Consider the following 72089-nt stretch of genomic DNA (forward strand, 5'->3'; position numbering starts at 1 on the left):
AATTCCGATTTGTGAGTATTCTATTCTTATGAAGGTTGGTATGAGGCAGAGCAAGATTGCAGTTGGGTATGCTCACGTATACCCATACCAAGGTGTGCCCAAGTGTGCTTCTCCAGAGGGAGAATTTGCAGATTCGGGGAATTGTATGCATTTGAGAGAAATTATAACAGAAAAACGGGAACTATGGAATCAAACTGTACTTGTTTCAACATTTTTCTTATAGAAAACTGCTAGTAGGGTCATAAAATTGGTTCTTTCTTTTTTCTTTGTTTTTTCTATTAGAGAGAAGGAAGTAAAAGAGCCCTGTGATTTTCTGTGTGATTTGACAACATCAGTCCCCTTTCCTAAAAGCATCACTCTCATCTCTTATTTTATAAATACAGAGATCATTCAACCAATCCTGCTATTTTGTTTCCTGGGATCCTAAAATTCAGGACTGAGATGATGCAAGATTGAGGGCAGAGTTGGGATTACCAACTGGACTCTGCTCTGCTAACCCAGGACTTTCTCTACTGTTGGGTCCTGGAAAACTCTGACCTTATTTGCCTCTTATCCTGCAAGACCTTGAGCTTTGGTTGGTAACATGTTGGGGTAAGAATATAAGATCTTAAATTAGACATTATGAAAATTAATCTAACAAATTATAGAATGATATGAAAAGATGATACACTCCACATTAAATACCTACTGAATGATTTCCAAAAGCCACTCTGAATAAACTTTATAAATAATTCATTTTAAAATGTGATTAATCCCTAAGTTTCAACATGATTAAAATTTCACAACTTTAAAAGCAAAAGCTAATGTTAAGTACACTTAAGAATTTTTTTTCTTGACATTAAAAAAAATAACAGGAAGAAGGAAGAAAAGGAGGAAGGAAGGAAGGAAATTAATAGGACCAAGGGAAGCAGAAGGCATGTAAGGACAGAGAAAGTTGAGTCATTGTGTAGTTTTATTCTATTCAGCACCTGGCATATTCAAGAACATCTTTTTCAGTGTGAATCAATTCCATTAAGGAGAATGACTTCAATACTAATACTGCAGCAAGTCATACCCTCCTCAAATATAGTGGTTTATTCATGGGATTCTGGCACCAGTGGTTTTAAATCCACTTATAAGCTGATCTAGATGACCTTTTTGGATCTCTCTTGTGGATGGCTTCTTCTGTGTTACAAATACTAGGAAGAAGAAGAGAAAGGAAGCTCCCTGCTGTTTGCCTGCCCTAATTCCAGACATCTGCAGACCCAGCTGAGAGCACCTGGATTCTCATTAGCTATATGACTTGGAGATGCCTATAAAGGAAAAGGCACAGTGTTGTGAAACTCAAAGTTCAGGAGCCCTCCAGGGAGTCATTGTGCTTTTTGGTTTGTAACCTCATATCCAAGTCCCCATAATCTTAGGCCAAACACTAAAAAGTGATTCAGCAGATGCATTACCAATGCATCTTTACCGTTGTGAGTAAACAAAAGAACTTGTATATTTTCAGTGAAATTCCCTCATTCATCTCATTCTCCTATTGAGCACATACAAAAATCAAGCATTTCAGTGACAGCAGTAGTCTGAAAATGAATGGACCATGAATGTGCTAAAAATATCTGATAATGTCTTACTGGTAATGATAACAAAAAGTATCTCAAACTCTGATGTGGAAATTTGAGTCTTTTTCTATATTAATATTAAAGAAGGGGATAACAAACTAAAACTATGTAAATCTCTCAGCTTCAACCTCTCTTCAAAGTTAAATTACCAAGATTTGAAGACAAAAAAATTTTCTGAACTTTCATCTGTTAAATATGCACATATGCAAAACTATGTAGAACAGCAGATGGAAAAATAATTGAACATATATGACAGAGTTGATTACCATATATATTACATCTGGATGCATTACAGATCAATGAGGAAAATAATGAATACTATCATAATAATTGGCAACAAGCACAAACATAAATTTACCAAAAACAAAAAAATTACCTATCCTATGAAAAATTTCTACTGTTATTATCAACCTGAACTCACTAAGATTTTAAACCAAGCATTGAAAATAAGAATGAAAAAATAAAAACCTTAGATTTATTTCAAAAATTTTTCTATTTCATGTAAGAAACTGCAAACACTAGGATATTATTTCAGTATAAATTGTGATAACTTTTGGTATATTTAGCAAATCAACTTAGAACATTTTGACTTGTTCATGCATTTGATGAAGGAATTCTACATACAGAATAATTGCAAGTATCAAAAAGATTATCTTCAAGTAGACTTATGAGAATTTTTCTTATTGTTATGGAAGAACACTATCAAAAATCAAAATAATCAGTGAATTGCTATTGTAACTTTCTTAAGTTATTAATGACTATCACTATTTATAATTCTTAAATCATGTGGTGATACAGGATGATTTCAGATAATTTACCGTAATGACATTCTGCATTGTGAAAAAGATGGATTTTAAAAATAAAGACTAATACATAGATCCCATTCACTATGTTTTTAATTCATATATTTCAGTGTTACACTGTTAGTTATGTGTGATTTCATGATTATTTATCTTTAACTATTGGTTTCACAGTCAAAATTACCTCCATTTAATTTAGTTAAGAGGATTAAGTATATCAAAATGGATTCTACAGTCACATATAACTAAAAAGAACTAATTATAAATAAATAAGTAAAATATTAGTATAAAACAATTTAATGTTTATAGGGAAACGTGGGGAATTTTTAAACCAGTCCATCTGTGAAGAATGGCTTGATAGGAGTCATTCAAATGTATTGCATAAGTTCAATCATCTTCTCCAACGTCTAAGAATAAGCTTAGATATTGGTAAAAATAAAGCTGGTGATATAGAATTTTCAGACTTAGATAGCATGGGTTGAGGATCCTAAGTATTTTATAAGCTTCTCAAGTGATTCTGTGGGAAAAGGAAAAAAATAAGTGAAATTCATTGTGCTGGTTGAATAAAGCTAGAATCTTATATAATTAAATATTTAACCCAGGCATTTGTATAAATATTTCAGAAGAATTCCTTAACTAACCTTCATAATCCTCTTATGCATGAAATGATGCTAACATGGGGTAGAAACTAAAATATACTATATAAACATGTAGAATTTTTGTGTCATATTTTAGGAGACCTATTATAACCTTGTGGTTAGGAAAAATGGGAGATATTAGTAAAGCTACTTCCATCACAAAATTTGCCCAGTAAGGTCTCTAACCACTACTGAACTTTTCTTGTACACTATATGCATCTTTTGGTTAAAGATAGATTTAAAAAAAAAAAAAAAAGATATAACATTGTGATTTATCTATTTTGAAGCACCAAATACCAACTCTAGATAGAGACTTCTTCATACCTGAATGCTATTCTCACTCTATACCATGAACTATAATGAAAATTATCAAATAGAAAATTTTAATATTTATTTCATATGTAGATTCATGTTTCCATGATGTAGTTCCTCAATGACTCTAAAGTCAAAACAGTAAAAAATTCGGTTACATTTTAGCTTATGTTGGTAGAATTACTCCATCAGAGGGCATTTTCCTATGAATCTACCTCTTTTATGAAAAATTTTTTATAACAACTCAATACCAGTAAACTAGGTAAACATGATCTTTCCTCCTCTGAGTTCTTATAATATACATAGTATATTTTCTTTGCTTCAGCCGTGAAAGTTATTTTATTTTGTATCATGTTCATAGACATTCTGCTTGGCTCACCTATATTTTCACTTTTCTTCACCATCTATTACAACCACTAAAATGAAAGCCCTTTCAACACTGGAACCTTGTCTGATGTGTAATGGATGCTCTTTATCTGACATCTGAATGACTTGTACAACAAGCCATGTTTATTAAAGTTGGTTAACATGCTTAGGTTTAAAAAGTCTGTTTGTCCCATTTAAAATAGGTGTTGATACGTTATAGACTCATTTGAGTTCTATAACTTTGACTTCAGAAGCAGAAGTATTTTAAACTCATATATTAAATCCCTAGAAAATGTTATAAATACAATGGGAAATTTGATGCAATTTAATTTTCAGAGGCAATAGAACAGTTTTTCTTCATTTGGGAGGCTGGACTATGCAATGCTATTTCTGGAATTGTATGCAAGCCTCTAACTTCTATTGGATTTTTTTAAGAAAATTATATCAAATTATATCATTTTTTTTCAAAAAAAAACAGATACTAAATACTTTCAACAAAATGACTCATAAAAGAAATTTTATGCCATTATGTGATTATGATAGAATTTGTACACAATGTCTGATCAAATTATAATTGGGATATTTAAAAAAACATTTTTTCTAATAGAGAAATCTTAGAAACAAATAATCCTCAACATTTAGTGTGTGTTTAAATTAATTATGGTACACTCAAATGATATTAATTTTCATATTTCAATAATAGTTAACAGAGGTAATGAAATAATTAATAATGAAGTAATGAATACATTCATAAATTGATAATTAAAAATATAGAACACAAAACCCTTTTAATTTTGTGTATACCTATGTATGATCATATCTATAGAAAAGGAAATGAAACAAGATGTTTGCAATGTAATGTTGAATGTAAGAATTAAGAAGTGATATTTCTTCTTTATAATTTTTTATTGTCCAAAATAAATTTTTTAATAAAAAATATTTTAAAGTATACACATATGTATTTTAAAAGTGTGTATATATGCATTAATAATGTGCACTAGTACACCCAACTTACTGAGCACCATAATTTAACAGCACAGCACAGTGTGGAGATGGCTCTCCGAATAACAAGGTGCTATAGTTTGTAGCTGCTGCCTAGTATGGTGAAAGAGTATCACTCCATGCATTACGTACCAGGGAAAAGATCAAAACTCAAAATCAAAGCATAGATTCTACTAAATGCATATCACTTACAATCATAAAGTCAAAATATTGTGATTTTATACACTGTATACAATCTTAGAAATATTTCATGTTGGAATTTTAAGGATTTGTTTGAATTGTTTTAATTCAGTATTTATTTTTCTTTAGCATTTCTTTTGAAGAAAGAATAATTCTCTCTTATATCAATGATATATTTGAGTGAGGCAAGTACAATATACAGTATTTATGAATAGGGTCTCTAATTTTACTTCTCAAATTCAAAATTTAACTATTACTTATCATGTTTGCTCTTTTAAAAAATTAGATTAATAACAATAGCTATTAAATATTTTTTGATTAGTGAGTAAAAGTGTATGTGTAACACTCTAATTAGAGTTACAGACATATAATAAAATTCATTATGTGTAGCTTTCAAAAATTTCCATCAATCGAGCAACTTTAAATGTTGCCTAAGCAACAGGTCTAGCTTGAGAGATCATACAAGGCATTGCATAGTTACTAAAGCTACTATCTTTAAAGATGTTTGAAAAAATACTATTTCAATGAACTTCTGATGATATAACTGATTGTATGAAGAAAAGTTAGCTCTCTGAGGACACATATAACTCCATGTGCCATCCATTCCATTTTTAATTTTAACACACATCAAGCACATACAATGCTAGATATTCTTCCAGGGTACAATATCTAGAATGTAGTTCCTGATCCTAACATTGCTCTCAGGCAAGTTGGACAAGGTTCAGATTCATGGATGTTAGGCACTTTTAATTTGTGAGTCATGGGTTTTGAACCCCTAGTTTGTGTGCATGCCCTAGTCTATCCATGTAGATTTGGGGATGTATATAATTTTTATTAGATTCTTAGAAATGCCCATTGGCTTCACAATAGTATAAGGACTTCTGTGAAAGATATGTATAAGATTCACTTCTGGCATCAATGAGACTGTGATCTCTGCTTTAACTGAACTGAATATAGGAGCTATCAAGAATACAAACAACAATAAGTGTTGGCTAGGATATGGGGGGAAAGGGACACTCAATGTTTATAGGAGCCCAATTCACAATAGCTAAATTGTAGAACCAACCCAGATGCCCTTCAATAGATGAATGGATAAAGAAACTGTGGTGTATATACAGAATGGACTGTTAGTCAGCATTAAAAGAGAATAAAATCATGGCATTTGCAGGTAAATGGATGGAGTTGGAAAATATTATGCTAAGTGAAGTAGGCCACTCCCAAAAAACTAAAGGCTGAATGTTTACTCTTATGTGAGGATGCTGATTCATAATGGGTATAGGCAGGGGAAAATGGGAGGAATGGAGGAAATTTAGATAGGGAAAAGTGGAAGAAGGGAAAGGGAGAGGGTAGGAGGGTAGGAAAGACAGTGGAATGAGATGGACATCATTACCCCAAGTACACATATGAAGACACAAATGGTGTGACTCTACTTTGTGTACAACCAGAGACATGAAAAATTGTACTATATATGTGTACTATGAATTGAAATGCATTCTGATGTCATATATAACAAATTAGAATAAATAAATTAAAATCATATATATATGTTAAAATTATATATATTTGTTAAAATTATATATATTAAAATTATACATATATTAAAATTATATATATATATATATATATATATATATATATATATATATATATATGATATATATAAAATGTGACTCTTAAGGTAACTCCCAGGAAATAAGAACAGGTGAAACATAAGGCAGGTGTAAAGAAGTAGTGAGACAGGTGGATGTTAAGTGCAACATCACAGACATCCTTAATGCCATATATTACCTACAGTTTATCACCACTGGGAAATTTTCTTAGGGGCAAAGCCTAATGTGAATGTTTTTCTTTAAAATTCAAATTAAAAAACAATAGAAGGGGGAGACCAATAGAATAGAAGGGGGGGAAAGAGGAAGGGGAAGGGAGGGAAAGGTGAACGAAATTGATCAAATTATACTGTTTTATTGTGTGAATGTATGAATATATTATAACAAAAAATGAAAAGATTTGGTGGAGTAGCAAAAAACTTTACTTAAAAATTCAATTTCAAAAGAAAAAAATGCAATTCTGAAAAGAACACTGAAAATTAATTAAAGGAAAATGATACTCAAAACAAAAGTTATCTTCAAAAGTCCTTTTCAGAGGTGAGGAAAGCCTAAATAAACAAAGATAGTAGCATTACATGGGAAGAAGGCTGTGAAACTGGAATAACTTTCTCCTACAGAATATGAGGCTAAAACAAATATACCTAGTGGGTTGCTCAAGAGTCATACTTATTGACCAAGAGAATGGTGAAGTGCTTTTACCAGAATGGAAATAAATGATCAGAATTTGTTTGGGGCTGTAGTGAGCTGTAATGAACAGTTTAATGCATGTATGTAGTGGTTAAGGGCATGTACTCTGGCAGAGAAGTTGAAATATAGTCCATCTTGATTTATCATAGCTATGACTTTATCTTTTCTGAATCCCAGATTTTTAAAATAAGCATTGAGATAAGTGTAATTAGAAATCAAGGGGGAAATATAGTGTATAAAGAGAGATTTTCTAGACATAGGAACCTGAAGAAATTGGTGTCCAATGTATATGGCCTTTCTTTCATTTTGTTACCTCACCCACACTTTACTGGGCTACAATTTTCCATGACTTCCTTGCATTAGTGCATGCAGTGAGACCATAGTCATGTACTCTTTGTTCTAGACAATCATAATTATGTTGTTACAACTGCCACTCATGGAAGACAGACACAGTAACTTCCTTCCAAACAAAGGTCAGGCAGACTTACTGCTCATTATAAAAAGTTTGAGATCTCTAATCTTAGGGTTCCTCTAATACTATACATTCTCTGGGAAATGGTTATCACAGAACTTGTTATGTGGAAATGTTGACAGTCCATCTAGCATGATTGATATGAGTAATAATGTAATAAGGTCTTCTGACTAAAACCCAGGAATCGTTTGTCTTCCAGAATCCATGAAACTGAGGAGGCTCTTTTAGTTTGCACATTGAGTAAAACCTGAGCCTTTGTAGTTCTTGACAGATTTTCTTTTTAGCAAATCAAAACAAGTTATGTTCAGAAACTGACATACTCTCAGTGACAACATACCCTCAGATGTTTTCTTTGTAGCAATTGAATCTTCACAGAATCTTCTTAATATTGGCATATGACTCTCAAAACAAGTACCCACTCCTGGGGACACACCCTATAGGTCTGCTTTTCACATCAAGTCCTTTATCTAATCCTGGTTCTCTATTGGATTTCAATTATCTCTGAATGAGATTTACCTTAAAATGAAGATAATATAAATCTCTGCCATAAATCAAATAGAACATTACTAGATTAGAAGCATTTCAATTTGAATGATTTCATAAAACAAAATGTTCTCATTTTAAGCCATTTTCCCAGCAACCTTGAAATTTCATCATACGGAAAATGTTTTCATCCTATGAAACCAAAGGACAATTTTGTTTGAAATGATGGAAAACCACAAAGGAAAAACACATGGAAGATGTTATGATGACACTGCTTTGGTATAAGAGCTTCAATCCAATACAACTATTTGCCCACCAACATCAGTTTAGAAGATCAGAATTTGAACAAAAAATTTGAACGACTTTCTCCTTGAAATAATTATCTATTTTCCACCCTAAGTTCTGGAAGTGATCACTGGAATTCTCAGATTGTTGTAGCAAAACTACAAAATTTTATAATTTAGTATTTTATGCATTATCTAACACAACAACAGCACTTAAAATTGCAATAGGTAAGTAAACCATAGAGGTCCAGAGTATGAGTTGGTGGCAACAAAGAAATTGGGACAGTAGTTGTCATTTGCATTTTATCTAAGTAAAATTTCCAAGACTAGAATCTCTCTTCCTCTGACTCTTTATTCTGTATTTTCAATTTATCTTTAAGTAAAGGTTGAAATACATACATACACATGTATGTATACACATACATATACACACTACTATAACAAATTCTTACTACCATCTGTTTTAATTTCTAAAACTGCCATTTGCTTTCTAAAATCTATTAACAGTCTTATATTTCAGAAATAGCATTGCAAGTTAAGCAGTCTTAAAACTTCATGTCACTTTTAATTCATCTGTTCTCCTCATCTTCTGACAAATGTTTCTAGAAAAACAGAAAGTATTTCAGGACCTGAGTAGTCTAATGTTCTGTATCATACACAGAGTAACCAAAACCCACAATTTGTTGACAAGTATTTGTTAATGACTGAGCCTGCATTCATACCCCTGCATCTCACTTGTGAGCAGTACTCTTGTGTTCTTTGGAAAGGAATCGTATGCTACCTATCATCTCCCTGAGGAAAGAACAAAAATGCAAACCTTTAAAAACTACCCCAGTATCAATCTCATCAGTTACAGTGAATAAATTAGAGGTGAATAAATTATTCTTGAAAATAGACAATTATATAGATCCAAAGATTAATTATATGAACTGTTTTGGTAATATCTCTTTTAATATTTATATTTATTCTTTTTAGTTTTATACAACACCAGGACATGTCTTGACATTATCACAAAGGAATGAAATTTAACCCACTCCGATTCAATCCCCAGCATCCCCACCTCCACCCTATGCTCTCCTGGGTCCACTCCACCAATCTCTCTTCAATTCATTTAGAGTTTCCTTTTGTAAAACAAATTTTCACATCTTGACTGATTATAGGAACAGTGGGCTTCTAAATCAGAAAAAAAAATGTACATGAAAAAAGAAATACTCTTCATTTTAATTTTTAACTTTTACATAATTTCAGGCCTACTGAACCTTTGCAAGAATAACAGGGAGAATTCTCACTTTTCAAATTCCCCAAATGTTAACACCTAATTTGCTTGATCCTTTTCCTCACACAATATTTTTAAGTCTTTTAACAGTAACTTGAAGATACAATTTCTTTTAAAGCTGAGTACTTCAATGTGCATGTTCTAAACACAAGGATATTCTCATAAATAGCCACAAACTATCAAAATTAAGAAATCAATGTCTCTTTGCTATTTTTCTAATCTGAACCATATTCATATCTCATTTATCTATTATGTTACAACTATTATGTTACAACTGTATTATCTGTTATGTTACAAATGTACTATCATTTCCTTCATAGCAAGAGGAAATCTTTGAGTGTGAGCAGTTTTCAGTGCTGTGTCTCTAAATTGGAAGACTCCTCATTCTTGTTTGTTACTGGTGACATGGGCACTTGTGAAGAGTGCAGGGAAGCTCTTTGGTTGATTCCTTCTCCTTCTGAGTTTTATGTTTTATCAGAATTAAACATGCTATGCATTTCTCAGGAGGTTTTTGTTATTGTTCTTTTTTTTTTTCCTCTACATCATGCCTAGAGGCATGTAATGTTGATTCGACCAACTACTGATGTTAAATATTTTCTGATTTTGTTTTTGTTTTATTTTGCTTTGTTTTTGTGGTACAGGAGATTAAACCCAGAGGGAATTAACCACTGAGTCATATCCCAGTCCTTTTTATTTTATTTTTTTTATTTTAAGACAGCTTCTCACTAAGTTGCTTAGGGCTTCACTAAGTTCCTGAGGATCATCTCTAATTTGAGATCTTTCTGCTTCAGCCTCCTGACTCACTGGGATTACAAATGTTTACCACCATGCCTGGATGGTGATGTTAACTTTGATCACTTGGTTAATGTGGTGTCTCCCTGGTTCTTTATTGTAAATATGCCATTATCTTTACCTTTGTAATTCCAAAGTGTCTTTTCATGAGGTATTTTGAAGCTACAGGTATTCTTTTACTTTAATTTTTCACTGGCTGGTTTTTGCATTCATTGATGACTATTGACTGACTTAATTATTGTTAATATAATTATTTAATTATTGTTAACATATTGTACTCTTACATCTCAAAACACCACAAGACCATGAAAGTAAATTAACTAGGAGAGTGCAAAGGATTGTCAAGAAAAGTAATAAAATAGTCCGACTATTAACCCAATTAACCTATCTTATGATAAGGATGTGGCAGCATGTTTTTTTTTAAGCAAATAATCCTGGATCAAATGGATATCCATATGGAGAAAATTGAAGCTTTTCCATTTCATGAAATATACAAATATATGCAAATTTCAACTCTGTGGATATAAATATTAATGTACAAGTGAAACATTATTAAGAAAATATAGAAAGGTATTTTCCTTAGTGTATGGAACATCTTGAAAATAAAGAAAAAAAAAACCCTACCAAATATAAATGAAAATACAAATTAATTTGGCTCTATGAATGCAGGATTTTTGCTCACCATCTTTTAAGGCAAGCCACAGAGTTGAGCAAATTATTAAAGTGCAGTTACCTGAAGAACTGCTACATATCAGAGAATCACAGACAAAACAAGATACAAAAGAAAAAATCAATCGGAGCATTCTCTTGACAAAAGAGAGTAAGAAAATGAGCATAAGTATTTGAAAATGTACTCTTCTCATTAGTTCTTGGAGGGCATGGTGATAAAAAATCACAAGGTGTTATTCCCACTTGCACAATAGAACTTCTAACTCAGCTATTTTGGTCACATCATGAAATGGCAAGTGAAGCAATTGGAACTCTATATGTTGTTGATTGGCTGGATATGGGCACAAACACTTTGAAAAAACATTCGGCAGTTTCTACAATAGCTAAACATGTATCTCATGTACGCAATCGACAGAGCTGTTAGAAATTTAATAAACAAAAGTGTAGATGCTCTATTTATATTCGCTGAAAACAGCAAACAATTCAAATGTGCAGCAACAATGCAATGGATAAACTATGGAATACCCTTGCAATAGAATATTCTGTATAAAGAAAATCAAGAATATCCAATTTACTGCTTTATAAGACAATAAAATAAAGGTCACAAACATTATTAAAAGCAAATTATTCTCAGTCCCATAACCAGAGAGATTTCATACTATGTTCTTCCATTTGGATAAAATTTTAAAAATAGGCAAATCTGATTCATATATATGAGGTCTGTGAGAATAATGTTTATATAGAAATGGAGGACAGTCTGTGACTAGAAACAGGTATAAGAAGACTTTTTAGAATTCTGTTAATTTCTATCCCTGTGGGTGGTCACCTGTGTACATCCATCTATTGAAAAATAGATGTTCAACTCATGTGTATATTTTTGTAATTATTTTATATTTTGATAAACTAAAACTTTACATGTTTAAGCAGTTGCTCAAAATCTTTGTCTGACCTCTTCATAAGAATAGCACAATCTCCTGGGATTATCTGACTTATTAAAAAGTCACCTAGCAATGTCATGAGCATTTTTATGTCTCTTGACATTTCTCAGCATCTCCTCTCAAATACTGTCTTTTGCACTACAAGTATTTTAGTAATAAATTACTGTATTTTTTTTCTACCACCTACCTCAATGCCACCTCTTCTGTCCACACTCAAATTCAGGCACTGAGTGCTAATTTTCCTAACCTTTTCCAAATTGAGAGATTATTCTCACCAATTATGTTTTCTATTTTTTCTTTTTTCTACTCTTCCAAACCAAATATTACTGTACTCCATATTTTCTCTCTGATAATAATCTTTGCACACAGTTTTGTCTTTACTAAAGTCCCACTACAAATAAACTGTTTTTATTCTCCCTATCTGCTGTCATATCAGCTAGCAGAAGTGCATTTGGTAGTCACTACCTTATCCCTGAAGAACTTGGATGCTATATTGAAATATGCAACTTAATGGGAAATAGCAGCTTTATGGAATAAAGAGTCCCTCATCAAGGACAATGTATTCAGGTCATTTTGAACCATTTCTACATGCTTGACTTTCTGGAATTCATCTCCAAATTATTTTTAAAACGATCTGTTCAGAAAAATAGCATGGCAAAGCCCAGTCATAAGAACCCTATTGTACAGTATCGATTTTCTAGAGGTCTTTGAGGTTGTTAAGGTTTATGACACGTGGAATATAGAACATCTATCTCCTCTTGTAATCATGATTTTATATTCCTTTCCCTTTATTCGTACTTTTAGGCCTTTTATCTATCTGGCCATCAGAAGTAATAAAAAAGCTTTGGAAGAAATAAGAATAATGAATTATATAGAAATGTATAGCTCAGATAGCACTTTTCTTTTTTTGTCAATTTTTACACTAGTTCCCTGGAAAGCTGCATATGATTTTTCTCCACACTTACATTCCCCTGCCAATTTGTGTGGAAATGTTTGAGTACATTACTTCATTTCTATTATCCTTTAAAGTTTATTCTGGATAACCTACTGCAGATCTGACAGTCATTGAGGACTTCAATGCCACAATTGGTGCTGAAAAAAGAAGGACTGTGGCACTGCATGGTATACTTGAAGACATTAAAGTACTTTATAACATGAGCTGTATATGTTGGCTATATTAAATTAGTAGCTGAAGATGTAGATAAAGTCTAACAGCTAATATGTATTTCTGACACTTCTGGTAACTCATTTGGCATAATTTTTCTTACCAGAGATGTGAATGTACATTTTAGAAAATCAAATTATAAACTGTATTTTCACTAGTATTGCATATTAAAAATGTATTTGTCTCTATGTGTATTTCTGATACATAATTTCAGTGTTCAAACCACACCATGAAACCTACTCCTATTCCTCAGGCCCTTGCAGAATAAAAAGATAAACAATCATATGCATAAGAGAAAAGATAGTTATATACCAAGTCTTTCTCTATAATTAGACAATTATATTTCTTATACCATGAACCAATTATAGTCCTTATAGAATATCCTTAATCCAAGTAGGATCTTTCACTAGCAATCATAAAAAATACAAATAATAACATGTGCCAGCAAGAATTTGGAGAGGAAAGTATACTTATGTTGGTGGAACTGCAAATTACTATAACCAGTTTGGAAAACAGTATGGAGGTTACTCAAAACTCTAGAAATGGAACTTTTATATGAACCAGTTCAAAAGTCTAGAAATGGAACCATCACATAACCTATTACATAGTTATATCCAGAGTCATAGAATTTATATCTTTTATATAATTTATAAAAGAACTAAAATAAGCATACCATAATGATGCAAACATACTAAAGACATCCTAGAGAAGATCGCAATGAAGAGAATAGGGGAAATCAAGATGATGAGACCCTACATCACCAGAGACTCAGCATTGGTACCTCTACAACTTCAATTATGACACAGACACCCAGAAAACTAAACCACAAGATGGCAAAGAAACAAAGCAGCCAATCCACTAGCTGAAAATTTGCCCAAACAGAGGCTTGAGCAGGATGAGGGTGACTGAAATATCAGTTTTCCATCTCTACCATCATCTAATCATTCATCAAGAAATTTCAGCAGTAAACAATGAACAAAATTGGAACTGAAGACCTTAAGTGTGCATTTTGCCCACTGACCAGATGAGAAGAACTATGTGCATTATCTCTGCAGCATGGGAATTTTACTATCTTTATCTTAAGATGTCTCTTTTTAGTAATGACAAGCTTTCTTTTTAATCCTGAATTTTCCCATTACATCTTTAAAAAATTTACATTGTATCATATATTTTCAAATTGAAATTTTAAGAACTTCATTTGTGATTTGTAATAAAAGTTTACAACATGATTGTTTCAAAGAAAGTCAACAAATTATATACATAAATATCTTCAATAATTTTTGAATGTTACCTGTGGATTTCTCATCTCTAATTCCTTTAACTATACAGGAAAATTTCCTCTGGCCCTGTACTGTGGGTTTCCTTCCTATTAAACATCCCCCTTCATGATTTTTTTTTGCAAGAATATCTACCCTCTACTCTCTAGAAATAAAACTCAGTCTTTCCAGCTTCTTTGGTGCACTCTGTTTCCTTTTAGTGTAGTTTGGACACAGTTTGCATGTGTCCATCCAAAGCTTATGTGCTGGAAGCTTGGTCTTCAATATAGCAATATTAAGAAATGGTGGATGAAATACACAACAGGAATGGGAAGTTATATTCTATGTATGTACAATGTGGCAAAATACACTCCAATGTCATGTATAACTGTGGAGAGGATGACAGAGAATGGAAGAGCAGTGTCTGATATTGTTTTCTTTGATGGCCTCATGACTGTGGCATGACTGATGCCTGCAAGGACACAGGATGATTAGCTGCTGTGGTAATGCCCTGCATGAGGAGGGTCTGTGCAAGAGTCTTATCAGCTTCTACCTTGATGTCAGGCACATAGCTCCTGGGAATAGAGGAATAGCTCCTGGGAATAGAGGAATTCTCTTGCAAAACAACCATAATGTTTCACCAGCTCTGTTACTCCTGAGCCTGCCCTCTTAACAGTAACTTTAAACAATGGACTTTCTTGAGCACTTCATAAAACTCCTAACATTGCACATTGCAACTGTGGAAAAGCTACATAGATGTTTCTAGTTTCTGTAAATTTCCTGAATACAAAGAATAATGCTTGCATACTCTTTAACCTGGTAAGGAGACATACATAAGTAAACATTGCCGGCTTAAACTCTAGATCTGCTATGTGACTCTTCATTTTTCTTATCCCTCTTTACCCCTCACTGGAACCTACAAGTTTGGCCATGCTGGTCATAGCATATAACTAAAAAGAAAAGGCAGAATCTTTAGGAACCTAGTGCAAGGGAGCCAAAACTGTCTTGAGCAAAACAGGATAAATATGAAGACATCATACTCCTAGCATCAATATCTATTACTATAATATATATTAATCAAAACAGCACGGAACTGGCATAAAACAGACAGAAGGATCAATGGAACACAATAGAGGACCCAAAAATAAATTCATGTATTTATGGCTAATTGGTTTTTGAAAAAGTTCCCAAACATACACAATAGAGAAAAAATAGTAATTTTAATAAACAGTGCTGGAAAAATTGAATACCCACCCATAAATAAAAGAATGAAATTGGACACTTACTCCAAAACAGATCAAAGAGTTCAATGTAAGAAACAAATCAGTAAATCTTCTAGAAAAAAACACAGTGGGAAAGCTCTGTGATATTGGTCTAAACAATGGTTCATAAGCTATAACCTTAAAAACAATAAGAAACAAGAACAAAATTAGAAGAATGGGGTTAGATAAAACTTAAAGCTCCTATATTTCAATGTAAACAGCCAACCCAGTGATGGGACAATCCACAGAGTGGGAGAAATCATTTGCAAATTTTAACCTGATGAGGGGTTAATCTCTAAAACATATAAGGAACACAAACAAGTCAGTATTAAAAAAAGATAACCCAATTGAAAAATGGATAAAGCACTTGAATACGTAGATATGTCTCAGGAGAAGGCATCTGAATGGCTAACAAGTGTATGAAAAAATGCTTAAAATGCGTTACAACTATTGATATGATAGTTTTTAATTTATTTGTTTATATACTGAATTGTACTGATTGAATTTTGAAAATTAAGGTAATCTTGATTTTTCATTAATGTTAACAAGAAAAAAATTTAAAAGACCGATATGATGAAGATATATTGTACTTTTTTTGGAGGAATGAGTCTTACTCGTGGCTATTTATTAGGTTTATCCATCTAAGATCCAGGAAGAAATCTTATGACTTCTCCATCTTGTAGCTTCCTTGTCAAGTTTTGGTATCAAATTTTTCATTGTCTGATAAAATTTTGGATTATATTTCTTTGTTTATTCTCAGAGGAAATTTGTGCAACGTTTTACTGTTTACGTGCATGTGTGTGCCCAAGTATATGTGTGTGTGTGTGTGTGTGTGTATGTATGTATGTTGTAAGAACATAAATTTGTGTAATAATTCACCCATGAAACTTCCCAAACTGGAGTTAAGGCTGTGAACATCTATGACTAGCTGGTCAATATATAGTCATATGTTGCATAACTTGGTCAAAAATGGACCACATCTACAAGGGTGATCCCATAAGATTATAATGGAGCTAAAAAATTCCCACAACCTTTACCTTTGCTATGTTTAGTTATATATAGGTACAGGAATTTTTACCATTTTTAAAATTGCCTATAGTATCAGTAAAGTAATGTGCTAAGGTTTGTAGCCTGGGAACAATATATTACCCTATATATGCAAGGTTTGTAGCCTGGGAACAATATATTATACAATATATGCCAGGTGTGTCACCATCTAGGTTTATGTAAGTACTTTCTATTCACACAACAACATAGTCTAACAACACATTTCTCAGAATGCATCCCAGTCCTTCTGTGACATGCTATTGTATCTAAAGTATGTAAGATAGCTCAAATATTCTATTTGTCCTTCTATTATGTAAATTATATATTAGAGAGCTTTGTCCCTTTATCTACATTGCTCAAAATAATGCCATCAAATTGTTCATAATATTTTTTTCATTTTTTTAAGAAAATGTTTATAGGATCTGCAATATTGCCCCTATTTCATTCCTGTAATATAAGTACAGGAATTATTTATCTCTTTCTTAGTCATTGTGGCTACAAAGTATAAATATCATTAGTGTTTTCAAGAATAAAATTTTTGCCTTTAAAAAATTTCTCTTTGTTTCATTTGTCCTGATAAATAGCTATTCTTTTCATTATTATTTCCATCACCACATCTTCATTTGGAATTTCTTGTTATTGTTTTGTTTTGTTTTTTTCTGAATTTTAGATAGAGTAGCTTAAGTCATCAATTTTTCTAGGACTTTGCTGATTTATTTATTCATAGCTCTTAATTTTCCAGTTTCATAGTTTAATGCAGAATGTTTATATTATCAATCAGTTTAAAACTTTCATTTTTATTTTCTTATTTAATTTATTAATTATTCAAATGTCTATTGTTTTGTTTTTTACATATAGGGATATTAGTTATCTTTTTAGAGTCCAGTAAGTCCCAAAAGTTCAAAGAAACTTTTGTTAGGTGTCCAGCCAGATTGGGGTGCATTAATTGATGTCCCCTGGGGACAACTCCTTTGCCTTCCAGATTCCCTGAGTCTTACATCTGGAGTATGTCTTGATACTATTTAGGCTAGTAGATGGCAGAGCATCCTACTCTCTGTGATCAGCCAGAGGCTCCTCTGTCCCAGAGGAAGGAGAGAGAGATACATTCTACCATCTGGGTATTAAGAAGCATAGCTAGGCATAGGTCATGTCCTGGAGGACTTATATGCAGCATTCTCTCATTGAAAGAGAGTGAGGAAAGGTACATGGTTAGAGTGGGGCAAAGCCTAGGTATCTAGAGAGGAAAGACAAGCCTGTTTTCTCCTGAGTGTTTCCTCTGAGCATGTTACTCCCTCAGCATCTTCATAACATGGGCTTTGCTGGAGGGAAACAGTGTGGAGGGGTATAGGAAGTTCTTACCAGTAGTGTTTGGGAAATAAACTGAACAAGTTCTAACTTGGGCCTCACACACACACACACGCACACACACAAAAAATCCTCCACAAAATTACCACAATTATTGCTACAGAGAGCACACTTTAAGAGTTCCTGTAACTCCTTTCTAAAGAAATCACTGGAATATAAGTTCATAACTGGTTTGGCTTTTTTAATGGGTTTCAAAAGGATTATGAAAGGATTATGTCTTTGATAATTGAGAGAATAAATTCCCACTGTTAGAATTTTATCAATCTCAAGAGTAGGGTGAACTACTCAACTTCAGTTATGATTTTCAGTGAATTCTACCACCTTGACCTCAAACTATACTCTTCTTTTCATTTTGTGGGCCTGATTATGTGGGCTCTTGGGTGTCTTTGTGGTTTTTGGATTTCAGCATCTTGGAAAGAAGCATGGGTTGGGCTACCTTTTCTCTCCTCATCTCACTTAAGATCCAAAACAATGTTTGTGTGAAGTATTTTGGTCACCATGCTGAAAAGCTAATGCACTTAGCCAAGTACAGGGGAGACCAAATCCTCTGGTTTAAGAGGTCACTGACACCCAACAGGCTTGAAGTGTGACATGGTTGAGAGGCTGCAGACCCCAGATGCTGTTTGGAGCCAGAGGTAGGAGAAGGATGTGAGGCTGTGAATACAGTTTCTCACCTTCATTATCTTCACCCCTTTTCCTTAAAGCTTAACCTCATATATTCTTTGACCTTCTCCCTTACAGTGCCCAGCACTTCCTCTGACTTTTATGCACTTCCTCTGACTTTTATATGAAGATAAGATATGAAGAGGGATTGAAATTCCCCCATCTCCTTTCATCTATTTTGGGATAAATTCATCCAGCAGCTGACTTTCCCTTTTCCTCCTTCCTTCACATCCCAGCTCACTGTTCTCCTGGCGCTAGACTACAAGCTGAGGATTTGGATTCTCAATTAATCTGAGGTTTAAGGATCCTTACCTGAGAGTTCCTGAGAGTCACAGAGCTGTGAAAACAGGGAGGGGGAGCTGGGTGTACTATAGCTCTTGTAGGTCCCCTTTGGGGAAAGACACAGTGCGAGAGGGTAGCACTGTGTCTTATAAATGAATGTGTTGTCCTCCTTAGACAAGTGGAAATATCAAACCATTTTCTCTAACAGACATTGCAGAATCATGTTATCTGTAGAGAAAACTGAGGGCCATGACCGAGATGAGAGAGAGGATTTCTTGTACATTGCTGGGTGAGAGGAAAGGTCAGGTATATAGGGATCATCCCCCTATCCCATGTTTGCATTTATACTTACCTCTGAGCTAAGAAACTACCCTTCTTCCCCCAGTGACTCTGTGAACCTCACTTTCAACTTCTATTAGTCTCTCTAGGTAGGTCTATTTATCTTCAAATCTCTTGCTTTCATTTCCTACCCCTGCTAGAATCCAGGGTCGTTAGAACCTGAAGCAAGGTAGAGGCTCTTTACCAGTAACAATTATGTTCAGGGAGCACTGGGAACTAACCACATGTTGGAGTGATTGTGTCCAAGTATAGAGTTTATCCTGAATGTTGCATTTGTAATTCACAGAGCACAGTGGGAAATTGGGCTCTGCTTCCAACCAATGTGAAATGGATGTTCATCAGCCATTCATCCTTGGTCAGAATGATTTTGTCACAGAGAGTCTCCAAAGGACATTGGAGGGTCTGTTTGTCTTAAAACATTTCTACATATGAGTGGACCCATGCAGGTCAAATCCTTATTTTTCAAGGGTTAATGGTATGTCCCCTTTAACTTATCACCACAGTGAGGCTAAATTTAACCCACACACTCACGTGTTAAATGTGTCTCTAGTGATCACAGTCTACCCTGCAAGATGAAATTGTGTTTTCCTTTGAAGCATCTCCATGGCTGATGAGATGATCAGCCATGGTAAAGACCTCACAGTGTTTTGTCAACAAACAGGTTAATATACTGCCAGAGAAATCATAGGAGAGTTCTGAGAGGACAAACACCCATAGTTACCCTCATCTAGGGTGAACCCATTCAGGAATGCATTGAGTGTGTCTGCTTCGATGTTTCAGACTTCAGTGATAGAAGGAATGAGCAGGTCAGGTATCAGAGGAGAACTCGCTTCTTTGTAAAATATTGGTATAAATTATGGTGCTTATCCACGTCTTAGCCATGAAGAAATATGAGTTATGCTCCTGGGGTGGGGCAATTCTCCTTCTGTAGCACTGCTGATGGGAAAACTTTGAAAGAGAGGACTTGTATTTTGAGTGGTTCATACCATGTGTATCTCTCTACCTTGATCAGAATCATGGTCTCGTCCATCTGCACAGCTAGGATCCATGAAAGGAGGAAGCTTGGTCTCTATATGTCTAGTCCTGTTCTGTCTTATTCTGGTATGGACCACACCCCACAGCTAGGTCTGGTTCATAAGGAGACTTCAAGGACTCAGGAGCTTCCCAAAGAGCTGAGACTTCAGGACTGCATCTGGGCTCTAGTACCCAAATATAGGCAGGCAAGTCTTCCCCCAGTTGTCTCAGCTCTGTCCTCTTCCTCAGGAATATGGGACCATCCCTGCTGGTAGCAGGCCCGCCCTGGCCCCTGGGGACTCAACCCCCAGTTCTTTGTTATGCATGTCAATGTGGCCAGCTCACAAGGCCATGATGCGGGCTTGCGGTTCCCTGTTTATCTGCCTAGAGCATATGTGTCTCTCGGGAACATCTTGACCTGTTCGAGCCTCCTGATAGGGGACGGTGACGTGACCGTAACCCAAGGACGCAGTTATTACTCTTCCCTCCTCACTTTTGAGTGATTTCCCGCAGCTGTTAAAAAGATATATAAGGGGAACAAATTTGGCAATAAAGTGCGCACATGCTCCCTCCTGGATGAAGAACCTTGGTGTCCTGTGTATTTTTAACCCCGCCGTCCCTCGCTGGACTCGGCTCCGTTAGCCGGACGCGGCACATCCCAAGCAGTGAGGATTAAGAACTGTACATCTGGGCTAAACCAGTCTCAGAGAATTCTGAGACTGGGATCTGAGATCTAAAGAGTAGGGTATATCCATCTTCTGATTTCCTTCTAGAGAAGCCCCCAAAACCTACCATCTTGTCTGAGCTACTGTGATGATTAATCTGGACTATCAACTTGATTGGATTAAGAGATGTCAAGTAATAAGAAACTTGTGGGGTTTTTTTTTTTGTTGTTGTTGTTGTAGTTATTTGTGTTCATTTTTAATGAGGGTGTTTCCAGTAGTAATTGGCATGTGGACAGCAAACTGATGAGAAACACCTGTCCTGAATGTGGATAGCACAGTTACTAGAGATTCCCAGGGGATTTCCCAGGCCTTCAGTTATGGACTAGAGCTGTATATTGGTCCCTCTTCTTCTGAGTCGCTAGCTTTTTTGAACTAAGCAGCTACTGATTCCTCCAGCACTCCAGTCTGTTGACAGATATTTTGGGACTATCCAGCTTCTGTTCCTGTAAGGCAATCTAATAATTTTTTTATAAATACACACACACACACTGTTGGTACTTTTCCTCCAGAGAATCTTAACACAGGTAGGCTCTTTGATTACCTGTGGAAACTCCATCTGGTGTTAGGGATCTTGGAGGCTCAGGGTTTACCATCTGGATATAGCAGGAATCCTAGGACCCTGGGATAGTCAATTCCAAATGGAGCCTAGGACAAGGCCAATTTCTTCATTCCATCCATAATAGAGCATCAAGCAGGCTGATATCACTGTAACCATCACAGTCCAGCTTGCTATATAGAGCACAGTGACCTCCTGGAGTTGGTGATGCCAACTGAGAAGATATTCAAGGGTCCTAGTCACAGGTTCCACATTTGGAATGGGCGTCTTCTCTCAGAGCTATCTTTTTTCTACAGTCCAGCCATAGGGTCTATTGTGGGGTAAGGTGAGCCCTATTTCACCTGGTTGCCCCCTTGTCTTCTCTCCTTGGAGTCTACAGCAAACCTTCCCTTTCAGTATTGCTGAAGCTTGTCATGGCCTCAGGAGGAATGGTGATCCTACAGTGACTCATGGGTGAAATTTGACAGGTTCATTTTGAGCAAGGAAGGAGAACACAAGTTCTATTGGATCCTAAAATTACATCTACACCCCAGGATCAGCTTCAAGCCCTGTTCCCTGGGAATGCTGTTAACACCAGTCACAGATGAATATTCAGATGCCATGACCTTTATAGGAGGAAACCACAGGTGTGGTCAGTCTCCAGAGACCCCTTGGAGCTGCTACTCTTGGGGGTGCATACCAATGCTTTGCCCATAAACTGTTTAATATTTCTAGAAAGTTTACTTAGATTCTTTGAGAATTCAGCTTCAGGTGAGAAGATAATTAAGGGAAATGGGGGCTCCTGAGCCAGAGACAAAGAGTATGAAAGACAGAGCATGCAGAACCAGAACACAAAAAGGGGGATTTGGGGAGGAACCAGGCCCTGCAGTCCTCAGATCATATTTCCTCCTGGTGTATCTAGGAACATCCTGACACAGCAGGGCCCTGTCCTGGGGCCTGGAGAGCATGATCCTCCAATGTCATTCTCATCTGATGACCCCTGGATGTTCTGGAAGACAATCAGAGACATCTTCTGTGTGAACTATCTGCATGTCATCTCAAGGTAGAAGAATCATTGTTCTGGTGCAGGAAAATTGTTACTATACTGTAACATTAAACTAAGGTACTTTCTATCCACACCATTGTTGAGTTATTGAGAATAACTTCCATCAATTCCTGTGTCATGTGTCCAACATGGCAGATTTGTGTTCACATTTCTCTGTAATTTCATGTAATACATTTGTCTTTATTTCTAATGATTACATTCCTTGATGTGTGTTATTGAGTCTCCATCTTGTCAGTTTGGGGTATACAAACTGATTTTGTAAATAAATAAGTAAATAGCCTGACAAATTTTCTAGCCCAGGACAGATAAATACCTTTTCCAAAATAATATCTAACAACCTCTCTTGTCAAATGCTGCTTGTGTTGTTTATATAGTTTATTTGTTTATTTATTTCCATGGTAAAAATACTTCCTTTCTTATCAAATTTAGATGTTGATGTAATATCACTAATGCAGAATTAAGAAAAATTGCACAGAAACCAATTTTTGCCAAAGACCACAAAACTACTATATTATACCTCTCTGATACTCATTCATGTATAAATATACTTCTATTTTAAATGTAATTATAACTTATGCTGCAGTTCATTGAAACTGTGAAACCAAAATTCTAGCACATTCAGGTAAGATGCAAAAAAATATTGTATTATAAACTGTGGAAGAGAATAATGTGTACATAGAATTCTAAAACTTTACTGGTGGAAGTACAAATGATTTCGGTCAATTTAGAGGGTAATTTGTATTACACAACTATGACATATATCATGAGGAATGTATATGCATTCCTCCCAGGACAAATTTATGTGAACATCAATATGAAAATTATTTATGTTAGCCAAAAATAACTTTAATGCCAGGCACTGAAATATAATAAAATATGGTATTAAATGTAGAAATAAAAGTGTCATGTGTCAGTTATAAGGCAGGAACTAAGCATTGAAGTGATTATTGTAACATAATAGTGGATAAACAAAAGATTATGCAAAGAATGTCTTTAGAAATAGCCATTTACATAAAGTTCTAAAGGATACATTATTTAAGAATACATACCTAAAACAAGATTTAGGAAGAAGGTAGAGAAAAAAATCCTATGTAATCCATAGTAGTGGTTACAAATTAGATGATATTGAAAGATTTTGTGCAATATAAAAAACAGAAAGCATTCTGGAATCCTGCCAGTGTTGTTGAGATACTTTTGGTGACTCCTGTCTACTTGTCTTTATTGGTAACTAATGCATTTCTTTTCAAGAACCTATCTTTATTTTCCATAAAATTTACGAGGTGGGGTTGGATTGCAGTGATGAAAACCACCTACATTACTCACCAAGTTACCACTAAATTAGCTGCAGATCTACTGCAGTAGATACTTCACAGGACATGTTGTACTCTAAAAAATGCCTTCACCTGCCTGATCAGTCCCACCTGAGTGTAGTCAGACAATAAGCCACTGCCCAGGTGATAATCTGGGCCTTTAAACAAAACACCCAATGTCTTTGCAATATTAATATATGCAAAGAAAATTTGAACTGAGTTCATGTGAGTTTCTGATTGTGTTCCAAGAATTTGAATTAAAATGGAAGTCACCAATATGAACTTTGGAGATTATTTCAGAGATGAACTTTAACACCATGAGGTAATCATTTCAGATTAACAAGGACTCAATTTTAGTCTGAACCACACAGACTTTATGGCAGGAGAAGAAGTTTTTTTTTTTTTTTTTTTCCCTATGAATTTCCTGTCAATGGGTTTCATGTAGCATACATTGTGAATCTGTCCATTCCAGTTCCATTATCTCCAAATTAGAGGAGCTAGGCTAAGATAGTGCCCAATCCTTGTATGCTTTGCATATAACACTACCTGGAATGGAGGTGGTATGAATATTCATGAGAGTGCCTTGGCTGGACTGAAGGATATCAGCCAGCTCTGATTCCAGGATAATCAGAGTCCTGATAGTGATTAGTGGGCATGCTTACTCTCAACTGGGGATATTTATCTACAATTTCTTATTCCTGAAGTTCTCAATAATTTTCCTATCCACTTAAGCTAGGAAAATCATCTCTTCAAGAACTATCTTTCATAATGCACAAAATTGCTGTGTTCTATTTTCTGCCTTCTAATTCCCAAGGATTTATTTCACGTAATGCATTGTAGTGCATAGTTAAATACATTTTGTGGTTATTTCATGGTATCCATCACATTCCCTATAGTTGTAGGTCTAATAGTAAAAGATGCATGTTAGTTAAGCACTGATTTTGGTTTGATGTCTGATACATTATATGAAATACAGTTGACATATATATGCCTATATATACTTTAACAGAATGTAAATCTAAGTGTTGGCTGTAAATGAAAAGATAAAGAGAGAAAAATGGATCATTTATTTAATAGACATGTGTACACGCATTCAAACAAATAGATATCAATCTGCAGTAAATCAATAAAACAATTAGTTTTGTTGTTTTCATTTGAAATTTTGCATATTTGATCCTGCTCTCAGTTTCCAGATGCAAGCATTTCCTCATATGTATGATTAATTTAATTTTTAGCAATGATGTCTATATTAGTCAATGGGAAAAGAAGTGTCTCTCCAACAAATGGTCTTTTGAAAACTGGATTTCCACATAAAAAAGAAAGAATCTGAATTCCTATGCACATGATACACAAAATGTATTACCATAGAGCTAAAATTACAAAACTTTTAGAAAAAAAGTATAAAAAAAAATTCATGACTGTGGACTTGAAAATAGTTTCCTGAGGTATAACACCAAAATTAAAGACAACAGAAAAAAAAAACAGGTTGCATTTCATCAAAATTTAAAAGTGAAGTGCATGAAAGGACACTATTAAGAGATTTAAAAGCTAATTTACAGAATTGGAAAAACTACTTCTAAATCATTTATCTTACAAGAGTCTATAATCCATACCACATATATATAATAACATTAACTCATGGAAATAAATGATATACAATTCAATTTAAAATGGTCAAAGGGATTGAATAGGAATTTCTACAAAGAAGATACACAAATCAACATCAAGTATACAAGAGATTCTTAGATTATTAGTTATTAGGGAAATGCAAATAAAATCACAATTAGATGTCACTTCACATCCACTATTTTAGTCATGTGGTGATGATGTGAAAAAAAATTGGAACCTTTTTGCATTGGCTAGGGGGTGCAAAGTGACTTAGCATTTCCCTTTAAAATTAAATCTAGAATTACCATATGACCTAGAAATTCCACTTCTAGGTATAGAACTAAAAGTTTTAGTCATGAAAGATGAATAAGCTTTAGATATGTGCTGTACAACTTTGTGCCTGTAGTTAAGATTGCTAATGTTGATTTGTGCACTTAAAAACTCATTAGAAGGGTAGATTTCAAGTTTGATATTCTTACTACAAAAAAGGAAAAGGAAACAGATGTTAAAACACTTGCTTATAAGTATTCATGGAAATACTATTCACAATATACAAAAAGTTATAACAATCCAAATGTGCCTCACTGAAGAATAGGTCAGCATGCAGTATCTCCATAAGGTGAATTTTATTCAGTCATATAAAGGAATGAAGTTCTGATACATGCATGCTGTGATAAATGTTCAAATGAGGCAACTAAATTAAAGAATCCAGACACAGAACGGAACATATCATATGATTTCATTTATACAAAACATCTAGAAGGTGGAAGCCCATAGAGTTATAAAGCAGATTGATAGTTGTCAGAGGCTGGGTGGGAAGAGATATGGAGAATGACTGCTTCACAGAATGGGGATTCCTTTTTGAATGATGAATATCCTTGGAAACTAGCTATAGATGTGGTTACAAGTTTGTGAATTTACTAAATGACACTGAATTGTGTACTGTAAAATGGTCAATTTTATGTTATGGAGACTTTGCTAACAAGAAATGCAAAAAAAAAAAGATGTGGTTCTCTACAGATTCTTTATACATGAGAAGTTGCAACACAACACAACACTGTGGATTAGTACTTGTGATAGGATTTCTACCAGATGAGAGATGCCAAAATCTCAAGGTGTTCAGACATTAAGTTGACCTTTCCACCTCTACTCTAATAATCTGACTGACTATAGAATTTAGGGTGAGCATCAGAATTCCTGAATCTTATAAGTATTTCTTGTCTTCAGTTGTTCCACCCAGAATTAAGTATTTCTTCTGTTTTACTTTTCTTATAAGAAGACACTATTAGGGACTTTCAATTAGCCATCACTACCATTAAGGCTCCTATTCCATATCTTTTAACCTGAAAATGGAAATTATACAAGATTGAGACCCTTCCATGTCTCAGGCACCGCTGATCCTCAACACAATCAGAAATGTAAGATCATTATCATCTTCCTTCAATGAGGAAAACAGGAAAGGAGAGGTAAATTGATCATGATCAATTTTCAATAAATGTTCTCACATACCTTAAATTAAAATTTGAGATTTCTACAATGAGTGCTATTGATCAAAACATGGAGATAGAATAGACAGCATCAGATAAAGAGCTTTGATCATGAGTGATAAGTAATGTTATTAAATGTTGATAGGAATTTATAAGGAAAAAGTGCTGTTACTCATAGAAATAAGAAAGTCAGAGAGGGAAAGATTGGTATAAATAAGACCATACACTTAGGTCCATGGGAGGGGTTGTTCTTCCCTCTGCATGTTGGTTAAAAAGCTTAAGATCATCTCACTAAGCATCTTTCTTCTCCTGGGGTCAACTACTCTGTCACGAGAATGGTTCCTTTGGTTCCTTCAATTAATCAAGACAGAGAGTAGAACAGCTCTCAATTCCTCATTCTTTTTTACTTCACATACAATGAACAAATCCAAAAGTTCTTTCTTCATGAGCCTTTCTTATCAATGTTCCCAGGTCCCTCAACATAGTCCAAGCTAAAATGAAGACTCAAGACATATTTATACCACCCCACCAGCCTCCTTCCTGGTCAAACTATTTTAAGACATCACTCTCTGTTGAAGTTTATTATTCTCTATAACCAATTTACATTGCACAGTTCTCCTTTTTCTTCTAAATAAGATCCTGACCTTCAATGTTGTTGACCAAGCAGAGAAAATCTCTCCAGGACCACAGAACATCACTTCTCCCTATGAAGCAAAATCATCACTGTTAACCAACCACGTATCCCTCCCTAGACATACACCATATGAGCCATTCACACTTTTGTGCCTTTTCACAATCAGCTTTCTGAGTCCACTAGAAAGTTTCTTTTCAAATTCTTAACTCTGGTAAATTCAAAGAAATCTTAGTGTGTCATCCCACTCCTCTATAAATGTATTTGTGGCACAGGGTTTGTAAGGATGAAATGAGAAATCTAAATAATATTTTTTAGGATACTGAATGGTATTTCATCTAGGGATCAGAGTAATGTTGGAGTTTTATCATTGTTTATCAGCAATAGAGTACATTATGATGGTCTGAATGCTCCCCCAAAACATAAGCATTTAAGCGTAATTGTCAATGTGATAGAACTAGAAGGTAGGGCCTTTAGAAGGTAAGTAATGATTGCCTGCAGGGAAACAATGATTAATCTTTTTGTTAAGACAATGCACTTATCATCTAGGAAATAATACAGCAACAAGGCACCATCTCAGAAGAAGAGATGACTTTTACCAGACACCAAACATCTTGACCTTGATCTTAGACTTCTCAGCCTCAAAAGGTATAAGAAACAAATTTCTACTGTTTATAATTTACCCAGTCTGTGGTATTTGTTGCAGCAGCACAAATGAATTAAGACACCCACATAGAATCTATTTTCTACATACTACCTTGTGAAATGATCAACTTGTTCACATATATGATTGCTTAAAAATTTCCACTTATCTTAAAAATAAGATACCAGAGTACTTACATGGAGCTAAGACCCTGTGAGATAAGAACTCCACTTTCACTGAATTGCTTTCAGTTTTTAGAGAAATGCATGCCCTTCTTAGTCAAGGATCCTTTCACCTCCCACACTCCTCCTAATTTAGGACTTAGCTCTCCCTTCTCAAAAACTTTCTTATACTTTGATGAATCCTTGCATGACATCCAGCTGTTATTGAGTCTATTTCCATGTTTTCCTCCTTCCCTGTAACTCGCAAACCTGTAGGTGAATTGCCGGTCATTTGAATATTTGTACTGTTTATCTGCATTAATCAGAGTTCCATTTCATGGAAGTTATCTGACAGTCCCACCAATGAATTTCATGCCTGGCACCATGATTAAACATGGTAACTGCTTATTTAACACTGGTAAATTGCCTGGAAGATGGAAGGAAGGAAGGAAAAAAGGAAGGAAGGGAATTTTTTATTTACAGAAGCTAAAGATAAATGTCTTGTCATAGGTCAAGAATCCTCTGTTAAAAGTGAGACTCAAAATTAGCTTAACATGAGCTGTATAATTACATATTAAATGTGTCTCTGCTGACATGCCTCACACATGCAACATAAACCTGTATCTTTACTGAAGCATCCTCAGGGCTTGCCAAATGACTGACAGCAGTATAAACTCCAGAATATTTTGTAGGTGGATGAGATGTAGAAGTGAAGTAGATCCCATGGAGAAGACTCTCCAAGAAGAGAGAAAAGCCCTTGGCTACCCTCAAATGGAAAAGGCCAATTCTGAAAGCTTTTGGTTTATCAGTTGCTGAATCACAGATCTTGATGAGATGAGAACATATCAAGTAGACAGAGTAGCTGGGAGTCAGGGAAGTTTTTATTTCTGTGTAAATATCTGCAAGAGACAGGTTCTTAAAAACAAGAACCAGATACTTGGGGTGGAACAGTTATTATTATTCATGTGGGGCTGTTTATATAACCCTATGATGGTCAGAATCCAACTTCTGAATGGCTATACTTGTGTATGACCATCCCTCTGGGCACCATAGTCTCATTCATCTGCACAACAAGGCCAAGGAAAGGAGACAACAAGTATTCTCATGACCCTGCTGTGCCTTGGTAAAATCTGAAGATAGAGAGGAGACCTATTCCATAGCCAGGCCCTTGTCCATTAGGAGACCATTGAGAGGAGGAGAGGTCCTGCTCAGACTTTGGGTCACAAACCTCTCACCAAGAACACTCTACTCAGGCTGAGTTTGGGCCCCAGGTTTCATGTGAGGGCTGGTGATTCATTCCCCAGATATCACAGGTTCTCCGGCTCAGTGGGGAAATGGTGTGACTCTGCTCTAATCCACAAGATGTTTTGAGTCCAGCAGCTAATAGCTGGGACCTGAACAGTTGGCAATGTCCTAGAAACCAGCTTCTGATATTTTTCCAGAGACCCTGTCAAAACCCACCATCTGCAATGAACCAGGCTCTGTGATCACCTACAAGAGGACAGTAACCATATGGTACTAGGGGATTGTGGAGGCTCATATGTACCATATGAGAGAAGGAATCCTAAGACCTTGAGGCAGTCAGTCCCACTGGAGCACAGAACAAGTCCAATGGTCTCATCCTATTCATGACAGAGTATCATACAGGTTGATATCTCTGTAATCATTATAGCCCTGCTGGCTCTGGAGAGCACAGTGATGTCCTGAAGCTGTTGGTGATAGTTGAAATGATTCTAAAGGGTTCCATTTGAGACTGATAGGGGTTTACTTGCTACACATGAATGAAACTCTGATTTTATTGAAAATAATTTTTCATCTCATATAAACGTAGGTGTTTAGCATTGGGCTCACTAACTAGATTTAACTCCAAGAAAGAAGACATTCTGTATTATGATCCAGTGACTTAACCGGATACTTTCAAAACAATTATATGAATATACATGTGTAATCCATGAGTAGTATTCATAGCTACATGAAGAATGAATTAATGAAAGATAAAATGGATGATGAAACATCAAGTGAACTGAGTGGGGCAGGAAGAAGGAGATGAAACACCAGATTTTCACCTCTTTTGCTCTTGACATTTGTCAACTGCTGATGGCAAACATCTCATCCCCAGATTTGAGTCTTCAGATGTTCAATATATGGAAATTCTCATCTCCAGAAGAATTAACTTATGTGTCTCAGATTGAACAGGAAGTACAAAAGGGCTCCATTATTTCTTATATGGGAGACCATTTTTTTCCTCTCTGATCCTGAGCTCTTAAGGTTCAGCTAAACCATATTCCAAAGTGTCTAAAAGTGTCTTAAAAGTCTAAAGACTTTTAAGATCTGAATTAACAAAACACGGGAAGCTGAAGACTCTAACAAGGAGGCCTGAGGAATCCTATCTATAACCGAGAAAAGGTTTATTGAAGAACTATAGTTCTATCACAAGAAGTGGGGAATATAAGAATTCAGAGTACAGGGAAAAGACTCAATTTTTTCAAGCTCTCACCAACCCCATTTTATATGATTTTCAGAAGCAGCTGATGCCATCAGCTCCTCACCAAATGAGTCACTCTCCATGCCTGGTGAGAAAGAAAAATTCTGAGAAAGGAAGCTGGGCCCAGAGGATCAAGTTCTATCCAAAGGAGATAATTTGCCTAGGTGGATATCCAGGCAGACTAGGGTCATTTTCAGCAGCTCTGACCTATAAGACCTTCCCCCTCCCCACATTCTCAGTTCCCAGGGCCCAATATTACATAGTATAAAATATTATCTAGAAGGGCATGGCTAGCTTCATCCTGGCGGTCCTTCATATTCTTTTATTTGAGGCCCACCACAGCCAGAGAGAAAATCCCAATGCACAGAAAGTAAACACAGGAGAGACCAAACCACATTCAGAGTAGTAGAATCTTGGAAATAAATCTGATGAACCTAGGAAGGTCTGCAAATAATCTGAGTAATGAAATATCTAGAGTGTCAACTGGTCATTTCTACATGGAGGAATCAAAATCAAAAGTCAGAGACATTGTCTGGAGTATTTCTGTACAGGACAATTAAATTTTGATAGTTTTATCTCTACCAAAATTGATTTCATTGACTAACTCTTCTTCCTTTTACACACATATGCATAAGGCTAGAATCCACATGGCAGATTTGGGTCCACACCTCTATACACCTTCATGATCTGGTTCACTATTCTGAAACACAATTTTCTTTATTTCTAATTGCCTCTTTCCTTGATGTATGGAGTATTCATTACTTCAGTTCAGAGTTCCAAATATAGTTCAGTAATAAATGGGAAAACATGAAATTCCAACCAAGAAAAATGAATCCAAAATGATGCCTTAGCAGCCTGCCTAGACCCTACAAGCTCTTCAAGCATTATCAGATGCTGTCTTTCCATTTTTCCTGGGATGTCATTACTCAAAGTCATCACACTGGCATTTGAAGTGATACCCAGTGGTATGCTGATTCTAAAAAGTGATCTAAAAAGTGCTCTGATATTTTTGCGTTTGCCAATTTCAGTGGTGCACATACCCCCTTTATGCCCAAATTCAAAATGCCAGTAGAATATCACTGCATACAGAGGTTGGGAAGCCAAGATCAGAAATGTCTTCACAAATGAATATGAGTCATCTGCAGCATATCTCACTGACAGCTCTCAAATATACTTATATTTCATTATATTTTCAAGGTAACTATAATTTTAAATTCAAAATTATGTAACAGTTTAAATGTAAATATGATATCATAACGCTTGCATGTCTACATGAGAGGCAAAAAACAAAAATGGCATTATCAAATGTAGGGGATAATAGTGATCACAAAGAAATCCAAAAATTAGTGATAGAAATACAAATAACCTCAGTGAGTTTGGGGAATATATTGGAGCTATAGTTTAAAAAGATAAAACAAACATAGTTAAAATACTATCCTAGAGAAAAATATATACAATTGTATGAGGTTGCATTCACAAGAACACAGATAGTAGTGATACGCATATTAGGTAATAATCATAATGTTTAAAAAAAGAAAAAAAAAGAGTGGTCAAGAAATATATTTTAAAATTTTTGACATTTCTAGCAATTAGAGAAATGTAAATTAAGATTATACTGAGATTTCATTTAACTCCATTCAGAAAAGCAATGATCAAGAATACAAATAACAGGAGGGGAAAGATGGCGGCGAGGGGAGTGCATTGCCCCCGTGTGCTGCTTCACTGTGTGGGAGTATGACAAGTCAGGACGGCTAAAGGATATCTTGTTAGGAATTTCCAGCAATAGTGGGGTGCTCCGGAACCTGGAGGAAGGATTTCCATCGCACGAGGATCAGCTACGGGGACTCAAACGCGAGAGGTTTGTCGCACTGCTTATTCATCAAATCGGCCCGAGGCTAGAATCTGCAGCGTGCGCTGGGATAGAGACGCAGGGTTACAGCGCTGCAGTTTCTGCCAGCCGCGCAAGCACCGTACTCAGGGCTGAATTCTGGGTTCGAGACGGGGGAAGGAAGCGGTCCATCTCGGTTCTCCACACCGGTCAGACCACAGAGGAGGCCAGCAGCCACCATGTTGGTAAACTGACGTCACCACCGCTGTTTTCGACTGACCGCAGCTCATTCAGCCATAGAACAGGTAATTTCAGGCTGCAATTCGTCTGCGGCTTGCAGACAGATTGCTAGGGCTCAGCGCCTGGGTGCTTCTTAGAACCTGATCTTATCGGAGTGAATACCCAGCGCGGGGCGGCCGAGTTCCGGCTCCCGGAACCGCCCTGGCCCAGGGCTACTGAGCCTGCGGAGGCTGCTTCTTGGACCCTGCACCTACCAGAGCATACAACAAGCACTAAGCAGCCGAATTACGGCTCCCGGAACTGAGCCCGCGGGGACTGCTTCTTGGAGCTTACATTTATAGGAGCTTACACCGAGCACGGAGTGGCCGAGTTCCGGCTCCCGGAACTTCCCTGGCCCGGGGCTAGGAGCCCGCGGAAACTGCTTCTCGGTCCGGGTCCTGCTGAGGGCCGGTCAGGACTCACCCGGTGCTTTGGTTGCCCGGCAAGGGGAACGAAATGCTGCCATTCGCATAGGATACCAACATGGCAGAGATCTGATGTCTGCAGAAAGCGGCGGAGGAGGGAACTTCATCAATACCAGTGGTGACATAAGCAGTTGGTCTCCTGGTAGGGGGGGTGAGGCACAGTCACCCGAGTCTCCTCAATTTGTCGTCGAGCCAGAGGGAAGGAGCCGGGCCGCCGCCAGCGCCCGGAGCAGGCCCAGTGGCTCGCCAGCGTGGTGACCGCGTGACCCCAATTGGAGAGGGGGCGGAGCGGAGCCGCCACCCGCAACCGCAAGGTGGGCAGACCCGCGACCCAGTGGTACATGGGCGTGGTAGGAGGGGCAGGGCAGAGCCGCGGTTCGCGCTTGCAAGGTAAACAGACCTGTGACAGCCTGGTGGATCAGGCCCAGTGGCCTGCCAGTGTGGTACACACGTCACCCCAACTGGAGTAGGGGCAGAGCAGATCCTTCTCCCACGCCCGGACCAGGCCCTGCCGGTGTGGTGGTCACGTGACCCCAATTGGAGTGGGGGTGGAGCAGAACCGCCACCCGTGCCCGCAGGGTGAGCAGACCAGTGATCAACCTGCAGATCAGGCCCAGGGGTCCGCAGGCGTGGTAGGAGGGGCAGGGCAGATCCGCCGCCCGCGCCTCCAAGGTAGGCAGACCTACAACAGACCGGCAGATCAGGCCCAGGAGCCTGCCGGCGTGGTACAAACACCACCCTAATTGGAGTAGTGGCAGAGCAGAGTCGCCGCCCATGCCAGGAACAGGCCCAGCGTCCTGCAGGCGGGGTAGTCACGACACCCCAATTGGAGTAGGGGCAGAGCAGAGCCTCCACCCGTGCCCGAAAGGTGGGCAGATCTGCGACCGACCAGCGGGACAGGCCCAGTGGCCTGCCGGTACGACAGACACGTCACCCCATTTGCAGTAGGGGCAGGGTAGAGCCGCCGCCCGCGCCTGCAGGGTAGGCAAACCTGCAACCGACCGGCGGATCAGGCCCGGTGGCCTGCCGGCGTGGTACACTCGTCACCCCAATTGGAGTAGGGGCAGAACAGAGCCGCCGCCAGCTCCCAGAACAGGCCCAGTGACCTGCCGGCGTGGTAGCCACGACACCCCAATTGGAATAAGGAGAGAGCAGAGCCGCCGCCCGCACCTGCAGGAAAGATACGCAAGCAGTATGAAAAGACAAGGAAAGAAAGGACCACAAGCAATGCAGGTCAACGCAACTTTAGAAGAGGTAACAGCTGCAGCAGATGGAATGTCAGATAAAGAATTCAGGATATACATGCTTCAGATGATCTGGAGTATCAAGGAAGACATTAAACAGCAAAATCAGACAATGAAAGATCACTTCGACAACGAATTACGCAAACAAATCCAGGAAGCAAAGGATCAACTATACAGGGAGATAGAGGTTATAAAAAACAAACAAACAGAAATCCTAGAAATGCAGGAAGCAATAAACCAACTTAAAAACTCAATGGAGAATACTACCAGCAGAGTAGAACACTTAGAAGATAGAACATCAGACAATGAAGACAAAGTATTTCAACTGGAAAAGAACATAGACAGCTCAGCAAGACTGTTAAGAAACCATGAGCAGAACATCCAAGAAATATGGGATAACATTAAGAGACCAAACTTAAGAGTCATTGGGATACAGGAAGGTACAGAGCTCCAATCCAAAGGAATGAGAAGTCTATTCAATGAAATAATACAAGAAAACTTCCCAGACTTGAAGAATGAGACAGAATCCCAAATCCTAGAAGCCTACAGGACGCCGAATGTGCAAAATCATAAGAGATCCACACCTAGACACATTATAATGAAGATGCCCAACATACAGAATAAGGAGAGAATTTTAAAAGCTACAAGAGAAAGGAAGCAGATTACATTTAGGGGTAAGCCAATCAGGATAACAGCTGATCTGTCAACACAGACTCTGAAAGCTAGAAGATCCTGGAATAACATATTTCAAACACTGAAAGAAAATGGGTTCCAACCAAGAATTGTGTATCCAGCGAAATTAAGCTTCAGGATGGAGGATGAAATTAAAACCTTCCACGATAAACAAAAGTTTAAAGAATTCGCAGCTAGAAAACCATCTCTTCAAAACATCCTCGCCAAAGCATTACAGGAAGAGGAAATGGAAAATAACAATGAAAACCAACAGTGGGAGGTAGGACACTAAAGGGGGGGGGGAATAATCAAAGAGGAAAACAAACCATGTTTAGTAACAGAAATAAACAAATATGGCTGGAAGAACAACCCATATCTCAATAATAACCCTAAATGTTAATGGCTTAAACTCACCAATTAAGAGACACAGGCTAGTAGAATGGATCACAAAAACAAGACCCAACAATATGCTGCCTACAGGAGACGCATTTGATAGGAAAAGACTTACATAGGCTGAAGGTGAAAGGTTGGGAAAAATCATATCACTCATATGGACTTCGGAAACAAGCAGGAGTGTCCATACTCATATCAAATAAAATAGATTTCAAGCCAAAGTTAATCAAAAGAGATAAAGAGGGACACTACATACTGCTTAAGGGAACCATACACCAACAAGACATAACAATCATAAATATTTATGCCCCAAACAATGGTGCAGCTATGTTCGTCAAACAAACTCTTCTCAAGTTCAAGAGTCTAATAGACCACCATACCATAATCATGGGAGACTTCAACACACCTCTCTCGCCACTGGACAGATCTTCCAAACAAAAGTTGAATAAGGAAACTATAGAACTCAATAACACTATTAATAACCTAGACCTAATGGACATATATAGAATATACCACCCAACATCAAGCAGTTACACTTTTTTCTCAGCAGCACATGGATCCTTCTCAAAAATAGATCATATATTATGTCACAGGGCAACTCTTAGACAATATAAAGGAGTAGAGATAATACCATGCATCTTATCTGATCATAATGGAATGAAACTGAAAATCACCGATAAAAGAAGGAAGGAAAAAGCATACATCACTTGGAGAATGAACAATAGGTTACTGAATGATCAATGGGTTATAGAAGACATCAAGAAGGAAATTAAAAAATTCTTAGAGATAAATGAAAACACAGACACAACATATCGGAATCTATGGGACACATTGAAAGCAGTTCTAAGAGGAAAATTCATTGCTTGGAGTTCATTCCTTAAAAAAAGAAAAAACCAACAAATAAATGATCTCATACTTCATCTCAAAATCCTAGAAAAAGAAGAGCAAAACAACAGCAAAAGAAGTAGAAAGCAAGAAATAATTAAAATCAGAGCTGAAATTAATGAAATCGAAACAAAAGAAACAATTGAAAAAATTGACAAAACTAAAAGTTGGTTCTTTGAAAAAATAAACAAAATCGACAGACCCTTAGCCATGCTAGCGAAGAGAAGAAGAGAGAGAACTCAAATTACTAGCATACGGGATGAAAAAGGCAATATCACAACAGACACTTCAGAAATACAGAAGATAATCAAAAACTATTTTGAATCCTTATACTCCAACAAATTAGAAGATAGTGAAGGCATAGATAAATTTCTTAAGTCATATGATCTGCCCAGATTGAGTCAGGAGGATATAGACAACCTAAACAGACCAATATCAATTGAGGAAATAGAAGAAACCATAAAAAGACTACCAACTAAGAAAAGCCCAGGTCCAGATGGGTATACAGCAGAATTTTACAAAACCTTTAAAGAAGAACTAATACCAATACTTTTCAAGCTACTTCAGGAAATAGAAAAGGAGGGAGAACTTCCAAATTCATTCTATGAGGCCAACATCACCCTGATACCTAAACCAGACAAAGACACTTCAAAGAAAGAAAACTACAGACCAATATCTCTAATGAACCTAGATGCAAAAATCCTCAATAAAATTCTGGCGAATCGGATACAAAAACATATCAAAAAATTGTACACCATGATCAAGTAGGATTCATCCCTGGGATGCAAGGCTGGTTCAATATACGGAAATCAATAAATGTTATTCACCACATCAATAGACTTAAAAATAAGAACCATATGATCATCTCGATAGATGCGGAAAAAGCATTTGACAAAGTACAGCATCCCTTTATGTTCAAAACTTTAGAAAAACTAGGGATAACAGGAACATACCTCAATATTGTAAAAGCAATCTATGCTAAGCCTCAGGCTAGCATCATTCTGAATGGAGAAAAACTGAAGGCATTCCCTCTAAAATCTGGAACTAGACAGGGATGCCCTCTCTCTCCACTTCTGTTCAACATAGTTCTCGAAACACTGGCCAGAGCAATTAGACAGACGAAAGAAATTAAAGGCATAAAAATAGGAAAAGAAGAACTTAAATTATCACTATTTGCAGATGATATGATTCTATACCTAGCAGACCCAAAAGGCTCTACAAAGAAACTATTAGAGCTAATAAATGAATTCAGCAAAGTGGCAGGATATAAAATCAACACGCATAAATCAAAGGCATTCCTGTATATCAGTGACAAATCCTCTGAATTGGAAATGAGGACAACCACTCCATTCAAAATATCTTCAAAAAAAATAAAATACTTGGGAATCAACCTAACAAAAGAGGTGAAAGACTTATACAATGAAAACTACAGAACCCTAAAGAGAGAAATAGAAGAAGATCTTAGAAGATGGAAAAATATACCCTGTTCATGGATAGGCAGAACTAACATCATCAAAATGGCGATATTACCAAAAGTTCTCTATAGGTTTAATGCAATGCCAATCAAAATCCCAACGGCATTTCTTGTAGAAATAGAGAAAGCAATCATGAAATTCATATGGAAAAATAAAAGACCCAGAATAGCAAAAACAATGCTAAGCAGGAAGTGTGAATCAGGCGGTATAGCGATACCAGACTTCAAACTATACTACAGAGCAATAGTAACAAAAACAGCATGGTACTGGTACCAAAACAGGCGGGTGGACCAATGGTACAGAATAGAGGACACAGAAACCAATCCACAAAACTACAACTATCTTATATTTGATAAAGGGGCTAAAAGCATGCAATGGAGGAAGGATAGCATCTTCAACAAATGGTGCTGGGAAAACTGGAAATCCATATGCAACAAAATGAAACTGAATCCCTTTCTCTCGCCATGCACAAAAGTGAATTCAAAATGGATCAAGGAGCTTGATATCAAATCAGAGATGCGCCGTCTGATAGAAGAAAAAGTTGGCTACGATCTACATACTGTGGGGTCGGGCTCCAAATTCCTCAATAGGACACCCATAGCACAAAAGTTAATAACTAGAATCAACAAATGGGACTTACTCAAACTAAAAATTTTTTTCTCAGCAAAAGAAACAATAAGAGAGGTAAATAGGGAGCCTACACCCTGGGAACAAATCTTTACTCCTCACACTTCAGATAGAGCCCTAATATCCAGAGTATACAAAGAACTCAAAAAATTAGACAATAAGAAAACAAACAACCCAATCAACAAATGGGCCAAGGACCTGAACAGACACTTCTCAGAGGAGGACATACAGTCAATCAACAAGTACATGAAAAAATGCTCACCATCTCTAGCTGTCAGAGAAATGCAAATCAAAACCACCCTAAGATACCATCTCACTCCAGTAAGATTGGCAGCCATTAGGAAGTCAAACAACAACAAGTGCTGGCGAGGATGTGGGGAAAAGGGTACACTTGTACATTGCTGGTGGGACTGCAGATTGGTGCAGCCAATTTGGAAAGCAGTATGGAGATTTCTTGGAAAGCTGGGAATGGAGCCACCATTTGACCCAGCTATTCCCCTTCTTGGTCTATTCCCTAAAGACCTAAAAAGAGCATGCTACAGGGACACTGCTACATTGATGTTCATAGCAGCACAGTTCACAATAGCAAGACTGTGGAACCAACCTAGATGCCCTTCAATAGACGAATGGATAAAAAAAATGTGGCATTTATACACAATGGAGTATTACTCTGCATTAAAAAATGACAAAATCATAGAATTTACAGGGAAATGGATGGCATTAGAGCAGATTATGCTAAGTGAAGCTAGCCAATCCCTAAAAAACAAATGCCAAATGTCTTCTTTGATATAAGGAGAGTAACTAAGAACAGTGTAGGGACGAAGAACAGGAGAAGAAGATTAACATTTAACAGGGATGAGAGGTGGGAGGGAAAGGGAGAGAGAAGGGAAATTGCATGGTAATGGAAGGAGACCCTCAGGGTTATACAGTGGAGGAGGTAGAGAGAGAGGAGGGGAGGGGAGGGGAGAGGTGAGGAGGGGGGAGGGGGGAGGATGGGAAAGGCAGTGGAGCACAACAGACACTAGTATGGCAATTTGTAAATCAATGGATGTGTAACTGATGTGATTCTGCAATCTGTGTATGGGGTGAAGGTGGGAGTTCATAACCCACTTGAATCAAAGTGTGGAATATGATATGTCAAGAAATTTGTAATGTTTTGAACAACCCACAATAAAAAATTAAAAAAAAAAAAAGAATACAAATAACAATAAATGTCGGTGAGAATGTGGGGGAAAGGGTACACTCATACATTGCTAGTGATTCTATAAATTGGTGCAACCACTCTGGAAAGCAACATCGATATTCCTCAGAAAATTTGGAATGGAGCCACCATTTGACCCAGTTATCCCACTCCTTGGACTTAAAATCAGCATACTGCAGTAATACAGGCACATGGATGGTTATAGAAGCTCAATTCATAATAGCTACTCTGTGGAACCAGCCTAGGTGCCCTTCAACAGATGAATGGATAAAGAAATTATGGTATATATACACAATGGAACATCAGCCACAGAGGAATGATTTTATGACATTTGCCATAAAAATGAATGGCTCTGGAGACTATTATGCTACTAAATAGGAAATTCCCAAATGATTGACCTTGAAGAGCAGATACAGTATCACCAAGACTTAGCTTTGTCATCTTTAAAATGGGGATACTAATTGGAGCAACTTCCCCCCAGTTTTCAACTTCCCCCCAGTTTTCCTTAATTTCTGTAAGGTTTCATGAGAAAGTCTTTTAATGTCCAAATTTATAACAGCAAGTGTTTTCCAAGCAATCTAGGCCTTCTTTTTTATCATGCACCTCAATACAGATGAGATGATTAACAGTTATAGGGATTAATGATAGAACACATTCTAGTGTTCCATAGCATAGTAGGGTAACTGGTTGCAAAGAGTTAATTAAATGTTACATAATAAGTAGTAGAGAGAAATGTTAACGTTCTCAAAAGAAAAAAATGATATATATTTGAGATAATGGATATACAAGTTACCCTGATCTGATGACTACATATTTTACACATATATTGAAATATCATCTTCTACCAAATAAAAAGAATTAATTATTATGTACCAACTACTTTTTAATTTACAAAGTATGTGCAGTTTCTGTTACATAGTTATAAAGTCAATTCCACATTTTAGGTAATTTTTAACAGCAGCATCCTTCCTCCAGTACCAAAACCTGTATTTGTTTCCTAGCATTACAGTAAACAATTACCAAATTTTTTTCTATATTAAAACAATAGAAATTTATCCTCTTATTTTGGTAGCTAGATGTTACAAACCTAGATGTCATCAGGGACATATCACCTTGAATGTTCTAGGAAGTATACTTATTTGTCTCTTCCTACCTTCTGGTGACCCCAGGCACTCCTTGGCTTTTGGTAGCATGAATATTCTGTCTTTCTCAATTTTCACAAGATTGGCTGTTCCTGTAACACTCTGTCTTTACATAACATTATCCGCTCGATGTCTCTTCTTTGTCTATTAAGGATATCAGCCATATTGGATTAGGAACTATCATAATTCAGTAAAATCTAAACTTAATCAAATGTACAAAGACCCTGTTTTCATGGGTATTCATATTCACAAGTATTGGGGTTAGGAATTACAACATATCTCTTTGGGAGTCAGTTCAACTTATAACAACACCTAAAAGAAATATATTTTTAAAAAGAAATTATATACATATATAATTTACACTTAAATTATATATATTTTTTTTTAAAAAAAGAAATTATATACATATATACATATACATATACACAAACATATGTATATGTGTTTATATATATATATATATATATATATATATATATATATATATACACACAAATATATGTATATGAATGAATGAATTTTACCATAGAGTTCTAGTGGCATGGGAGGCCGAAGCAGGAGTATTGTGAGTTCAAAGCCAGTCTCAGCAATTTAGCAAGGCCCAAAGCAACTCACTGAGTCCCTGTATGTAAATAAAATGTATAAAAGGGCTGAGGTTGTGGATCTAAGTTTGAGTGGCCCTGGGTTCAACCCCAGGTACCAAAACAAATAAATAAATAAATAAATAATGTATTTCTTAAAATTAAAAACATTTCTAAAATACATTTTAAAAAGAACTAAATAAGTATAAAATGCCCCAGGATCACTAATTGAAAACTTTAAAGTTGTTGAGTTGTCAATATCCTCAAACGAAATATATAGAAACAATGCAATCGCTAAAAAAGTCTCAATAGCATTTTCAATGTAAGAATGGAAAATTAACATGGTATGCAAAAGACTTAATACAGCCAAAAAGGATTTTGAAAATGAACAAGTTGAAAGGCTCAGGGTTCTCAATTTCAGAGCTTCCTACAAAGTTATAGTAATCAAATCATATGGAATTGGCCCAAAGTGAGACATATTGATGTGTGAAATAGTATTGAAGAACAAGAAATGAACCCATACATAAAAATCAATTGATTTTAAATAAGGGTGTTAATGCCAGTTAATAGGAAAGCAATAGTCTCTTTGAAAATTGGTGCTATGCCGCAGTCTGGCTGGGCACAAAATCACGAGCCACTCAAGCAGGAACAAAGTTTATTTTTTGAAACTGCCGCCAATGTCCGGTACCGCCCGGGAAGATTTTTTCCACCCACGCGGCCTCCTCTCGGACGCCGAGCGAGCTCCTCCCCCGGAACTCCCTCCTACTGTACTTCCCCAACCAATGGGAACTCTCCAGGAGTCCCGTAGCCAGCCTAGGTGAACAGCAGGAGTCCAATATCCATATGAATGCAAATCTTAACATAATCATATCATCTCAATGGCTAGCTGGCGTCACCTTTCAACCAAAAATGCCATGCATCATATACTTGGCTCTTAGCATCTCCCCCCTTCTGTTTAAGTAACAAGCAATCTGGCTAGGGACCGTGCCTGTTAGGTTTGTCCAATTCAACATATGGTTCTTACCCGTCATCGGAAAACTGACTTTTAGGCGTCAGCCTCCTGTCTTAGGTTGATACCACTGCAATTGGATCATACCCGTCACTGACTACCGGTCCAGCATATAGCCATACTTGTGGATAGGCCTATGTACCAGTGGGGGGGTGAGGTTCTTTGCCTCACCTCTGTTGGCCCCCAAAATTGGCCTTGGTGCTGGTGGGGGGATGAGGTTCTTTACCTCACCTCTGTTGGCCCCCAAAATTAGACCATCACTAGTAGAAGGGAGGAGGATACAGAAATGTCATGACACCAAGTCAATTAACGGCTCCTAGGAAAAATTACATCACTGGTGACACATCAGCAAAGATACGCTAGCACTACCATAATTCTCTGCATCAACAAATAGATCACAAAGCATACAAGTGATACATAGTCCAGGCAAGTTCTGTAAACAGTTCAAAGTAGAGGAATCTATCAATATGTCCATATCCTCCCAAAATAAAGCATACAAGTGATACATAGTCCAGGCAAGTTCTGTAAACAGTTCAAAGTAGAGGAATCTATCAATATGTCCATATCCTCCCAAAATAAAGCATACAAGTGATACATAGTCCAGGCAAGTTCTGTAAGCAGTTCAAAGCAGAGGAATCTATCAATATGTCCATATCCTTCCAAAATAAATCGACTCATTGATTGAGCATTACTTGTTGAGTTATAAATCATTGATGTGTCAGCTTACACGGTTTGTTGTGATAACTCTCAAAGAAGTTGTAGTTTGGTTTTATCTTTGTCTTCACCGGCACTGGGATGAAAATAGGAATTTTGACAATGATGCTAAAAAAAAAATATGTAACATTTCAACAGGTACTAAGAAAACAATATTTAGAACAATTTACATTATCCTGAACAGAATTATTAAATATAATGAAAAGGAAAGGTGAAAGTAAACAAACAGATTTGTTAACCTTCTATTTGTTCATATATTAGAACAATCCTCAACAGCTGTTTACCCAAATTAAATTAAACTATTAAAATCACGTGAATAATAAAAAATTTTTTTTTTTTGATCCATGTGCATGAGCGCCCCTCATATGTGAAATATGGACATACGCACATACAGACATACAACACAAAACAGAAGTGTGCACACATAACATATAACACATAAGACAATAGTAAAGGCCTTGTAGCTTTACCTAGGTGAAATCTCCATTGCAATGTTCAAAAACTCCACAGTCAAAATATAAAACTGATCAGAAAAAACATTAACCTAGGTCTGTATGAGCTCAAAAATAAAATAGAACTTTATGATGTGGGAAAAAGCAATAATAAAATAGATATTGAAAAAAACATCCTGGTTAATCACTGTCACAGATGTAAGAATAGCCAAGCTGGAGATCTGGATATCAGCTGTTATGGATTTGAGTGGAATCATCTTCCTTTTGATCTGTAGGAGCTGTTTTAGTTAGTCTTTCTGGAATCCAAATCGGCTGCTGTTCTTCCTGTGGAAAAACACAAACAGAGCCCCGACTCCAGACTATCACTGGGTCAGGACCTTTCCATTGTCCTGTTAGAATATCTTTCCAAAGTACCTTAGGCTTATGTACATTTTTTGGATACAAATGTCTTTCCGCAGCACTAAGCCCTGATGAATCCAAATTTAAAAAGTTTAGAGTAAAAAGGGTTATTTTAAGTTTATCTTTGGGGGATATATACCCCTTTCCAATTCCCTCCTTTTGTTTCAATAAGTACATTTTAATAGTTTGATGAGCTCTTTCAACTATGCCTTGTCCTTGTGGATTGTATGGAATTCCTGTTATGTGAGTAATGCCAAATGATGAGCAAAATTGTTTAAAAGAGGTGGACGTATAACCAGGACCATTATCGGTTTTTAACTGTTTTGGAACGCCCACAGTGGCAAAATTTTGTAAGCAATGAGCTATAACATCTTTAGTTTTTTCTCCAGCATGAAGGGAGCCCATCAGAAATCCGGAAGAAGTATCAACTGTAACATGTAAATATTTTAATTTTCCAAATTCTGGCAAGTGTGTGACGTCCATCTGCCAAATATGGTTAGGTATCAGTCCTCTAGGATTGACTCCAAGATTAACTTGTGGTAAAAATGTCACACAATTTTGACATTGTTTTATTATATGTCGGGCTTGTTCTTTAGTTATTTTGAAACGCTTTTGTAAAGTATTAGCATTGACATGGAACCTTTTATGAAAATTTATAGCTTCTTCTATTGTGGAGAAAATATGTATGTCATGTGTAGTTTTATCTGCTAACTCATTGCCCAAACTAAGGGCTCCAGGCAATCCTGTATGTGCCCTGATATGTCCTATAAAGAATGGATCTTTTCTGTCCCAGATTAGACTTTGTATAGTAGAAAACAAAGAGAAAACAGTAGAAGAAGGGGAAATCCTACCAGCATCTTCAAGGGATACTATAGCATTAACTACATACTGATAAATTAAATACAGAATCTTTAAACATCACTAAAAGCTTGTAATACTGCATTAAGCTCTACCTTTTGAGCTGATTGTTTGGGTACTAAAAATGTAAAAGTTTGATCAGGGGTAACTACTGCTGCTGTACCATTATTTGACCCATCAGTGAATATATTTGGAGCATTCATGATAGGGTGTTTTTCTTGTCATTTTTGGAAAAATTACAGGATGCTATGACCAAAAAGACAATAAAGGATTAGACGGTAAGTGGTTATCAAATGAAACATTAGATTTGCACATGATTATTGCCCAAGTATTTAACTCATTAGCTAACTCATCAATTTTGATTCTATAGTATATGGAGTAATAATTTTATTGGGAGAAATTCCCAAACACTCCCTTGGCTGCTTTTATTCCTTTGAGTATTAATTGTCCTACAGCCTCAGGATACCTAGTAAGAATAGTGTTAGGAGAATAAGATAAATGTATCCATAATAATGGACCTTCTTGCCAGATACTCCTGTAGGAATATTTTTTGTTGGCAGTACAATAAATAATAAAGGCAAACTTATATCAATTCTATCCAAATGCATATTTTCCATATATGTTTCAATGATTTTTAATGCCTTTCTTGCTTCAGGCGTTAACATGCGGGGTGAATTTGGATCTGATGGACCTTTTAGGAATATCAAATAAAGGTCCCAACTCTCCTGTTGGTATACCTAAGATAAGGCCTTATCCAATTTATGTCTCCTAATAACTTTTGAAAGTCATTAAGTGATTTGAGTTGATCTACTCGTATTTGAATTTTGGGTGGATGGACCATGGTTGAGGATAATAAAACCCTAAATAATTAATTGGAAGATTTAATTGTACTTTATCTATTGCTATCTCTAGATTATAATTTTTTAATAAATTTGTAAGTGTGGCATAACATTCTAGCAATGTGTTTTTATCTTTATGTGCCAATAATACATCATCCATATAGTGAAATATTTGTAGTTCAGGATTTTGATTTCTAAGTGGCTGGATTACTTTGTTAACATAAATTTGACACATAGTTGGCTATTAGCCATCCCTTGAGGGAGTACTTTCCATTCATATCTCTGATCAGGACCTTCATGATTTAGTGCAGGGATAGTAAATGCAAAACTGTGGACTATCCTCAGGATGAATTGGAATTGAAAAAAAACAATCTTTAATATCTATAAGCTAAAACATACCAGGTTTTTGGCTAAAGCAGACAATTGGAGGAATCCCTGATTGAGCAGGTCCCATAATAACCATCTCATTATTAATGGCTCTTAAATCTTGTAATAATCTCCATTTACCAGATTTCTTTTTGATGACAAAAATGGGAGTATTATGGGGAGATACGGAAGGTTGTATATGTCCCTCTGCTAATTGTTGTTTGACCAGGTCATGGGCTGCTTTGTATCTTTTCTTTAGTCAGGGGCCACTGAGGAACCCACACTGGTCTTTCTGATTTCCAAGTAATTTTGATTGTCTCAGTGGCCCTTTCTGAAAACCCAATCCATGTCTATTTGTTTTTTGATCTATTTGAATTGGTGCTGTCATACCTTGTTCTTGTTCTCTTAATCTTTCTTCCTTTCCTAAAACCTTGTCTAGTCATAGTAGTGGGTGAATTTGGTTGATGTTATTTGTTAATGTCAAACCTAATTGATCTAGGACATCTCGTCCCCATAAATTTATAGGGAAAGATGATCCAATACATAGGGCTGTATAGTTCCTTCACATCCTTCAGGATCCTTCCAATCTAATACCATTGCACTTCTATGGGGATTAGTTGCCACTCCTAGGCCTCGAAGCGTTTGAGTGGCTTGTTGTAATGGCCAATGTTTTGGCCATTCTTGACGAGATATTATGCTAAGGTCTGCACCTGTATCCAAGTAGCCCATTAAAGTCATGTCCTTGAATATTTAGTTTTAGCATTGGGCGAGAATCTAGATTTAAAGAAAGCATAGCCCAATCTACACCTGTGGAGCCTAATCCCTGGAACCTCTTTCTACAGTACGACTGGAAAATTTATCATGTAGGCTGGGTATTATTAATAACTGTGCTATTCTATCTCCTGGTGAAATTACTGATATACCTCTTGGAGAACTAGCTATAATTTTTATTTCACCTTCATAATCGGGATCAATTACCCCAGGACTTATCATAAGTCCTTTTAGTGTTGAAGAACTGCATCCCAATAATAAGCCTACTGTTCCTTGGGGAAGAGGTCCTTTTACTCCTGTGGGAATGATTTGAACTCCCATCTCTGGAGTTAGTACTGCTCTGGCAGAGGCGCAGATGTCCAACCCTGCGCTCCCTCTAGTTTGTCTGATGAGGGATTTAATGGATAATGCGTCCTGGGCACTACCTTGATGGTGTTGCTGGGTTCCTCCACTGCCCCGTATATTTGTGGTTTTGGGCCCCGGAGCATTGGGCCCTCCAGTCCGTTTTTTGGCAATGGAGCCTGATGTCTTTCTCCACGATATCGTGGGTAAACACTTGGTCCTTGACTGTTTTTTGATAACGGAATACCTTCTATGGTGGTTTGAGAACGGCATTCATTAGCCCAATGTTTCCCTCTACGGCATCGTGGGCAAATACCCGGTATTCTATTCCTTTGATACCTAGCCTTGTTAAACCCTCCTCCTATGGGGCAACTCCTTTTAAAATGTCCTGTTTGATCACAATTATAGCATGTTTTTGGCCTGGCATCTAAAGCCTGTTGTACTGCTGCTAAGACTTGCCCTTGTTCATTAATGTCTCTACATAATTTAATATATGTGTTTAAATCTTCATGTTTCCATGGTCTGATGACCTCTCTGCAGCAACGATTTGCTTGGTCATAAGCCAGTTGTTTTATAAATGGCATTGCCTGTTCTGTATCTCCAAATACTCTAGATGCTGTCTGAATAAGCCTATCTACAAATTCAGCGTAAGGTTCATTAGCTCCTTGTATTACCTTAGATAATTGTCCTTGTAAATCTCCATGCCCCTGTAAAGTTTTCCATGCCCTAACTGCGTCTGCAGCAATTTGTGCGTATACGCCAGGATCATATTCAATTTGTTGCTGTTGACCCTCATAAGGTCCTTTTCCTAATAACATCTCTAGATTTCTTTGAGGGTAACCGGCTGTTGCATTTCGCCTAGCTGTCTCCATGCAAAATTCCTCATTGGCAACCTTCCATAACAAATATTGTCCTCCATTTAGCACAGATCGACACATGTTAGCCCAATCTGCTGGCGTCATGTCTAAGTTGGTAATGGATTCGACCATGCTCACAGTGAAGGGTGCTTGCGGCCCGTAGGTTGTTACAGCCTCCTTTAATTGCTTCACTGTTTTGAAATCTAAAGCACGGTGAATTCGTTGCCCTCCTGCCTGCTCAAGTACAGGGCATGCTAATCTTTGGGGTCCTGCCTCAGGATTCCGTCCATCAACTACGGGAGTTGAGGGCCGCTCAGCTGTAGATGGAGCTGTTGGTTGAATTACGCCCTCTGGTGATAGAACGGGGTTAGTAGCAGCCTCCTGTTGTAATTCCCCGCCTGATGGTTGTTTTTCCTCTAAGCTTTCTTTCTTCAAATCTTCCTCTGTCTGACTAGCTTGAGAGACCTTCTCTTTCGCTTGACCTAACATGTTTTCTACCATAGTCTGGACCTCTAACAATTTACTTAACAGTCTTTCGGTTTGTTTTTTACTAGTTTCTAATCTACTATAAAGGTAACGCAACCCAATAAGATAGCACAAAACAAAACCGAAACAGAATGAAACAAAAACCGAACAAAGAATAGTTGTATCAATTTTCTCTTTCTCAGGGCCGAACAACTTCAAACCTTGAGCCAACCAATTTTCCCAGTTTGCCTGAGAAAATTCTAGGGATAGGCAGCTTGAAACAAAAACAAGATAAATCAAAACGAGAACACATTGTTTTTTGAAATGGTCACCCATTTTGTTGCCTTCCCTCAGGGGCGAGCAATTTTACTCACCTCCAAACTTCAGGCGTTCCCCGTACGGGCCACCAGTTGCCGCAGTCTGGCTGGGCACAAAATCACGAGCCACTCAAGCAGGAACAAAGTTTATTTTTTGAAACTGCCGCCAATGTCCGGTACCGCCCGGGAAGATTTTTTCCACCCACGCGGCCTCCTCTCGGACGCCGAGCGAGCTCCTCCCCCGGAACTCCCTCCTACTGTACTTCCCCAACCAATGGGAACTCTCCAGGAGTCCCGTAGCCAGCCTAGGTGAACAGCAGGAGTCCAATATCCATATGAATGCAAATCTTAACATAATCATATCATCTCAATGGCTAGCTGGCGTCACCTTTCAACCAAAAATGCCATGCATCATATACTTGGCTCTTAGCAGTGCTATACAAACTTGGTATTCACATGCAAAAGATGAAGCTGAACATCTATCACACATACCTTCCCTCAAAAAATTAAAACATGTCAATGTAGGAGCTGAAATTATAAAACCCTTGGAGGAAACCACAGAGAAAATTATCATGCCCTTTGGCTTGACAATTGTTTCTTATATGTGGCAATCAAAGCATAATCGACAAAAGAAAAAATAATTTGGACTTCTTTAAAATTAAAATTGGCATTTTGGGCTGGGGATGTTGCTCAAGCAGTAGCGCGCTCGCCTGGCATGTGTGCGGCCCAGGTTCAATCCTCAGCACCACATACAAAACAAAGATGTTGTATCCGCCGAAAACTAAAAAATAAATATTAAAAAATTCTCTCTCATTCTCTCTCTCTCTCTCTCTTTAAAAAAATTGGCATTTAAGTATGAGAGAGAACATGTGATATTTGTCTGACTCATTTTTCTTACAAAATGTTCTACAATTTCTTCTGTTTTCTACAAATGAGAGAAACTGACCTACAAATGATAGGACATCATTTTTGTGGATGAATAAATAGTTCATTATACATTTAGAATAGTAACTACTAGAAGCTGAGAAGGTGAAGAGAAGAGGGGGTAGAGTAATATTGGATAATACATACCAAAACAGAGTTAATAAACTTAATGTTTAAGTGTTCCGTAGTATAGTGGGCAGAGCTATAATACACAGTAAACTATTATATATTTTATGAATAACCAGAAGAAAGGGGCTTGAAGTTTCCAAACACAAATTAATGATAAACACATAGAAATAATAATTACCCTGCTTTAATCAGTATATATTGTATGCATTATTGAATCCTGCCCTGTACCTTAAAAATATGCACAATTTTTATGTACAAATCAAAATTTTTAAATGTTAATGACATAGATATAATAACTTCTCATTTGATATACATAAGTTGAGTATATGTATTGAGCTATCCCACTATGTCTCAGATATGTACAATTAACATAAGAAATTATTTAAAATCTTATAGTTTATATACATTAGAAATTTTCACCAAGAGAGAAGACAGGCAATCTACAAAAGTGTAAAAACTTAATTTTAAACTGTATGACTGTTGTATATATAACATGCAAAGACTAGTTTTAACTCAACAACAAAAAGACCAATAACCCAATAATTCATTTTCAGATAGAATTAACAACCAATAAAAGATACTCAACATAATCAGTTATTTAGCAAATAAAAATAAAACCCATACAGTAACATCACCTCAGATTCATTTGGCGCATCATAATCACAAAACAAAAACAAACCACAATAATTTTGAAACAGAAAATTATAAGTAAAGAAATTGGGACCCTTATACATTGATGATAAGAATGTAAAAATAGTTCAAATGGGAAGAAATTCAATAATCCTGTAAAAAATTAAATTTAGAATTTCTGTACGACCTAGAATTCTACTGCAGGGTATATAGCTGATATAGTTTGTTTGTCTTTTGTTTCTCAAAAATTTGCATACCAGAAGCTCAGTACCCATTTTGTTGGTAATGAGGTAGTAGAACTTTTAGTAAGTAGAACTTAGTGCAAGGCAGTTGGGTGATGAGGCATCACCTTGAAAAGGGACTAATGCTGGTCTCACAGAGTGAGTTAGTTCTTGTTATACCGGATTGGTATAAATCAAGTCTACCCCATGTACTTTGCCCTTACTGAACAAACCACTTCCCCTCCCAATTCTCTGCCATGTAGTGTTACAGAAAGTAGAAGCCTCCATATCCAAGCAGATCATGGTGCCATGCTCTTGAATCTCTAGAACTGTGAGCTAAACACATCTCCTTTCTTTATATAAAGTGCACTTCAAAATTTTGTTATGGCAACAGAAAATGGACTAATAACCAAAGGTATTGAACCAGATATTTAAACACATACTTACATATGCATGAGTGTCTATAGAAACACTATTCATGATAAATAATAGGTCAATAAAAACAAAATTAGTCCAGCAACTAATGAAAAGATAAACACAATGTAGTATCTTCATACTCTGGTCTATTATTTAGCCATTTTTAATATTCTTAAAAATGGAAAAGTGGCACATGCTACATTATTAATGAAACTTGAAAAATATGAAACTATGTGAAAAAGCCAGATATGAAAAATAATCTCTCTTATGATGCCATTTATATAAAATATCCAGAAGAAGGAAAAGCACAGAAAGAGAAAGAAGATTGAAGATTGTCAGGAGCTATGAAGAAGAGGGAATTGAGAGCTACTGCTTAATACAATGAGTTTCCTTTTGGGATAAACAAAATATCATGAAACTGGATGGGGGAGTTGGGGAGGGTGGTAGTTGGACAACAATGTGAATTTACTAAATCCCACTGAATTATACATTTCATAATGGCCAGTTCTGTGTAATGCAAACTTTATATCAATAAAAAGAAATTCAAGGAAAACAAAAAACATGATTCCCTGTAGATCCCTAATTCCTTAAGAAGTGGAACTATAACAAAATTGATTTTTCTTTGAAGTAGAACTCAAATCAGTCAGAGATGCAGTAAGTGCCACAGCGCTTGGGCCTTAACCCACTGTTGAAATTTTCTTCTTCACTCTTCAATATGATTTGTTTATTAACCAATATGAGCACAAGCATTTTTGTATTCTTTAAGCCTGTGTCACTCCACTAAGTATTATTAATGTTTCTGAGTAGCTTGTTGGTCATGAGGGCAGATTGCCATTCCTCACATAAATACTATGTAACCTCTGTCTTAATATGGTCACTAAACTGCACCTTAGAGGGTCCTCTATGTCCAGATACATCAGATCCCCAGAATAACTCTGAGCAGTGGGGTCATTATCATTTTCCTACAATGAGAAAAGTGCTAGAGAAGATGTTACCTGCTCCAGGTCAACTATCAATAAATGCTCCCCCATGCTTTGAATTAAAACCTGTGAATTTCCACCAACTAGTGCTTTTGCTCAATCAAGATACTGTGGAGATAGAATCCATAGTATCAGTGAAGAGGAAAAAGCAACCACAGTGTCAAGTCAGGAGGAAAAAGATAGTGAGGAACTAGAAAAGGTTCAGACATGCTGATGGTGATATATAAAGAAAAAAATGCTTATATAAATAAAGGAGCCATAGAGAGGAAGTTTGGGAGGAAAAAAAACCCACATAACCAGGAAATGAGGGAGGTTATGCTTCCTACTATAAGTTGGTTAATAGTCTTATAAACCCAAACCTCTTCTTTCTCCTGGCGTCCTCCATCCTGTGACCATTCCTCTGACTCCTCCAGTTTTACCAAGGTCCTTAGTTCCGAACCCTCTTCTGTTTTACATGCAATGAACAAATTCTAACAATTGGTCCCCTGAGTCCTCATATCAATGGTTCCTTAAGTGGAAACAACAAGGTCATCACTAGGAAGTTTTGGGGAACAGCAAAATTGCTTAGAACAACAAAGAGATATGGTTTCATCAGTAGGAATGACACAAGGAAGATGGAGTTTGCACAACAGACTGCCATAAAGAGGACTAACCCAAGAGGGACCTTCACAGTATAGGATGTGGAGAAACTATGGACTTTTGATATTAATGAAAGAGAAAGATATATAGAGGCAGTAAGTTTTAAAGGAACTGATGTTGTTCTAGATCATGCAGTAAATACGCAGGAGATTGGAACCATTACAGACACTATACACATTCTGGGGTTCTTCATGCAATTGTTAGCAGAATTACCAGGATGCTGGGACTGAGAAAAAAAATAGAGATCAGAGAGCTCTTCTGAAGGTAGGCCAAGTCATGCTGACCCTACTACAAGTTGCATGTGTACACCATACTACCTACAGACACCCCATAGATATCAACCACTCTCTCTCTCCTGTGTGTTTCTCACTCCTATCAGGGAAAAGTGATAGAGGATGTTGACAATCAGGGTACAAGAAAACAAGGTAGAACAGTGAGGCAAAATAGTTATTAGAGTTACAGACCATGATTGTCAGGAAACCTCTACCCCAAAGAAATGCTAGAGAGGCCTGCAGTGAATCACATAAGGAAAAGCAAAGAGATGAGATCCAAGTCAGCAGCCATCTAAATGTTGGTACTGCACAGCTTCAGTTATAACACAGGCCTCCAGAAAAGCCCAAACCCCAAGATGGCGAGAAAACAAAGCAGCCAGTCCACCAGCTAAAAATCTGTCCACTTCAGAACTAAGTATATGTCAGCTTGTTAACTCCACTGCCATTCAGTTATCTAATAAGGAGTGATGAATATGAAATCCCAGCAATAAGCAGTGAGCAAACGATTGGAACTGAAGACTTTAAGTACTTGTCTTTTGCCTATTGATCCAATAAGTAGAACTAGCTGCATTATCTATGCAGTATGGTTTTTAAAATCATTTTACCTGAGGAAGGTCCTGTTTGCTAATAGCAAATGTGTTTTTTTGAAAAAGAATTTTCACAATACATTTTTAATGTTATTTCACATCTTATCAAGTTGAGACTTTTAACAACTTCATTTTCAATTTATAATAATTTTTTCAGCTTTATTTTTTAAAGGTCAAGACAACTGCAAGTACCTGTTAATCAAAATTATAAATATTTTTAAAATTATGAATGTTTGACTGTGTTGTGAGATGCAGGGTTCTTCAGTAATTTTTAATTAAAAGTTTTTTTGAGTCTTTTTTCCAAAATTTGGAGCTCAAAAAGTCATGTGAGTCATTTTAGAAAAAAGTTAAGAAAAAAAGAATACCCAACAAAATTTTATGTGATTATTTCTGAAAACAGGTTATAGATTTCTTTTCTTTGATATAGGTTTTAAAATTCTATATTATATATTTTAGCATATATTTTTATTATACCATATTTATAATACATTTCTAGTATATTTATGATAAAAATATTTGTGATTAAAATAAATATTAAATTTACCTTTGCAACTTTTCATTTCTAATGAAGCAAATCAGTCCAGCAATTGTGCAGATTTGAAATATGCATCCATACAGAAACCTGCATGCAATTGGTTATAGCAGCTTTATTTACCATCACAAAAAAAAATAAACTAAAGCAACAAGGATACCCTTCAAAGGGTAAATAGATAAATAAACTATGATATAGGAAACAATGGAGTAATTATAGGAAATAAGCTACCAAACTACAAAAAGGCAGGAATGAAATTCAAATGCATAATACTCAGATGAAAAAGCCTGTCTAAATGACTATATACTATGATTTCCATTATCTGACAGATCAATGGCTCCTAAGGGCTGAGAAAACTGAGAGTTGAATAAATAAATGCCAGTTGATTTTTTTAGGAAAGAGAAACTATTCTGTATGATACTATCGTGGTAAAAAGAAATACTGAGTATTTGTCAAAAGAATATAGACTCTTACAAGATGAAACTAACCTTATACACACAACTTTATAAAAAGTCGTTTAAAAGGCTGGGAATCCAAGAACAGAATGCTGATTGTCATAAAATAATCTAAATTGTTGTAAGTATATGAAAAATTTTTTCTGAAGAGAGATAGTGGTAGGTTTTAACCTAAGTATCTTTGGAAATTAAGAGTCTGTATGACTAAGAAAAAGTCATTGTATATCATAATGTACTCTAGTAGATAAAATTGTTTCACCTGGGTAAAAGTTAAAAAGTCTAACATTCTATGTATATATTGAAATTGAGAAATTAAGGAAAGCCATGGATGATGGTAGGAGCCAGATTTCTACATATTGGGATTGGAGATTACAGGTATGTCAGGAGAGGATGTAAAAATTATCCAGGTGGCAATCAGAGTTGGAGACATTCATGTGAACACATGTTTGACTTTATATAGATACAGATGGTTGGTTACACGGAGAAATATTTGTGGTTATCTATATCCACATAGATCAAAATACATGGGTTTTTCTCTATGTTAACTAAAAATTGCCTAGAAACAATGATACCAAGGAGCAGCATCTAGTATCTATATTTGGGTTCTCTGTCCTCTTTCTGTGAAAGGAACCAGATCTCCTTGGAGAAATGGCTGATTCTAGGACATTCATTCAAAGTATGCTGAATGTGGTTGTATACAACAGTAATCCCAATAAACTTAGGAGGCTAAGGCAGGAGGATCACAAATTTGAAGTCATCCTGGGCAACTTACACCTGGTCTCAAAATAAAAAATATATATATATAAGCAGAGGACTGGGGATATCATTGAGCTGTAGAGTTCCCCTGGGGAAGGAAGGAAGAAGGAAGAAAGGAAGGAAGGAAGAAAGGAAGGAAGGAAGGGAGGGAGGGAGGGAAAGAGGGAGGGAGGAAGAAAGAAAGGGAGAAGGGAAGAAGGAAGGAAGGATATACAAGGGATAAATCTGAAGTATCTTGTAATGCTGGAATGCAAGGAACAGATTAAAAATATCCACAATAATGGGAGACAGAGTTCAACTTAAAAAACTCCAAATGTTCAAAGTTGAAGCAATTTTTAAAACAAAATAATTAAAATGATGTTGTGTTATATCAAGGAGTTCAAACTGATCTAAATAAATAATTAAATAAATATGCAAGTGGGAGAGGATAGATCTTTTGTGTAAAAATAAATTTAAATGATTAATGTAGATACTCCATCTCAAGCATCACTCTCTAATGTGTTGTAGTTGTAGCTTTCTTTCACAGATTATACTTTACCAAGTTGGAAAAATATCTCAGCAAACAAACTGGAAGTATATTACCTTTAACAGCTAATATAAATTAATATCACCAGTGGTGAGTTATATGATTAGTGTGTATCCTTGATATGATATGATGAATGGCCCTTTGCCTCCATGATCTTCCTTCCCTCCAAACATACCCCCATTCTAATCATGAGGCAAACATTAAATAAGCCCAATAGATGATCATTCTAAAAAATGCCTGACCTTGAGGATGTAGGCGAAAAGGCACACTCCCACATTGCTTTTGGGACTGCAGTTGGTACAACCAATCTGGAATGCAGTATGGAGATTCTTTAGAAAACTCATATTGGAACCACCTTTTGATCCAGCTATCACAATGCTCAGTTTGTACTGAAAGGACTTAAAAACAGCACACTACAGTGACACAGTCACATCAATGTTTATAGCAGCTCAGTTCACAATAGCTAAATTGTGGAACCAACATAGATGTCCTTCAGTAGATGAATGGATAAAGAAACTGTGGTATATATACACAATGGAATATTACTCAGCATTAAAAGAGAATAAAATCATGGCATTTGCAGATAAATGGGTGGAGTTGGAGAATATTGTGCCAATTGAAGTAAGCCAATCCCCCCCCAAAACAAAGGCTGAATGTTTCCTACCAGGGAGGTAGGAAACAAGGTGGAATGAGAAGGACATCATTACCCTAGGTACATGTATGAAGACACGAATGGTGTGACTCTACTTTGTATACTACCAGAGAAATGAAAAAGTGTGCTCCATTTGTGTACTATGAACTGAAATGCATTCTGCTGTCATGTATAACAAATTAGAACAAATAAATAAATAAATTTTTAAAAATGCTTGACCTGAACCCCCAATATTTTCAAGGTCATCAGGAACAAGAATGGCCTAAGAAACTCATGACCAAGCATAGCTTAAGAAACCTGTTTATCAAGGGCAGTGTGGCATGATGAGCTGGAGCAGAAAAAAGATATTTGATAAAAATGCACTAATATGAATAAAGTATGGGTGTTAACTAATAATGAATCGATATTGGTTCTTAATAGTAAAAATGCATCCTACTAATATAAAATGTTCCTATAAGGGGAAACAAGTGTTGGTTATATTGGTATTCTCTGTACTATCTTTACAATTTTTCTAAAAATCTAAAATCAATATAAAATAATTTTTTAAAAAATGTATTTCCATAAGCAAGTTTTCTCACTAAATTGTTAAGCCTATATTGAAAACTGGTTACATATCAGTAATTTAAAATATCACACATCATGTTCTACAATAGTTTATTAATGACTAATATAAAAGACACTGGGATAGGTACTCTGTAAAAATATATGAACAACATAAAGTGCTTTTCTTACTTGCATTCCAGTGAAGATAAGAAGTAAATATACTATTCAAGTCTAATGTTGAACAAGAAGAGCTTTATAATTTAATTAAATTGAAAAGAAAGCCATTTTATGATATGATAGATAAATTTAAAAGGCTTCCCAGATAATGGATAATTTAAATACGTATTGAAATATTAGTACTCTTTTAAATGACAGTATATTAAAGAAATGTATTCTTGGCTGAGATGAAAGCATTGATTCTTTTATTCACTCACTGTTTGAAAAATATTTAAGTACTTCATATTTAACTCAAGACCCAATTTCATAGACTGGTACATGTATTTTACCACTCTTCTAATCTCTATGTAGAGACTCCCTTCACTTCCCTGGAATCTGGTTTGGCTCTAATTGATTTGATCTGATTGGGAAGATGTAGTGAAGAAGATGCAACTGTAACTTCAGAGTCAGATCCTTAGGAGATCTTTGTATTCCATCTTCATTTCTTGGAATACTCCATTTTGGATACCAACGAAAAAATGAGATGCCTAAGCAACATGTCTTGTTCAAAAGCAGGAAAACCACAGCCTTAGTTGAACTTCCTCCAAATGGAGAGCCAGTATCCATCACCTGTAATGAGGTATGAGTCACCCATTCTAGATATGATAACACCAGCCACCACCTATAGCTTTCACCTGGTGTTCTGGCAATGGTGGGAGCAGTCTGGCAATGGTGTGAGCACTCTAGCAATGGTGGGAGCAGCTGTGTGCATCTTTATGTAGAGAAATTTAAATAATATATAGTCAGTCAATCCACAGAATTATGAGAGTTGTTAAATGCCTTAAGCTATTAAGATTCAGTTCTTTTGTTGCTTTGCAATAGATGCTTGAAACAGAAAATTGTACTTGTGAAGTTGGCTTTAGGGCCAGGCAGAAGTCTTAGTCCTGAAGGGTTAAAAACAGGCTACTTTTGACATTTGGAAAGACAGTGAGAAATTTGCTCAGAAAATTACTATTTAAGTCTGTAGAAATGGAATCCTAACTCACATACTCTATAACTCATAGTTAAATGCTACTTTCAGTAAGAAAAAAGAATGTATAAAATGAACTTGTGAATCTGAATAAAAAATTTCCAGGCAGAATATTAAAAGTTCCAACTGGCTTCCTTTAACTGACTATGAAAAATTATAGAACCAAGAAAAAAATTAACTTAAAAGCACTTGTATGTTTCTAAGTAGAATTTAGAGAATTTTCAACCCAAGACTTTCTGAGTTGAAAATAACAGAGTCATTTCACTCTAGATTCTCCAGCTATCTAAAGTTTGCAAAGTAAGAAATGCCTCTAAGACACAGGTCAAATCCAGGGAGTCACAAGTACAGTGATCAAGTCAGGGATATGGCTCTAGGTCTTTTGGTTAAGACATCAAAGACCTACACTAACAGAGTTGGTGCTGACACCACATGCAGTTTAGTAGGACAATGCTGCCCAACTTGTAAAAGGTCAAGGGTTTGATCCTTGGCACTGAAAAATGTGGCAGGAGGGGAAAGGACCTTGGATAGCCTCTCCACCAGATAAAGGCGATTCTGGTCATGAGCATTGCCTTGGAATACCACAAAATGTTTTTGAAGGTAAAGAGATGCCTATCAGTATTACCTTAATAGAATAGATTATAATTTCATACATAGAGTTCAAAAACTATTAAAAGGAGCTATACTACAAAAGTGATAAAATAATTCAAGATGAAAAGATACTTTTGAGTATCCAAACTTCCATGGTCAGAGAGCAAGCTTAGAAAATCACTCAGTTGCAAACAGATCGTTTCTTATGAACTGGAACACCAAGGACTTTAACAAGAAAACAGATTCTTATTAAACAGAATTCTTTCCTACTCCAGAAACACTCTTCATCCATGGAACAGGAGGAATTAACAGCATGCATTTGGTAGGATTCAAACAGTATGGTCCATGGTCTATTATGTGTCTCCCATGCTTCCTGCTGCATTAGATTGCTAGATTTTTTCATAACAAAATACCACAGATTAGGTACCACAGAAACTCATTTTCTCAGTTAATGAGGCTAGAAATCCAAGATCAAGATCAGACATGGAAGCTTTTTTCTGAGGCCACTCCTCCTGGGTGGCAGACCACATCTGGGTCCTTTCTTCTGTATGCGCATGCTTGAGATCTCTTTTTCTTCAGACATGTTTGACTAGGGCACTATTCTGTCAGTCTCAATTTAACATAGTCACCTTTCAAGAAATGATTCAGCCTGTTACTTTTGGAATAGGGATGTCTGTTGTGATGATCCTGTTTCTATCACCCATTTCATAATGAGTAAAAGGCAGCATGGAGGGAGATAACATCTCTGACCCTGAAAAAGAACTTCTGCCATTGTACCTGATTTGGATGACAAAAGGGTAACAAATGAATTTCTCTATCCAAAATGCTTCTGGGGTTTTTATTTGTTTGTTTATTTTTCCATTAACAAACAATTCTCAAATTCTATGGACCTTAGCAGGGTGTTCTAAACTTAACTCAATTTTAACACTAATTCACCAGCTTTAATTCAGACTGCACAGGTTAACTGTTCTGTCCCATCAGATTGACCCCCAACTTCAGATACAAATCACAAGTAATGGATCTCCAGGTTACCCATATTTCTATTCCATTTGGCTCTAAATCAGGAGTTGTCATGACACCCTTGTCATGTTCAGTAATTTGCTAGATGACTCACAGAAGTTAGGGAAACTGCTTAGGTTTTCTAAAGAGTTCATTATTTAGTATATCATAAATGAACCAGATGAATAGCCAAATGAAGAGATCCAGAAAGTACTAGAGAAAGATTCCTCTGTCCTTGTGCATCACTGTCACAGCAAGCAATGTATTCACTACCCAGGGATGCTCTCCACGACCTGTCATCAGAGTTTCTATTATGTAGACACCATTGATTAATCATTGACCATTGATGATAAACTCACTTTCCAGTCCCTGTCTGGAGGTAAAGGGTTGGAGCTGAAAGTTTCTACCCTCTAAGAATGCCTTGATCTTTCTGGTCACCAGTTCCCATCCTGAAGCTGTCTAGGGAATCCAACTGCCAGCCATCTCATTAATTTATATCTCATAAGATATATATATTTGCGTATATATGCTTCTAAGAAGTTGTTCTTATTAATATGCATACATATTATTGAATGTATATATATAACCTCTTCTTATGTACATATATATATATATATATATATATATATATACAGTATTCTGTTACAGATAATGAAATCTGGACCTTAAACTGAACATGATGGCATGAAGGATGAGATTTTAGAGGATTTTAGAAGGGGTAAATGTATTTTGTCTGTGGGAGAAATATAAATAATTTTGACCAAAAGTCTCACTCTGGGGATTAAGCATGACTACAAATTCACTGTAATTGCTTCTACTGAGAGGTGAGCCTATGTCTACTCCTTTCAATCATAGTTGGCTCTATAACTTCTTTTGACTAATAGAATGAGACATCAACAATCGCATGTATTTTTTGTGATATCTTTCTCTGGAGCTAGAGACGTTGATTCTAGAAACACAGTGGCAATGCTGAGACAAGCTGGAGTCATGTGGAGATACAATGGGGAACAATTTCAGCCAATAGACCCAGTTTGAGCTTTCCTGGAGTCTTGTATGAACTGCTAGCCATATGAAAGAGCCACCTGAATACTTCCACCCAAGTCAAAATTTCTGATGACTGAAGCGCCAATCAACACAGACACCTACTTGAGCCTGGCCAATCCACAAAACAGCAACTCTCCTTGTGTATATTATCATATGTTAGGGAAATTTTTAAAAAGTTAAATAGTAACTTCAAAAGATTTTTAGGGGATATGAAATATTAACACATTTTTTAGGTACACAAAAAAGGTGTTTTGGGGAACTGTTTTAAACATGCTTTCTAAATTTGAATTATTTTTATTTTAATAATAAAGATTCTGATTTTGACATGTTAAATTCATCACACCTATTGTGTATCAGAGTGGGATTTCTAATGATCTGTTGTATATGCAAGCCTGGAATTCAGTAGATTCCCAACTGAAATAACAGTTTTGAAGAAATTTGCCTATGGAAGATATTTAAAGTAACATGATAAATGCTTATTACATTGACTGAGAATTATGAGGAAGAATAGAGGATATAGCAGCATGGCAATGTGAAAGGAATTTGAAAGCAATAATGTGAAAGTGCTCAGGAGAATCTGGAACAGTGATTAAATTGATTAATGTAACTGGAACAGAGCATAGGCCATTGAGCAGAGAAGTACCATATGTCCTGCACAGGAAAGGATATATATATATATATATATATATATATATATATATATATATATATATATATTCTCTCTCTCTCTCTCTCTCTCTCTCTCTCTATATATATATATATATATATATATATATATAGTACCTTTTCCATCTCCATAAGGACTCACTGTGAAACTATATCTATCTATATCTATCTATCTATCTATCTCTATCTATATATATACACATATACAATTTTTTTACCTTAAACTCCAATATGTCTAGTCAATTTAGCAAGTCCTAATAATTAAGAAACATGTTTCCCTGCAAGGGAACAAGTTCTAAAAAAGAAAAATGGCAGCAGAGAAAATGTTCTCCTGTGGCAATTGGAGGTCAAAACAGGGAATTGCTGAGACTAAGAAGAGTCAAGAATAATTTCTGTTGTTAATGATTTTAGGCAAATTTAATTTGCAATGAAGGTCTGTTCTTCATTTTTTGCGGGACTTCTGTCTTTCAACATCTAAGAAAGACTCAATTGTGTGTGTTTGTGTATTTGATACCTAATGTTCAATATTCAGTGACATGCTAAAATTCATATTTTAAAAACTAATTAATAAAAAATGGTGTCTGTTTCCCTCTCTAATAAGAAATGGGATACTTATTTGAAATTTAAATTATTATTTCATAACATCATATAATATGTTATTATACAGAATTTAATCTTTTTATTGGAAATAAATTGAGATATGGATGTTGTGGAGAACAGGGTAATTCAACACAGTTTATTTACTTACCATTACTGACAATAAAGATTTGATTTTACTCATATGAGATATCTATGATGGTCAACTCAGAAGGAGAGATACAGTAGTAGTTTATTCATAGTTACTCATACTGATGTTGTTATCCATTGAAATTATTTTGGTTAAATTTTAAATGGGAGAATATGATACAGAAGAAGGATCTTGACAGGAATAAAACTTTTGGAGGGATAGGGGCTAGGGTATATCATGGAATCTAGACTGCAGGCTAGGGTCTTGTTCTTACACTGAAACTTTAATTTGTATTTTCTTTTCATTTCTTAGTCCTCATCCTGAGAATTTCTCAGTGCTTTATCTAACTGACATATTCCCATAATTTTGAATTTACTCAAATTTTTTAGACTGGCTTTCATTGTATAATTTTCTATGCCTTGTAAAATGTAGTTTAAAATGTGAGCCCTCCTGCCTCAGTCCAGTTTTCTCTTTCCCTCACATTGAAGCATCTTTTCACATTCAAAAGTAAGGTACTATCAACTTTTGTTATCAAAAGAAAGGTACAATTAAAGGATAAATATTTATTACAGGATTATATAATTTTCCTATTATGTTTGTGAAGATAACAGTGTTAGTATTACTTATTTTTATAAATCACCCTTCAATTTTATTAGCTAATTCACAAATCAAAGTGAAGTGATGAAAAGAGATTATTTGATTCCATATATCTTTGTGAAATTCTGTGCAGTGATAAATTATGTAGTTTCTATAAGACATGTTCTACAAGAAATGAAGATCAACATGTTACCTAGAAGAAATATGGTGTTGAAAACAAGTTGTGAAATTCAGCATTTAATAGATCTTCCACTCATTGGTTTACCTTTGTACAACTTGTTAATTTGATTGTCAGCTTTCCTATTTGAAAGCTTGGTCTATGAAAGCATCTAATTCAAGCAGTTTGTGAAAGATAAATGAGATCACTGAGTATTATCCATCTCTAAATAAGCATTGAAAATGAAACACACCTATTATAAAATGAAGTTCACATATAGACCCCAAAATTTGTCAGCTCATCACCAATAAACCTAAGGTTTATGGTTAAAATATAAAAATTTTAGGTATAGGCGAGATGGAAATTATGACCAAATGTCTATAGTGTCTTATGATTTATTATATATGGAAGTGTCAGGAGATGATCTAAATCACAAGGTACAATTAAATTTCACATGTAACTATAGCATGTAATCGAAATTTCTTCTAAAGAAGGCATTTAGAAGTCAAGAAAAAAAATGTGTTCCCTATGAGTTGGAATTTTTATAAAAGTGAAAGCCTAAAGAATTGCCATCCAGTTGTCTTGCTTGTACTTTGTCTCACAATTACTGCTGTGTTTTCTAAGTAGTTGCTATAGAGCTGACAGGAGCTGTGTCTTCAGTTCAGCCTGTACTCATTCACTGATATAAGTGTAGACAGTGTTATCATTATGTAATGGATAGAACCCTACTTTAGAGACTGACAGTTTTCTCCCTCCTCAGTTATTAAAAGTCAGAATTTCTCTTCTCTCTCTTTAGTCATCTATCTGTAAGCTACTTAATGATAAAGTATATTGAATCATTAGTAACAACAATGCATGGTATGCATGTTAGACTTGATGCCTCTCTTTCACTTCTTATTACTAACTTTAGTGGAATTTGACAGTAGATTAAATTCTATGCAGTTTCTTTCAGAAAGCCATGCCTTAAGATATAATTAGGAACTTGGCAATAGTACCATGATAAATGTTCGTTATTCTGAAATGATCTTTTTCCCCTACATCAATAAGCTTTATGCTGCATCTAAAGGCAGTCATTCAAAATTTCTTAATGATGGTGATTGCAGCATTTTGCTGACTATTCTCAGTGACTATAGCTCTAAGAGCTGACAATTAACTTCAAAGAAACTAAATTCATGTCACAGTCTACTCTGAGCATACTCCACATGCTGTCTAAATTGCATATGGGCAATTCAAACCTGAAAGACTACTCTGCATTTTGCTGTGTTGGCAGCGGTTCTAATAAACAAGAAACTCAAATATCAAATAATAAAATCAGATTTGACAACATCTGGTGTAATGACATGTGGAGAGGTATCCAGGAACCAAAGAGAACCAAAAGGGGGGAAAAAACTAGAAATATTCATGGAGAACAACTTCTGTGATGACAGAGGAGGAAAACAAGAGAGCCCATAAACTGAGCAGATTTATTTTAACAGATTATAATATCCTCCTTCTGATCTTTGTTTCTATTCTTGTAAAATGTACTATGACAAAAATCATTAAATATAGGATAATAAACTATTTCAGAAGACAATATTAAAACTATCTATGATACCTGTCTGCTAACCCACAAGAAACTAAAATAGCAGAACCATAGATTCACCATTGGAAGGTCATTTGCTCTACTACTGATGTGAGAATTAAGTCTATTCAGCCTTCAAATATTCATTATTGAGTGTTTGAATATTCTCAGATTCAGAGAACTCAAAAATGATACCATACAAATGGAAGGGTTCTTGGGGTTTAATAGAATTAATTTAAATCCTTGATTTACTTCCCTAGGAAATAAATTTCATAATTTCATGATTATGAAAGAGTTAAAATTAAATCTCCAATTTTTTCATTTTGGAATAGGGATATAAACTCAAGTCAAAGGCCATATTCATTATTCCTCAACAATCATAGTGATTTTTTTCCATAATTTTCCAGCTGTCCAATGCTTTGACTCTGGGCCACTTTTACATTATATATCCATTAGTATAACAATGGTTTATGTGTACCTCCAACATTTAAAATCACATCAGACTTACATATATTACTGATTGGCTACAGATTTTAACTTATCATTTACTATTACTATTGTCACTAGACCTAAAATCCTCCCATCTCTAGGCTACCTACAGCACTTGGAAAACTAGTTTAATCTTAAGTAACAGAAACATAATTTAAAGCAAAAATAAATAAACAAATAAATTCTGACATAGTTATATATATAGATATAGACATACTTTCTCTTCTCCCCCATTTTCTGATAGTGTCAACGTTTCCATAGCCCAATTGTGGCAGAGAAGTCAGGTAGGTTGCTGAAAGTCCAAAGAAAGTGCCCAGAGGCAGCATTTGAGACAGAATTTAATGGTAAACACAAGAGATCATTGATTGGTCCAAGAAGAGTTCAAGGTTGACAAGCTAAATAGTACATCCATCCCTCAAAGTGATCATCAAATAGTACTTCCTCTCCAAGAAATTTTTGTCCAGTGGCAGCCAGCTGGATGGGGGACAAAGTGCCCTTAGTTCCTTGCCAGTGACCACTGAGAGAGTGGTTTTATATGTTAGATTTTACATGTTAGTGAAACCATCAGCATTAGCTTGCTTAGTCTGCTTATATGACCAGCATCCCAAGAAGCAATTTTCCAGACATACATGCAAGAATTCTACAGATGACACTAATTTACTCTAGTTTCCAGTGTGCATAAGAGAAAGCAAGTATCCTTCAAGATAAAAGATATCTGAACATTCCAGCCCAGACTTTCACACATTGTTTCCTTAACTAAGCTAGGTTTAGCAGGACAAGGCAAGGGCATTACTGAATATCATGTGTTTTATTGTCTCCTTTTCTTTAAAGATGATATAAGTGCAAAACCAATATGCATTTCCTATGAACCACTTCAATTTTTGAATTTTGTTTTCTAGGGAAGCAATATGCTACAGCAATACCCTCATAATGCCAGGCAGTGATAGAAACCTCAGCTCCCATCATGATAAGAAGCAACTATTGTTCTATATTTACTTGTTTTGTTAAGCTAGAATGTTCAGTAGTGTAGGTTAGGTGTAATAAATACATTTTTTACTTATATTTTTTAGTGTATGATAGAATTGGTGACCCATAACCATATCATAAGCTGAGAACCATTAACAATTGTAAGTTTCAAAGAAAGATGGTATTTGATTAATCTGGTGATTACTAATCACTTATTTTTTATGCCTCTTTTCTGCCTTCTCAATTATTAATTTCATTTTAAGAGGAGAGTCCTTGCATGGATATGAGGTGGATGCTAACAGTTCCTAGAATATATGTTCAACACTAGCACAAAAAGCCTAGCTTCACTCCACATGTACTTAAGGTATACAGCAGCCCTGAATCAGTCAGGATGTTCAGATAACATGCAGTTTATCTTGGATGTGCATCAGGTAGGCACCCAGCCCTAAACTCCACATTGTGGCTGAGAGGTGTGGAAAAGGGGATAATGTTAATCCATTAAATTACACTGTTGCTGCCCAGCAGTATTGAGTGGATGTTAAGGAGGCAATAACGAGTTATGACCAAGATTTCTATGTTCTTCTAAAGCCCTACAGTCCCTGGATACTCAGTGCAATATTGCAAGCTTTCAAGGGACGTTCAGTAAAGCTCCTCTCATGCTTAGGCAGTCTAGTACCTATTGTTCTGCTACTGGTCCATTGGCCTATCTCTGGAATATTTTTAAAAATTCTTATTAGGAAGCTTTAAAGGCACAAAATATAGTAGGTAGAACAATTAAAGTTAGTTGGGAAACTAACCATGTTTTGGAACTTTCCAAAGAAGATAATTAGAAATCAGTCTGCTCTTCATAACAAATCAGCCCTTGCTCTCATCAAATGTGAAAGGATATTGGAAACTAAAAGAGGAATCTGTAAGGAATATTTCTCTTTAGCAATATATTGGTGCACTATAAATCCAAATCCTTCTCTCTCTGAAAATAAAAATAATAAAGGAATTAGAAGACATTTTTTACTATCTCAAGTTAAGGAAAGAGCTTCCCAGAGATTAATCTAAGGGACTTCTCTGTGTCTTCTCCTGTGCTGATTGAGAAAGATTGAAAAGCAAGTGCATTGAGCTTGTATTAGCCTCATGCTAAAATAAAAATTTAGTGAGTAGGAGGTGGGCTGGCTGTCTATTTATATCAATAGTGGAAGAGCGGCCATGTTGAAGGGCTGAATTCTAGGAGTCTGACATAATGAAATACAACTTATCTTTTCATGTGTCCCATACCTGATCAATACAAAGACATCAGGCAGCATACAGAAATATTTGGATCAGTTAAAGAGGGGCAGCTGATAAGGTTGTCAAGGTAAATCTTCATTTATTCCATGTGGTCATAGCAACTAAAGACTTATGCAAATTTGATTTCTTTCTGTGTTACTTAGCTTCCCTTCTTCTGTTCTTGGAAATCACAGTGAATCCCAGGAAACTTTTGTTGCCAGCTGTTGTTCTCCAAACTGTTAATGATATACAAGTAATTTAGATGTTGTACCTCAGGGCTTTTACATTTATCTACAAGCAGTATTTTTCATTGGCTTTTTCTGGAAATAGCATCTACAATATCTTCAGATTACAATTGAAAGACTACCTCCTGAACTTCCACTGCTTTTGACACCTTTGTACATTTTTTATTTTGGAATTGTAAATGTCTTTTAATTTCAACAATAATTGAATTTATTGTTTTATTTCACATCATATTTATTTGTTTTAAATATTTTCCAGGAAAAAGGTGGAAAACAATAGTTTCACACCACCATCACTATACCAAAATTCTCTTCTTGTCTTTCAGGAGGGAATTTGGTGCACATAAATCAATAAAACACTCTAATTATTTTTTATATGTCCTCCTACCATCATTCTATTTCTGTGTTATCAGTATTCGCAGAGATAGCTTAGGTTATTTAGCTAACAGAATTTTATTTTGCAATCTAATATATTTGCCCAAGATTTGATTATTATTTCTTGTATATAAAGGTCTTTCTTGATTTACAGATATGATCTCCTCTTTACATTTTAAAGTCTCCCTTGGTACGAATTTTACTAATTTTAATTTCATTTTGTTTCATATTTATCTCATTATGTGTGTTCAATCTTTTCACTACTTTTCATACTATTTATTACTTTAAGTAGTTGTGACTTCTTGGATACCTGTTCACACTCACAAATGAAAGACTTGATTGGTATTTGCTAATAGCCCTAGTGTGTGTCCATTTCCTTACACAAAATTTTATCCTCTTTGCCATTGATGCTCATTCTTCATACCCTGTGTAAATTTCATACAGTTTGACTGCTCTTTTTTTTAGGTTGGTCTCTTCTTAGTCTGTGAGGTGGTCTCCTCCCACACTGATCAGTTGAGTACTTGAGGAGATCCTCCATGGATGACAAGGAATCTTCCACATAACTCTCTACTCTCCAGTTCTTTCTCATGGGCTTGGTTTCCTAAACTCTAGCTTTATTTCCTCAGTTCAAGAAGTCTTTCAAGCATCTCCCTGTCTTTCATTCAAAAAGAAATTTAGATAGATGGAAATGAATACCCACTTGCTTATTTAGTTTAGACAACTTTCCCTTTAGTTAAGTTACTGATCTAAGTTTAAGAATGGTTAATGAGAGAAATATACATTGCATTTGTAACTAGATATGGAGAATTTGCATATTATTAACACACTATACTTCTACATTGATAAGAAAAGGTCTTTTTTACTTGACACCTTCTTCATTTGAAAAGAATTCATAAATATTAGCATCTAATGTAGAAAAGAAGAACACCTGGATGGTGAAAAGTGAATTGTCCATTGATTTCTTTTCAAAGTTTATGGTGGAGTATGTTTTTTTCTTAAAATTAATAACTTAGAGTTGGAAATAAAATTTTAATTGTCTACAACATGTTTCATATTTGATAAATTGTTAATCATCACTATTTAGAACTAGCTAAAAAATTTATTTGTTTCATGAGCAACCCTGAAATCAAAATATGGCCTCTAAGATTATAAAAAAAGTTTTCCAAGACTAAAATAATTTGTGTGCATGTCACATCAGTCTGTCAAAAAGGTCATATTTTGCTTAAGCTTCATTACAAAGTAAAGTTCTGAATCATTATGCTGACACATGAGCAGATAACCCATAATATGCATCACCCATGCCCCTTTTGTTGAAACACACGTATTGGTTCACAATACAAGGGACATAGGAAACAACGAAATTAGTAGGTTTTATTCATTTTAAAAATGTATGAGAAGCCACGTGTATTGGTTCACGCTTATAATCCAAGCTGCTGGGCAGGCTGAGGCAAGAGGATTTTAAGTCAAAGCCAGCTTCAGCAATTTGGTGAGGGGCTAAGCAACTTAGTGAGGTCCTGTCTCAAAATAAAAAAATAAAAAGGGTTGGAGTGTGGTCCAGTACCACTGGGTTCAATCCCCAGTACTGAGGGGAAAAAAAAAATCATGAAAATCTTAAGGTTTTTATTTGTAAATCTTGAAAGAAAGAAAATGCTTAGATTTCAGGTTATTTGACTTCTTTTAATTGTGATAAAAAATAATGCTTTGTTTAGTCATGAGAGTACATAGTGTATTTGTAATGATTTTTGTCCTGGAAATAGGAAGAAGATGAAAGAACAAAAAACATAACAAGAAAGGAAAAGAAAAAATAAGAGACTATAGAAGAAAAGGGGAAATTTTACTAACCATAGCATTTTACAGATTTATACATGGGATATATGAGGAAATAGAATTTCATTCCATTTTTCAAAAAAAAAAATTCTCAAGTTCACACAAGTCTGTTTAAAGTCAGCATGAGATTCTCATCTATAACAAGATAGAAACATGCTCACCAGAAATAAAAGAATCTTCATCTTTGGAAAAAAATACTTTTAAATATTATGTATGTAATTTTTGAGCTTTCTTTCTCTGTGTCCCTGAGTATGTAATTTTCTAGACTCTCATCCTTGCTGGTGATCAGCCCTTTTTTTGCTTTCTCACTGCCACCATATCTGTTTCACTCCCTTAGATGATGTACATATATACAAATACACCAGCTTCATACACTTTCCAAATCATCTCCTCTGCTTTATTCATGTTTACGAATGATCAAAAAACCAAGGGCATTGTTTTGCACAGACAATGAAATGAAATCAATAAGAATATCATTAACTAGTGCAGAAAAGCAAAGAATATGAAGAGATTTTGACAGGCAAAGAAAATTCATATATGGGTGACATACATAATTATTTATCTATACCAATAAGTTTCAACATGCTTAACTCGCCAATTTACTGAATGTATTTCTGGTTAATTTTGTTTCTAATCCGTTAGTTTGAGAACAAATGTGTTATAGGAGACCTATCCGGGGTTATGTTGATGGATCCTACTGAGTCTTATAGGCACAATACAAAATCACCATGCTGACAGAGATGGTTACAAAATTGGATTCCTGCTCAGAAAATTATTACCTTTAGACCAACTGTGGCTGTGATAGTGAAAAATATCAAAATCCCTGAGAAATAACCAATGTCACAAGTTTGAAGTTAAGTCTGGAAGTTGAGACCATCTTTCCTGAATGGTCTTTACTTACACCCTAGAGATTGGTTGCTAGAGGAAAACCATGATTACTATGGACATGACACATGTTTAATTTTTACAACTTAATTTTTCTCAGGATCTCTGTTAATATTTCTTGTTCACTATTTGCTTATTTATTATTTGTTATATTAGGAACCTAAAATATGTATGAACCATATTGAGTTCTGTTATGTGGTAAAGAAAACACAGTGTTTGAAAAGATATGGAAGATTTATTTTTAATGCCCAATTATGCAGACTAGCTTTAGTAATATATTATGGTATTGGTGCCATATGCTTTTAGAAGTATTCACATAACTCATGGGTCAAAGTCACAAACTTGTATCTTTGGAGGTGGCTATCATAAAATAAGGGATGACTGAATATTGAAAGATGAGGAGAAGTACCCAGAGTGAAAAATAGTGGGAAATCAATTGACAGAAGTTGTCATGTGGAAATTACTACTCTAAGTAGTACCCAGATTTTAGCCTTATAGATAATTAGTATATTATACAATAATTTACACACACCCTTTCTCACCCACATGAATATGCGAAAGTCAAACAAAGCAAATTTCAACATAACTGGGAGTTTTCTTTAATTAAGAAAGTAGTATATTCTAAAATAAAATACAACACACTGTATTTGAAAAATGATACATAAAACCAAATTCATCCCTGGTGCATCCAGTAACACACAAAAGCCAGAAATAACTGCAAAATACATTTGATAGTAGGATGAAGTGACAAAAAAAAATCTATACTTGAGGGGCTGGGGTTATGGCTCAGAGGTAGAGCACTCCCCTTGCATGTACATGGCCCTGGGTTCGATCCTCAGCACCACATAAAAATAAATAAATAAAAAAATAAAGGTATTGTGTCCAACTACAAAAAAACTAAATATAAAAACATGTTAAAAATCTATATTTGATTAATACGTAGTGAAGAATGAGGATAATATTAAAAC

The 72089-nt window shown here is 35.9% G+C and overlaps 1 pseudogene; it reads left to right on the forward strand.

Annotated features, from left to right (window-relative positions):
* Positions 1-18790: 18790 nt before the first annotated feature.
* LOC139705080 (leukocyte immunoglobulin-like receptor subfamily A member 6) lies at positions 18791-31554 on the forward strand (annotated as a pseudogene).
* The last annotated feature ends 40535 nt before the right edge of the window (positions 31555-72089 follow it).

Source organism: Marmota flaviventris, chromosome 1 (assembly GCF_047511675.1).
Source record: "Marmota flaviventris isolate mMarFla1 chromosome 1, mMarFla1.hap1, whole genome shotgun sequence".
Taxonomy (NCBI): Eukaryota; Metazoa; Chordata; class Mammalia; order Rodentia; family Sciuridae; genus Marmota; species Marmota flaviventris.